The sequence below is a fragment of the Salvia miltiorrhiza genome, chromosome 3, assembly GCF_028751815.1.
Source record: "Salvia miltiorrhiza cultivar Shanhuang (shh) chromosome 3, IMPLAD_Smil_shh, whole genome shotgun sequence".
In the NCBI taxonomy this organism is placed as follows: Eukaryota; Viridiplantae; Streptophyta; class Magnoliopsida; order Lamiales; family Lamiaceae; genus Salvia; species Salvia miltiorrhiza.
The window spans coordinates 43209063-43281151 of record NC_080389.1 but is presented as its reverse complement, the minus strand read 5'-3'; the positions used below and the strand labels follow the sequence as shown (position 1 = coordinate 43281151).

Sequence of the window (72089 nt, the reverse complement as noted above, 5' to 3'; positions counted from 1 at the left end):
TTGCCCGATGATCATTTCTTGGATTATTATTAATTTATCATACAATGATTAATCCTAACATGCTCCTATGAATTTAAGTGCTGCACGTTGGAGTTCCGAAATACCTGAAGAATTCAGAAGAATTCGTCAAACTCGCAGCTGAACAGACCAGTCAGCTTCAAGCCTTTGTTTGAAGCCTCAAACGTCATCAAATCGTATTCTGCCTAGAAATACGACTTCTTCGTCTTCGAGAGAGATTTCCGTGGCCGCCAGTTTCGCCTGAATCGGAGTTCTGTGGAGGAAGTTATGGCCGTTCTCCCGAAACTGTCAGAACTTGATTTCCTGCGAAAATCTGACTCCAGCTCAGATCTTCTGAATTGTATCCCGCTCAGCTTTCACCGTTGGATGGACAACGAGCTGTGAAAGTCCCAAGAGAGAATTCAGCTCTACACGCCTAGCGCCGCTCTACCTTGCTCTCAAACCCTAATTTTTATTTGTGTAGCAGACAGCTGTATTTAAATAAATAAATTACAGCTGTGGGGCACCAGTAACTGTGTGGGGCGAAATCTCTCTGCTAGGGCAAGGAGACTTTGGGCCAGTCCAGAGACCAGATACAAGAAATAAATATGGGCCTCAAATAAATTAATTCTCATGGTCAGCCCAGACCATAATTAATTTATAAATATTAGTTCATTCCACTAGAGAACCAATATTGACTTACCCCTTTATTGCCGGTGATGAGTCGGGGCTTGTATTTAGACTTATTAAATTCTCGTATTTAAAATATCCGACATCCATTAATTAATTAGAGCTCTGACAGCTTAAATTAATTAATCTATTTGTAATCCTTAAGCAGTACCACTCAAACCTTATTATTGCGCCTGAACTTAATCAACCTGCAGGGTTTAGCGCAATAAACATTATTGAGCTCCTTAAGGGGATGTCATTATCCTAATCGGATACGGGTACTAATACAGATAATCAAATATCATATATTAACCGCTATCACCCAAGATACAGAGTACTCAAGTTACTATATAAATCTCACTCATAGTAAGTCAAAGTGATATACGAATTAACATATATATATGAAATCTTATTAGTATTAAGATCTTATAAGTCACCGAGATCTTTGATTCTTCACTTTAGTCAGATAGAAGAATACATCTCACTGTGGTCCTATCAATACGTTATGACGTACCAGTATAGACAAGTAGCCAAGACAAACTACTTCCATCTATACCGCAGCCTAAACCAATAACTTGTCCTAGAGTTATTTCGGCTGTGATCATTTTATATCTCTTAAGGTTATTCCAATTATATGGTCTTCTGTGATCTACAACACACCATATAATCTACTTATATAGAGATAGAGAACATACATATGCAATCATGAACACAATCAGATAAGAGATTAAAATAGTGAACTTAGGAAACATTGTATACAAGCATAAAACGTTCTTGCTTTCAGTATACAAATCCAACAATCTCTCACTTATACTAAAGCAAACTTTTAGTATACAATGCGTCTATTTACCAATCACCTAACACTTCTCCCACCTATACTTAAAGTTTCCTAAGTGGGTGGCATTAATCGCATTCCCATCTTTCAATGACCATTTGTGATAAGCCTTTTGTGAAAGGATTAGTTAGTTTCTCCAATACATGTTAATTCATTCTATGAGCACAAAACCTCGATTTACGAATAATCGTATAACTTGGTACTTACTCTCCATGTGTTTGACCCCTTGTGGTTCTTGGATTCCTTAGAGTTTGCAACTGCACTTGAGGTATTACGAAGGTGATGCTCTCACGCTAACTAGGAACCACCCTTAGATCCTCGAGGTAGTGGTCAAACCAAAAAGTTTTACCTCCCAAGGAAAACACATAGCTCGAGGTAATTATTCTTTGTTCCGGTCAGCCTGGAAATCCAAAATCGTATAATCCAAAAAGGAACTAAACTGTCTAACTGGTAAACTATCATTATTCTCTAGTCATGGACTTGAGAATATAATTTACCACAGTTCAGTATCCTTAACTAGGATTATACTGATATCTTACAACCATGCTAACTGCATAGCAAATATAAGATCTCGTACATAGCAATCCATACATGAAGCTATCTACTGCGGAAACGTAGAATACTGCCTTCATTTCTTCAACCTTAATAGGCATCTTAAGACATATGTCTTTAGATAAAGGAACGCCATAGCTCAAAGGTTGCAATCCTTTCTTGGCGGTATGCATACTAAAACGAGTATTCTCAGTATCAATGTAAGACACTCGAGATAAGCCCAACATCATTTTCTAGTGATCCCTTATAACCTTGATCACAAAGATGTAAACTATACCTTCTTAGTCTTTCATATGAGACTGTTCGGATAACCATTACTTTATGTCTTGACAATAGCTCCATATTGTCGCCAATTAGGAGGATATTATTTACATAAAATGCATGATAAACCACATCACCGATGACACGAGAGCGATTGACACGAGATGCTTCTCTCCCTCCCTCACGTAACCTTCAGGTTGTTGTACATGGATATCCTTACCCTTTTCAAAGGTAATATATATGACATCCATTTGCCAGACCTCGATGGTTTAAGTGAGCTGCTATGGGTAAAATGATCCGAATGTTATGAGCATGGCACTGGCGAAAATATCATCATAACCTATACCCTTACACTGGGCATAACCTTTCGCCACCAGTCTAGCTTCGAAAGCTACGACCTTGCTCATTCAGGCTTGTCATTATCTTGTATACTCACTTACAACCTAAGGCTTTACTGCCTCCTAGTAGCAAGATTTTCTAGTATACACCCATATTCTTAATGGATTGCTCCATTGAGGCGTGCCAGGAATCTACATTCTCGTCTTCCACTAATTCCAAGTAGATATCTGGGTCGATTCTCTTATATTCACTACCAGGGAATGAATCCAAAGATCTTTCCAAGAACATAAATCGATCGGGTTGTCCCACAACCCTCCCACTACAATGGATCTGTGGTGGCACATGTGTGTCAACAGTGCGTGCAGTGTCTTATGGTACAAAACTCTTGCACACTTGGCTTGGGTGATGGAATCGCCTGTCTAATGTCTTCAATTTCTTGAAGCACACTATCTGACTTGGATTAGTGATTACTCCCATAGTCCACTTCTAAGAATCGTGTGTCATTGCTAATAACCACCTTCTGATTTTTTAGGACTAATTGCAAAGATACATAACTCATCATCGAACATATTTTTCCAAGAGTGACCCATTTCTTCTCTCCACCACACCATCTTATATAGGGATTACACGGTGTAGTAAACTGGGTTGGAATTCCAAACACTGACAATGAATCAGAAAAGATCATTCCTAACACATTATTGGCCCTTTATCCCCTTTGCTATGAATGACCTGGTCTCCATCTTTTCCTCTATACAGGATTCGCAGGTTCCAAATAGTACAACCTGGATTGAATCCAATGTACTTATTTAGACACGAGCCTTTGGATCCTGTTAAGATAGATGTGACCTATTGCTAGGGTATCAATATATGTGTAAGATCCTCATGAGAGATTAGCCTTAACTTTTCTATTTCTTTTGTTCGATGATGTAAATGCAATATAAAGGTATTTTGTAGACAAGTTATAGTATGAAGAGAGATGTTCAAAATACCAGAATAGACAACTTTGTCATTTCTTATGATAGAAAGACCACTATCAAAAATGACATAAGATCCATCTATTCAAAATTTTGGAATATGATAAGGAACTCTAAAAAACTAAACTATGTCTTTAGGACTTAAAGACAAGTCTTCAATTGCAACAACTGCGACTCTAGTCACGTTGCCTACGAAGACAATCATCTCATCACTTCTCAGCTTCCTTGTCAGCTTATAAAAAGCCATGCAAGGTGTAACAATCCTTATCAGTTTCTCTCGTTATCCACTACTCACAACTGAGTAGAAAATGAGCTGATATGTCTCAGTTACTATAGCAAGTGAAGTACCTTAACCCTTTGCCTTGAGTATTGAAAGAAAAAATCTCCAATACTCAATCTTATCACACCACTACTCCCACTTATTTCCCTTGTCTTTCTTGCCCCTTGGACCCTTCTTCTTCCCGTCATTCGACGAAGAAGATGGCTCTCATTTGCCAATAACAAGTGCTTGCACATCTCTTTCCCACAACTTCCTTAGCCGTAACTAGAGCATTCAACAACTCAAAAAGAGTATTATCTTTCTTGCTCATAACAGCGTTGAGGCGGAAGTTCTTAATTAAAAGACTTGGGAAGAGAATTCAGGATAATATCGACTTTTGCCTCACCGTCGATACTCCCACTGAGCAAGTCAAGTCCGTCAAAAATTGCATGACATGCTCGTGCACTGAGCTGTGCTCACTCATAAAAATAACAAGATTACTCTCATCAAATTTAAATGAGCAGCTCAGTCCGACTCTCCGAACACTTTCTTGAGATTCAGCATGATGCTAATAGTATCGTCCATGCCCTGATGTTGGAACTACAAGGTTTGTGACATTATACTCATAATATAGCATATAGCCACATTATTTGTCTTATGCCACCTTTTATGTGATTCCTTTTTCTCATCAGTTGACTCATTGTTCGGATCAATAGAACGTGGAGTAGTAAGCAACACACAAATTATGTTAATTTGTGATAAGATAAAAATCCAAAACTGCGTTTTCATTTTATATATGTGGACCGGTTAAAGACTTTGTGCAAGAATAAATAAACAGTAAGAGACATAGACATATCTGAAAGTAACGAACATAAAGCACATAATTCGTAACAATAATATTGTAACATTTTGATAAAAATAATATTAATGAAACCTCCAACTGCCCAAGAAATCTCACGAGTAAGCCACGTTAGGGTGGACGTTTACACATGAATTCCTCAACCAGACTATTTACCTAGTCATTTAATTTCCATCCATGTCAACTTGACCTTTTGATAAAGGAAATTAATAGTTGGACTTTAACTAGACCATATCATATTCAAGAAGGGACTCCGATGGGGAGTTGTACATTGTACTTGAAATGATATCTAAGCAGCGACCACAATTTAACATTGAGTATTAAATTCTTGAAATTGACATACTCACTAGGACCATACCGCTTCCAATTTAACCTCTTGGTTATCTTATTTAAAATCCATCCTCTAAAGTACTTATGAAAATCATACGAGTAAGCCACGTTAGGGTGGACGTTTACCGTATAACTCCCACTACTTAAATGGATTTAAATATTTTTAATAGAAATCTCAACTTAACAAACTTGTGAAATCAAATATGAAGTAAGCCACGTTAGGGTGGACGTTTACCATATTCTCAATCACTTTGTCTTGAGACCGCATGTGGAGGTCTACATAATTTTAAGAATAAAAATTATTTAGTAATAACCACAATCTAACTTTGAAATTAAATTCTCGAATTTGACATACTCACTAGGACCATGCAACATTCAATTTAATTTCTTAGTTATCTTATTTAAAATCCATCATCTAAAGTACTTATGAAAATTACACGAGTAAGCCACGTTCGTGTGGACGTTTACCGTATAACTCCCACTACTTAAATGGATTTAAATATTTTAATAGAAGTCTCAACTTAACAAACTTGTGAAATCAAATGTGAAGTAAGCCACGTTCGTGTGGACGTTTACTCATATTCTTAATCACTTTGTCTTGAGACCGTTTGTGGAAATTTAAATAATTTTTAATCATCTATAAAATTATTAATACAGCTTAGTCTTTTGACTTTCAAAAGGTTTGATCATGCTCAAACACATAATCCTAAACATGCTCTTCTAGAACGCAACATGTAAAACATGCTCGCAGAATTCTAAAACATGCTTAAGAAAACGATAAACCTAGCATGCTTGTCTAAGCGCAGTTAATAAACACATATTAACAAGCAAAGAATAAAACATATGCAAAGAGCATAAAGGATTAACAGCACGACATGCAAAGAACAGAATTAAAAAAATAAAGTTCTTCGTGACCCATTCGTGGAACCCCATATTTCTAATCTATTACAAAGAACAAAAAAGAAAAAAAAATTCAAAAAACATAAACTCGGCACGAAACGCTTCAAACAGGCCCGTCTTTGAAACTAGGGTTTGGAAAAACAGCCACCTAGGGTTTGGAAACCGCTGGACAGCGCCGCCGCCGCAGCTCCCGGCGTGCGCCGCAGCAGCAGCCCGGCAGGGGCAGCTCAGCGGCAGCAGTCTCGGCGCGTCGGCAGCAGCATCATCGGCGTCCAGCAGTAGCAGCACAGCAGCAGGTCCTAACGTAGGCAGCAGCAGCAGCAGCGGCAGCGCATCGCCCGCTGGGCGCGCACAGCCCCTGCCGCCCGCCTAACCTTGCTCGCCTGACCCGCAGCCACCAGCAGCGTGAGCAGTAGCAGCCTCCCCGGCGCGAGCAGCAGCCTCCCATCGCGAGCAGCAGCAGCATGGCTCGGCAGCCTCGACGCGTGGTCACGGTAGACCCGGCGCGCAGACAGCAGCCGCGGCAGCAGCGGCCGCGCGACACCTGCCGGGCACGCAGCGCGCAAAGAGCGCACGCACAGCCCCTGCCCGCTGCCTGTCCTCCCTCGCCCTGCCTTGGCTGACCAGCCTCGACAGCCCACGACATACACCAGAAGCGGCAGCAGCGGCGGCACGACATCGCTCGACCAGGTGCGCAGTGCACAGCGCGTGCGCGCGCATCCCTCGGCGTGCGTAGCCCCCACCTCGCCCTAGTCTTTGCCCGCAGTCGTCCAACCCGTCCTCCGTTAATCCGGTCTGATCGTCGTCGTCTTCGTCTTGTTTTCCATAATTACAGATTACAACCGAAAAACAAAAGAATTGAAATTCTAATCTAACCACGGATATTCTCGTGGTGGAAAAACGATTACAACGTAAAAACGACGTATTCCACGAATCAACAGAGACAACAAAGTACAACAACAGTAAAAACAACGCACATTATTAATCGTACATAAATTAATAATAGAGCCAAGAAATTAATCCTGGCCTCTGATACCAATTGAAGGAATATTAAACTGAATTAATGCTCTGTTTGCCCGATGATCGTTTCTTGGATTATTATTAATTTATCATACAACGATTAATCCTAACATGCTCCTATGAATTTAAGTGCTGCACGTTGGAGATCCGAAATACCTGAAGAATTCAGAAGAATTTGTCAAACTCGCAGCTGAACAGACCTGTCAGCTTCAAGCCTTCGTTTGAAGCCTCAAACGTCCTCAAATTGTATTCTGCCTAGAAATACGACTTCTTCGTCTTCGAGAGAGCTTTCTGTGGCCGCTTGTTTCGCCTAAATCTGAGTTCTGTGGAGAAAGTTATGGCCGTTCTCCCGAAACTGCCAGAACTTGATTTCCTGCGAAAATCTGACTCCAGCTCAGATCTTCTGAACTGTATCCCGCTCAGCTTTCACCGTTGGATGGACAACGAGCTGTGAAAGTCCCAAGAGAGAATTCAGCCCTACACGCCTAGCGCCGCTCTACCCTGCTCTCAAACCCTAATTTTTATGTGTATTTCCGGAGAGCAGACAGCTGTATTTAAATAAATAAATTACAGTTGTGGGGCGCCAGTAACTGTGTGGGGCGAAATCTCTCTGCTAGGGCAAGGAGACTTTGGGCCAGTCCAGGGACCAGATACAAGACATAAAGATGGGCCTCAAATAAATTAATTCTCCATGGTCAGCTCAGACCATAATTAATTTATAAATATTAGTTCATTCCACTAGAAAACCAATATTGACTTACCCCTTTATTGCCGGTGATGAGTCGGGGCTTGTATTTAGACTTATTAAATCCCCGTATTTAAAATATCCGACATCCATTAATTAATTAGAGCTATGACAGCTTAAATTAATTAATCTCTTTGTAATCCTTAAGCAGTACCACTCAAACCTTATTATTGCGCCTGAACTTAATCAACCTGCAGGGTTTAGCGCAATAAACATTATTGAGCTCCTTAAGGGGATGTCATTATCCTAATCGGATACGGGTACTAATACAGATAATCAAATATCATATATTAACCGCTATCACCCAAGATACAGAGTACTCAAGTTACTATATAACTCCCACTCATAGTAAGTCAAAGTGATATACGAATTAACATATATATATGAAATCTTATTAGTACTCCCTCCGTCCACAAATTAATGCCCTACTTGGGTCCTGGCACGGAGACTAAGAAAGCTGAAAAAGGTGATGTGGATGAAATATAAGGGTAGTTGACTAAAGTGATAAAGTAGTTGACTAAAGTGATAAAGTGATAAAGTGTAGTAAATATAGAATATAAAAGTGAAAAAGGTGTTTGAAGGTGGGTCCATTAGTGGCAAAGGGTAGTAAATATAGAAAAAGTAGGAGAGTAAAAGGGTACAAAAAGCAAAACAGGGCATTAATTTGTGGACAGTTTTTGAAAGCCAAACAGGGCATTAAATTGTGGACGGAGGGAGTATTAAGATATTATAAGTCACCGAGATCTTTGATTCTTCACTTTAGTCAGATAGAAGAATACATCTCACTGTGGTCCTATCAATACGTTATGACGTACCAGTATAGACAAGTAGCCAAGACAAACTACTTCCATCTATACCGCAACCTAAACCAATAACTTGTCCTAGAGTTATTTCGGCTGTGATCATTTTATATCTCTTAAGGTTATTCCAATTATATGGTCTTCTGTGATCTACAACACACCATATAATCTACTTATATAGAGATAGAGAACATACATATGCAATCATGAACACAATCAGATAGGAGATTAAAATAGTGAACTTAGGAAACATTGTATACAAGCATAAAACGTTCTTGCTTTCAGTATACAAATCCAACATTGTCTCTATGAAAGATATCATGTGATGAGAACTTCTATCTATAAATAATGGGGCTTATGGTTCAAAACTTCAAATTCCACTGCTTCTCATCTTCAAATCCAAAAAAAAAGTTATATTAGTCATTTATATGTTGGTGTTGTAATTGTGTAGTGTTTACACCTATTAAATTTTAATTTTACAAAATATCACTAGTTGATCCAATTAGATTCCTCACCCATTTGAGAAAAAACGTTGTTTCGAGGTGGAACCCACAAAAGGAAATTTGAGCAGTGTTTTCAATAAATTTTTTAAGGGTAAATATCATCAAAACTCCTAAATTATACTCACTTTGTCAAAAATATCATGAAAGTTTCGAAATGTTCTCTAAACCCTCAAATTATCAAATTTTATCAAATATAGCTTGCATCTATTTTTTGATCACTAGAAACATAATGTGACTCGCCGGATGCTACAGTGTAATTCATATTCTAATTTTTTAAATGATATGGCAAAAACGATGTCATTTCGTATCATATCATTTAAAAAAATTAATCCACCTATGATTTTAAAATTCACGCTGACACGTATTAACAAAATTCAATGACGGAAAGATGACTTATCTCGTCGAATGAACTATTTTCGGGACCTCTATTGTTCGAAATCATATCAGAAATCACCAATTGTTGGAAAATGCTGAAAGTTTGGAGTTTTTTTGTCAATTTTTCGTCACCAAATTTTCTATAACCGGACATTTTATGAAAAAGTTAAAGTTCAAAGTTTCTAGTTTAGCTTGCGGTTCTGAAGACTGAAGGACAAAGGATTGAAGACTGAAGACTGAAGATACCAACTGAAGTATCAGTTGAAGAATCAGTTCGGAACTGATTACTTAATGCATGCCGCGTGGACTCAGCAGACTGATACTAAAGTCAAGTATCAGTTAAACATTCTTCCTCGGACTGAATTTCCAACGTTCAAAGAAAGCCACGTACTCCAAAAAGGACAGCCACATTAAATGCAGAGATCTCAGGATCATCCCTTTCTGCAGAGGTCATTCCTATTTGGTGGCTACTTTATTAGAGACGTCACATCTCCTGCTCTTCAACATAGCCGTTCCCACCAAACAAGGAACCTCGAAGATTTAAGCCTCAGCTCAAATTCGAAATGCTCTCCAACGGAAGAAATCTTGAAGACATTCTCTGCCAACGGATCTATTCAAGACCTCTCCTATAAATAGCGTTCGAGGATCACTTCAATCTTCACCGATTCAACGAAATAAGCTGAAACTCTGCCAAAATAGTTTCTCAGCCAAAAGCTTAACCTCTCCAAAGCTTGAATCGAAGAAGATAATTCCAAAGCCAAAAATCAGTCACTGCTGATTACACACATTCTCTTAGACCTTAGGCAAATCTCTGTTTACCCAAAAGCCTAGGTCAAACTTGCTCCAAAGAACTCGTTCTTTGAAGTATAGTTGACAAGTTTTCAAACCTCCTTTCGAGAGATAGAATCGAGTGTTTGAGTGTTTAGGAGTTCAGGAAGGTACTGTGACTCTGTAAGATCTTAGCACGGGTTGTGCTAGGAGTGAGAAATCCGACACGAGTGAAGTGTGGATACTGAATAGTGGAATCTTCAGTGGTACGGTTGTGTGCACCCGGCAAGCACACGGTTCAGTTTGCAGTGCACCAGTTAAGCACTTGCGGAGTGGATTGTTGGTCTGATCAACCGACCGTGGATGTAGGAAGTGTTTTCCGAACCACGTAAAAATCTCTGTGTTATTTACAGCTTTCAGTTTTACATTCTTACTTGTGTTGTTTCAATTGATAAACTGAATACTGAATAAATGCAAAGAAAAACATAAGACTAACAACGTGCTCAACCGAGGCTATTACGAAACAAAGTTATTTCCGCTGCGTATGACATCAGTCTGACTGATCTATCCTTTGATAGTCAGGAAGAGTGATATCATCTCTGTTTTAGCAAACTCGACTGAAGCCCTTATGTGCATCAGTTAAGTTCCAGTAACTTAACTGATAACTCCTTACTGAAGAGTTTTCAGTATCAGTCGTCAATCCTGTTTGGTCAAAACTCATTTTAGTTAATAGGTGTCTTAGTTTGCTTGTAAAGTTTCGTTTTGATCTCTATCTTGAGATCCCTCTGTGTCAAAGGAAAGAAAAATAGCCCATATGTGTATTCTCCCTCCCCCCATACACCTATTCGAGACCCTCCGGACCTAACAAATGTTAATAACCCAATGAAGCGCCATTGGACAATAGTTCAACGCTCCCAACAAATGTATCTATATGTATATATATTAATCAAATAAATTTCTTATACTGGTTTTTGTTTTGCATTATATAACACTACTAACTAGATATGTCCATGCATATCCATTTTATTGGCTTACAATGATGGTGATTGGTGATAGAGTTTTCTTTTAAAATTAAAATTTTAAAGGAATAAAAAATAAAAAGGCATGTGGGTGTGGCATTATGGGGGAATGAAATTCAGTGTACCGCACTTTATGTCCAACTTTATGTTCCACTTTCAATTTTGTTTATTTTCTTATATATTTTTCTTTAATTTTAACTTTATATGTTTTAGTTTAATTTTATGATTATTAACAAGGGTTTATTCCATCAATTTAGGGTATATAATTATTTTTTATCATTTAATTTTACTTTTATTAGCTAATAAGAGGTTGATAAATTCAAAGTCATGGTATATACTTTAAAAAAAATTGAAATAAAAATTAAATATAATTCATATATTATAATATTTTATTTTTATAAAAAATATTTTTAAAATAATAGATATAAGCATGGGACACAGTGACACACATAAAATTGTGGGATACTGAATCTCATCCCGGCATTTATGGGCTGAGCGTAAAGAAAAGAGGGCGAAACATCAAACATGTATACAATTATTAGTAAAGAGGGGGAAAAGTGGAAGTGAAATTGGGTCTTTTAATTAGTAATTTTGATTACCTATATATATTAATTTATTATATTTTAAAGACTTTGAGGTGCACAATTATTTTGATTTAATTTAAAATAAATTTTGCAACATAGGTCATCCATCTATACAAATATCCCAAAGAGAAGTAGCCGTGGTGAGAGCCAAACCGGGTTCTTCGCAAGCGTTATGGGTTCTTAAATCATCAACAATTGTAAAATAGCAATCTTCACTAATCGTGTGGGAAACTATGAGATCGCAGCAAATTCCGTCGGAGAAATATGGAGCATAATGGCACATCTCATACAAGAGTCGAGACTTGCATTCCGGCCGCCAATGCTTGTAGCACTCTTTCACGTCGATAGTCACATTCGGCCAAAGAAGTTTCTCATTAGACGCGTCATTTACAATTACTGTTGCTTCTAATATGTTTAACCATATGCTCATTACAACCAAGCTTATCATCATTTGCATCAATGTACTTGATCTTGAAGGACTCATGCTTAATTATAAGAATTTTTATCTTAATCCCGCCTCTGCAGAAACGTTCCTTGTTTTTGCTTCTTATAAATACAACCAAACTCGGTTGTTAAATGATATGAGTTGAAACATACATATGCATTTATTAATGTCATCTTAAATTCAAACATTAGTTATCTGTTATAAATTAATAAAAGTAACTTGTATCCAAATTAGGTCGCAATGTAATGATTTTCGTAAATGTTATAACTCAATATAAAGATAATTATCTCAAAGCACCAACACATATATACTAATATTTTATAGTAGACCACGTGTTTGAAATTCTCAAATTGATAAGTAACCCAAATTTTAGGTGCGGATATATAATTTTTTTCAAAATTGATCATATATTTATTTCAATTTATTTTTGTACAATATCATCATCATATGGATCGTCGTGAACCAACCCTCTAACTAATTAATTACTCTAGATAGAATAGAATATTAATAACCCATTTACCCATTGATTCATTGAAGACTATTTCATTAGCAGAAACTACAGTTTCGTGGCAAGTCATTAAGAATGTCAATCTCCTCGAATTTGCTCCGATCAAAATACCAGTCGCCTATGGCTTGTGCCACCGTCTGCAAAATTACATATCAAATTAAATTACTAGTACAATTAAATTTGAATGTTAAATTCTATTGTCTTACTTTGTTAGCGAGTATGTTGTTTCCAAACAAAGATGAGCACGTCGAGTAGAATTTTTCTGTTATATGACCATGACGGTAGCAACTATGTACAAAATAGCCTCTTCTTGAAGAGCTATCAACAATTGTACTCTTCAATGTCTGTATAAATGTGGTCCTAAAATCTAAACAAAAAATTTAGAAATTAATTAATATAAGAACTAGATTGCTTTCGTTGCAAATTAGTGATAAATCTGCATGTAAATACCTTTCATGGTTTGTAAGTCAGTCCAATTGCAAAATATCCACCAACTGTTGGAATAATCCTCATGCCACAAACATCCGCCCCTCCCACATAACAAGGGAAAACGGAGAACCAAAACCCAAACAACCCGAAACGCAAAAAAACAAAGATCTACCTCAAGACTCCACCCAACAAACGCACAAATAACACTATGACTAGCCATGTCCCGACGGACGGCCTCGTTGATGGGATCAATCTCGACATGATGTCCGCAACGCTATTACCTTCTCTATAAATGTGAGTTACAACGCAACGTAAATGTTAATAACCCAATGAAGCGCCATTGGACAGTAGTTCAACGCTCCCAACAAATGTATCTATATTTATATATATTAATCAAATAAATTTCTTATACCGGTTTTTGTTTTGCATTATATATATTAATCAAATAAATTGGCTTACAATGATGGTGATTGGTGATAGAGTTTTCTTTTAAAATTTAAATTTTAAAGGAATAAAAAATAAAAAGGGATGTGGGTGTGGCATTATGGGGGAATGAAATTCAGTGTACCACACTTTATGTCCAACTTTATGTTCCACTTTCAATTTTGTTTACTTTCTTATATATTTTTCTTTAATTTTATCTTTATATGTTTTAGTTTAATTTTATGATTATTAACTAGGGTTTATTCCACCGATTTAGGGTATATAATTATTTTTTATCATTTAATTTTACTTTTATTAGCTAATAAGAGGTTGATAAATTCAAAGTCATGGTATATACTTTTTTTAAAAAAATAATTTTTTGAAATAAAAATTAAATATAATTCATATATGAATATTTTATTTTTATAAAAAATATTTTTAAAATAATAGATATAAGCATGGGACACAGTGACACACATAAAATTGTGGGACACTGGATCTCATCCCGGCATTTATGGGCTGAGCGTAAAGAAAAGAGGGAGAAACATTAAACATGTATACATTTATTAGTAAAGAGGGGGAAAAGTGGAAGTGAAATTAGGTCTTCTAATTGGTAATTATGATTACCTATATATATATATATATTAATTTATTATATTTTTGAAGACTTTAGGTGCACAATTATTTTGATTTAATTTAAAATAAATTTTGCAACATAGGTCATCCATCTTGGTGTTTTACGAAACCAACACCTAAAACTATAAAGAGAAAACGTGAACTATACCTAGTGCAATTGACTGGAGAAGACGAAGTAAAAATGATCGGAAAACTTGCTCGAGAAAAACTAGCTGTTGTATTAAAAAATATATGATAGCGTAAGCAACAGTACACGAGCTCGGGCCCTATTTATAGATTTACAAACGGAGGGGTAAAATAGTAAAAACATCTGCGGTGCATGCGTCTTGCGTGACGGAAGGGTACGCTGGTAATTTCGATAATATGCGAGAGACCTTTCCGTGCGTTTGTTGGCTCCTCTGATGGAAATGTCTTTTCTGGCGAAGGCGTCTTCTCTGGTGATGTTGACATCTCTGGTGGAGGTGACTCTTCTGGTAAACACGTCTTCTCTGGCAAGGGCGTCTCCTCTGGCGGTAATGACTTCTCTGGCACGGATATACTTTCTCTGATGGCAACGACTTCTCTGGTATGAAGGACTTCTCTAGCGAGTGTATCTCCTCTGCCATATTCGTCCCGCCAATGGGGTCGATTCCTCTGATTCGTATTCTTTCCCAACTCTGCACATATTACTCCTCATCACATCTATACAAATATCCCAAAGATCAGTAGCCGTGGTGAGAGCCAAACCGGGTTCTTCGCAAGCGTTATGGGTTCTTAAATCATCAACAATTGTAAAATAGCAATCTTCACTAATCGTCTGGGAAACTATGAGATCGCAGCAAATTCCGTCGGAGATATATGGAGCATTATGGCACATCTCATCCAAGAGTCGAGACTTGCATTCCGGCCGCCAATGCTTGTAGCACTCTTTCACGTTGATAGTCACATTCGGCCAAAGAAGTTTCTCATTAGACGCGTCATTTACAATTACTGCTGCTTCTAATATGTTTAACCATATGCTCATTACAACCAAGCTTATCATCATTTGCATCAATGTACTTGATCTTGAAGGACTCATGCTTAATTATAAGAATTTTTATCTTAATCCCGCCTCTGCAGAAACGTTCCTTGTTTTTGCTTCTTATAAATACAACCAAACTCAGTTGTTAAATGATATGAGTTGAAACATACATATGCATTTATTAATATCATCTTAAATTCAAACATTAGTTATCTGTTACAAATTAATAAAAGTAACTTGTATCCAAATTAGGTCGCAATGTAATGATTTTCGTAAGTGTTATAACTCAATATAAAGATAATTATCTCAAAGCATCAAGTCATATATACAAATATTTTATAGTAGACCACGTGTTTGAAATTCTCAAATTGATATGTCACACCCCAATTCTTGAAACAATAACTATAACTGGGGTACGACTTATCATTTAAAATGAACAAGGGAAAACCCTTGTGAAATCCGAATGAAAGGGATAACAATCGGGCTTAGCCCCTTTGGATGAAGAAAGACAGGTATTCAAGTGATACGAACCAATCAACAAACATAATAACTTCAGGATCACAAGTGTGTCATGCTTCAGATAACCAACATTCACTGATCGAAATACTTGAGAGTCGATAGTCTAGGCTCAACAAAAGATATTGTTTAGAGTCACAACATAATAGGTCTTAAGTTAAGGAACAAAAGACAGATACTGGCTAGTTCTGCAGCGGAAATCAAAATAAGGAGTTGAACTCTAGCCTCAGCTCTGCCCCGTCATCACCAGCCATTAACCTGAAAACATTTGAAAGTATTTTTGGGCTAAGTACTAATGTACTTAGTGGGCTACAACATTTAAAACATTTCACAATCTATAAGAGCAGTTTATCCGATCTTACTGACATGACATAGAAGATTTTAAAGAGAAATAACTTCTATGCATGTTAAAACATTTCATATATATATATTTTTTATTGCGCGCAGTTGTCACACTCCATTCTGTTACTCGCTGTGATCCCGGACCTTTTAGCCACAGACGGATCTCTGTCTCCCGCTGGCTTGGACTGAGGGCGTAACCCAGCCAAGTTTACTTTGACCTCGGGATGCTACCCAGGCAGGCCTCTTATTTCTCATGCTCCGGAACACATCCAGCCGAGCACCCTTATAACGCCTCTGGTTAGAGCCCGATGGAGATCAACCCACCGAGTCACTAACAAGTGTACACAATTCTCAAACAACGTGTTAGGTCATAAGAGAACCTCAATTGATTAACTGCGCGAGCCTTAAACATGGTAGAGTGCACAAAAATATTTATTGGATAAACAGTTTGTATTTCATGAAACATTTAAGCTCATTAGCTCAATCATACATTTGGAAAATAAGCCCACCTGTATAGGCAAAGCCTGTCGTTTAACCTTATCTCTGAATCGGAATAGCAGTGCTAATCCTCCTGATGCTCAAAGCCTACAAGAAATCTATTCTCAATAGGTCTCCTTGAATCTAATCTTAAGTCATGGTGTAGTGCTTAATATTCTATGATTCACTTAGCCGGGTTTTCAAAATTTAATGAATAAATAATTGAAAACAATTCTCTTGAGTTAAGAACACCAACAATATTCTTACTCATCTTTCTTTTGTAATTGGAATTATAAATAACCAATTAAATCATAAATACTCTTATTGCAAAATAAATGCAATTTCATGTCATGCTTAGCATATAATAAGTAATTTACTTAAAATATGCACATAATAATAATAAAATATTATTATAAAAATTACTCTTTGAAAATAATTAATTAAACTTAAAAAGTATAATTAATTATAATAGTGCAGCTCCTTTAAATAAAATCTGCACAAATCCAATTAAATCAATACTTGGGCAGCCCATGATTTAAAATAATCAGAGGCCCAGCTGAAAATTTAAACAAAGGCCCAACCCTATCCCAACACCCCCACCCCTTTTTTTTCTCCCCCATCAGTCGCACACAACGCACACACTCACTTCAGTCATCCCTCTCTCTCAATTCTCGACTGCTCGCCCCTCTCTCTCTCTCACGGTTCACACCAAACCCCACCGCCGCTGCTACTCCATCGTGCCCGGCGACGAGCGCCGCTCCGGCCACTTCTCCCTCGACTCCTGTCACTCCCCTTGTTCTCCCTCCTCCTTGGCGACGACGAAAACGCCGCCGCCTCCCTCGGCCTCTCTCTCTCTCTTAGCCCGTTCCCGGCGACTTCAGCAGCAAGGCTGCCGCCGACCGCGACTCCCTCTCTCTCCCTCCGTCCGTGGCCGAGCGACAGCGGCAGGGCCGCCGCGCCCTGGCCTCCCTCTGTGAAAACCCAACCACCGCCCCAGCCCCTGTTCCCGATGGCCGACGACCCCCCAGGCCGCCGCCGCCCTCTCCTTCCCCACTCTTCACCGTGGCTAGGCAGCAACGGCAGAGCCGCAGTGCCTGGCCTCCCTCTCTGAAACTTCCGGCGACAAGCAGCAGCAGGGCCGCCCGCCGTCGACTCTCTCCTTAGGTCTCTCTCTCTGAATCGGTCCGGCCAGCAACCATGAAGGCCGCCGCCGCTGCCGACGCCTCTCGCTCAGTCAACCAATCACTCACTCACTCACCTAACTCTCGACACAGCAAGAAACAAGGCCCAAGACTCTTTCTTTCTTCTTTTATAAAACATGCTCTGATGTACGTATATATATATATACAGATCATTTATACATATCTACATTTGTATAAAAGTTTGTTTGTGAATGTATGTATGCTCGTGAATATCAGTTGGGTAGCTGTAAAACTTCATGTTTGTGAAATGGAAAAAGCAGAGTTCAAAAGATGAAACCTTTGAATGTTTAGTGGGGAAAGCCCTCGTGTGATCTTCAAGAGTTTTTTATTTGAGTTTGCTGAAATTTGAGGTGTGTTGCTGGTGGATTGGTGAGGGGAATGGTTCTCTCTGTTTCAGTTTCCCTTCACGAAATGAGTTGTGTGGAGTGGTGAAGGAGTAGTTGAATTGGCAGAGAAGTTTGGGGCATTTGATTGCCTCTGCCAAGCATGGCATAAAGCTTGAATTTTGGGCTGCTTGAATAGGTGTAGGGTGGCTGATGGGATTGCTGAGTGTAAGTGAGTTGAGTGATGATTTGACATATAAAATCCCTCAGGATAAAATTGTCGAAACTATAATAATTCTTTAGGATTTGCTAATTAAAAGCTCGTGAAAAATGCTTGAATGCTAAATTAAATAAATATGCAATGTATATACATTTAATAACTAAATTTACAAATGCTTTTGTAAATCATTTTTGTTGGAATTAAAAATATTTTTTTTTCTCAATCCGGCGTGAATCATCTTAAATCTAAGTTCAAAATTATTCTAAACTTAGTTCGAGGAAACGGGGTATTATATGATAAGTAACCCGAATTTTAGGTGCGGATATATAATTTTTTTCAAAATTGATCATATATTTATTTCAATTTATATACTTTTATTTTTGTACAATATCATCATCATATGGTAATTACTCTAGAGAGAATATTAATAACCCATTGAAGACTATTTTATTCGCAGAAACTACAGTTTCGTGGCAAGTCATTAAGAATGTCAATCTCCTCGAATTTGCTCCGATCAAAATACCAGTCGCCTACGGCTTGTGCTACCGTCTGCAAAATTACATATCAAATAAAATTACTAGTACAATTAAATTTGAATGTTAAATTCTATTGTCTTACTTTGTTAGCGAGTATGTTGTTTCCAAACAAAGATGAGCACGTCGAGTAGAATTTTTCTGTTATATGACCATGACGGTAGCAACTATGTACAAAATAGCCTCTTCTTGAAGAGCTATCAACAATTGTACTCTTCAATGTCTGTATAAATGTGGTCCTAAAATCTAAACAAAAAATTTAGAAATTAATTAATATAAGAACTAGATTGCTTTCGTTGCAAATTAGTGATAAATCTGCATGTAAATACCTTTCATGGTTTGTAAGTCAGTCCAATTGCAAAGCATCAAGTCAATTTGGGTGCAATTGTACCAACTTGGACTTAAAGATTTGCCATTGAACACATTTTCCGAAAGCTGAGAAAAGTTAAATTGGAAAAGAAACAAATCTAATTTATGAGACTAATTAATAATTATTACGTTGCTGACGTAATCTTATAGATCAATAGATCGCACTTTTTCAGTAGAAAATAAATTAACCTATAAAAACATTTATCAATCAATATATATACAGCAGTATACGTGAAGATTACACATACCTGAAATTGGTCAAAGGCTGATTCGATTAAAAAGAGTGGGGTTTGGACGTCTTTGACCAAATTTTCAGGGAAAAAACACTACAAATAGATATGATTTAATTTATAATTATAGTCTGGAAAAATAATGAAGATGATTACATAATTCTCCGGAAAAAATACATTAATTAACTAATCTTACCAGAATCGGATTGAATTTCGTTGTGCAGGATGTGGGCAACAAATTCTCCAATTTCTATATGGCAAAAATGAGGAAAATGTAAGGATATATTTATATATATATATATATATAAGAAAGTAGGAGAGAAGAAGAGAGAAGAATACATTTGTTTTTACCACACCGTAGAAGCGACCTTCCCTCAGATCAGCTCCCGTGAAATATTGTCTGTTAGTGATGCAAACAAAATTAACAACACATCATCGTCAATTAATTGATTTAAAAATATAATTAAAACTTGTAGTATATGAGCTTATGATAATCAGCTTATTAATTAATTAAGCTAGAGATCTTACCCACGAATAAAAAATCCTGAATCGGATAGACACTTGACTCTAGTAGAATCAGGAAACAATGCTTGAAACTTGTCACAGTGTAGGATTGTGGCTAAACCACCAGCTGAAGTGCCCGACAGTAAAGCCTGTAAATAATGTTTATTATATATATGTTCTAATTGAAATTAATGCACTACATAATATAATTTAGTGCAAATATATTAATAATCCACATATATTACATTTTTAGCGTTTCCCATTCCCATTCGCAGCAGCTCATCCATCATGGCCTCGTAGATCCGTCCACCCCTATAAGTGAGGTTGTGCACCTACGAGTCGACAACCATGTAATTAATGTATGAATTTTCATAGCCACTCAATTAAAAGAAATTAATTAAACTTACCGGATCTACCTCCTCGATGTCTGACATAAACGACGAGCCATCACAGTAGAAAATGTAAACAACATTCCAGTTATAGAAATCTGAAATTAATCATTTATAGTTGATATATATATTTTAACTTGGAGAGAAGAAAGGAGATGGAAAATAATGTTTATATATACCAGGATTGAACGTGGAATTATCTGCAAGCATCCCGCGGAATGTTATAGTACCATTTCTTGTGGCCATAATGACAGTACTACTTCCATATTCATTTTTGGATCTATCCAAGCAAGAACCTCTTGAGTCACACCACCCACCACCCTACGTTGCAACTTCACTTTGTTAGTCTAATTAATCATCAAAATGCACACACACACACACATACCTGTAAATAGACATGCCAGTTGTCTGCTCCATCTCCAAATCCTCGACTGTAGGCATAAGCGGGAGGGCTGCCGTCAAGGCAAACTATAACCAAAAAAACAAACCCGATAATTATTTAGTTTAAGAAATCATGTTTGCTGAAATAACTATGTATATATATACCTGCTCCTTTGGCAAGAGCATTCTTCAACAGAGTTATGGAAATGTTGCGAGCGCCGTCGACACCACAGCTTTGCAGTGCAATATTGAGAGAGAAGATGAAGATGATGAGCAACACAAATTGAGCCATGACTAGTGTTTGGAATTGGATGTGATGTGAACCACAGAAATCATCAAACACACATATATAAAGGTTCTTTTTGTGTGAAACTAAAGACGATCATTAATGTTCATTTCATGGGAGTAGGAGGTAATTCTTTTGCCACCCATATCACATGCATTATTAATTCTCCTTTGACTAATTTTGGCAAATTGATTTTGACAACATCTTACCGGCCCATTCTTTATGCATGACTGCAAACAAAATTGGAAATTGATTCTGATGTCCATACCATACTAAATTTAATTTATTTTCTTTCTTGATCGTTATTTTGTGTCCTTTGTGTTTATAATTGTTGTAGGTTTTAGCGAACGTCGAATCAAGTAATCCTAGAAATGGCACACGTATGATTAACTAGTTTTAACTTTTGATTAGATCACATTATATGCGTTTGTTATATCAATCGTCAAGTCCTATTTTAATATATACTTCCTTAATTTTATTTTTATTTTTTACTCATAAATCATAATACAATAAATTAAGTTGTTTAATATATACTCCATCCGTCCCCCAAATAACTTCCTAGTAGGGGACGTCACGTTTTAAGGAAAAATTGTTAAGTGTATAGGTAGTGGAGAAAAAATGTTATAATTATTATTGAAAGTAGTGAAAATGTGTTATAATTAATATTTAGAATGGTGAAAGGTTGAAAAATAAGAATAAATAAAGTATTATTAGTGGTATATAGGGTAATATTTCAAACACTACAAAAAAAGCGTGTTTGTCTCCATTTTGCCTGTATATATCATCCTTGAGTCTAGATATGGCATAGGCTTGCACCAAAATTAGAGATGAGATGAAATGAGAGGAGAGGCCAAAACAAAAACATCATTCGTAAACCTGAATATAGTATAAAATTACCTGCACTTAACATAATAGATATGGCCGAGATCTAGTACAAGTGGCAAAGTTGATGCACCTAAAGATTCTCTTTTGTAAGAGGTCTTGAGTTCAATTATATATTAGATACATCTTGTAATTCTAAAAAACCGTCATGTTTCTTTGTAGAAACCTTCTTCTTGGCAAGATCTTCAATTCTTGATAGTTTAATTTGAGAACTTTTCATCTATCCTGTACATCAATAATAAAGTTCTCAAGTTGACTTTCAAGTTTATATAAAGCAACTTAAAAAAATTCAGACGGATAATACTTTGCAAGATAAAGTAGCTTTTCAATAGTATTCCAAAAAATGAATATATATATATATATATATATATATATATATATATATATATATATATAGGGAAGGGCTAAAATAAGAGCATTTCTTAAGATATAAAATAAGAATCATTTTCAGCCCTTAGATCATCAAGATCTACGGTTGATTCGTAATCCTGTTGGATGGATTTATGGTCCTGAGTTCGAATCCCAAAGGTAGCAAAAATTTATTTTTCATAATTCATAACTCTATACAACGAATTCATACGTGTTCTACATAAAATTCATACATTAAAAATTGCTCTTATTTCTTATTTTAAGATGTGCTCTCACGGTAGCCCACCCCTATATATATATATATATGGAAGAGTTCAATGGAGTACCACTGCACTATATAGAGAATGAGGACCAAATCAAAGCCATTGATCTCACCAAAATTAATGAATCAGATTCATCCGAATTCTTCAAGTTTAGGAAATCCCGTAAATTCCTCATTTTCCAATTCTGAGAACCAACAAACATTATTATGAACTTACGAACATAAGTATGTTTATTTGTATGTTCATTTGTTTTTATACGAACATATCGACGAACATTAGTATATTCATTTGTTTTTTATACGAACACATCGACGAACATTAGTATGTTCGTAAGTTCATAATAATGTTCGTTGGTTCCCAGAATTGGAAAATGAGAAATTTACGGGATTTCCTAAACTTGAAGAATTCGGATTAATATGATTCATTGATTTTGGTGAGATCAATGGCTCTGATTTGGTCTCTATTCTCTATATAGGGAAGTGGTCTCCATTGAAGCTGACCCTATATGGGGTTACTTGATAGCCTACTTGATTTTTTTAATTTTTAAAGAGGAGAGAGAAATTTTTAAAGAGGAGAAGATAATTAAAAAAAAAAGAAAAAAAAAGAAAATTACTCGTGCATACTCGAAGACTCGAGTAGCACTCACCTGCAACGCCCTACTCGAGTGCAATACTCTACTCGAGTAGGCACTCGAGTAATGCTCTAACTTGTGATGTGTATAGCAGTAATTGCATCCACTTTCATTTGCTCCATTCAATTTGATGTACTTTGGATTTGGCCTCAGATTTTGGTAATTAAAAAAATTCATTAATGGTTCGCTAATTCAAGGCTTGCGTAAACGCATGGATAATATGATGTGTTGCCTTCATTTCCATGTATCTCATTCAATTTATTTAGGCTCGGATTCTTAAGGAAGTCACTTCCACTAGAGATATTAATGCATTATTTTTGTAGTTTGAAATATTTTAGTCCACGTGTTGCGTCTTTCAGAGTTTTCAATTAGAATGAAAAATATGCTAGAATATAAATATTAACATGCAAAACTATTATTTGAGTTTTTATTTTTTTATTTTAAGTTTAATTTTATTGTATATATGGGTATAATTACATATGTATATAGAATTAGATAAATTTATTTGGAATGAAAAATTATGAGATTTATGATTCTTATTGAGGGACTAATTCATGATTTATTGATAGGGGGCTGGACTTGTTGAAGCGTGGAGTTCTAAGATATTGTACAAAGATTCGGGTGCGGTAGCTTCTGAACCAATCTTTTTTAAGCAGTTCATATAATTCATTTGTGTGTCAAAATAAAATTTAAATAGATTTAAAATTAAAATACAGTCATTTACTAATAAATACTAATTGTTTATTTTTTATTAATTGATTCAACAAATTATTACACCACAATCCATAAAACAACATTAATTACAATCACCCAATCTCCACCCAAAATGACATAATAAAGTTCACAATATATATTTGTAAGGAAAGTAAAAACAAATCAATGTGATATATATATATACACACACACACACACACAAAATCTCTTGTACACTCGGGTATACGGTGCACTCGGGCCGTACCCGACTTGGATCCTGACCCGAATTTGATCCAACTAGCTAGACTATCATACACGAATGTCAAGTGTTAGTGTCATTTCAATATAGTGTTAGTGTCATTCCGTGTTAGTGTCATTTCAAGAAAAAATGGGTCAAGATAGTCCAACTGGGTCAGTATCCGAGTCGGGTATAACTCGGGTGTACAGGAGACCACCTTATATATATATGGGTAGGTTCCAATGAGACTGCTATTTTTCGCGAGATTAATGAATAAGGTAACATATAGTATTTGATAAGCCAGTATATAGTGTTGAATAAAGATATTAAAAAAATTAGTAAAATTTTCGCTCCCTCCAAGATTTGAAACCAGATAAAAATTTTCCATCTCCAGATAAATATCAACCATATAATACATTATATCAACACTTACAAATCAATCTAAGATCTCATCATATATAGGGGATCTCATTGGAACGCTTCCCTAAACACAAACATATATATATATATAGAGGGTTGGGTTACATAGAAATGTTACTTAAGATAGGAACTAAGAACTAATATTATCTATTTATTTTCTTAAAACTAATTGTTGTGATTCTTTTATTTTTAAGTTGTAAAATCGTATTTTCTGTTGTTGCACAGTTTAATATTTGTTGTTCCACGAATAGTATAAATAATGGAGAAAAGTTTATTTTTTTTTTCGAACAATTATACAAATGATTGTTGCATAGTATGATAATCGTAGTTGCATTAAAGAAAGTTGTGAAATTTTTGGTATTTGTAGTTGCATAGTAAGATATTCGTAGTTGCAAAAAGAAAAGTTGTGAAATTTTTGTTATCTTTGTTTTCTGTTGTTGCACAGTTTAATGTTTGTTGTTGCACGAATAGTGTAAAGAATGGAGAATTTTTTTTTTCTAATAATTATACGAATGATTGTTGCATGGTATGATATTCGTAGTTGCACAAAAGAAAGTTGTGAAATTTTTATTATCTGTTGTTGCATGGTAAGATATTTGTAATTGCACAAAAAAAAAGTAACAAATATACTAGAACTCCTCACATTAAAATAAATTGCCAAGATTAGTTCTCATTTCTCACATTAAAATAAGCTTTTATTAGAACTATATATATATAGGGAGAAGTTCTATCGAGAAGCACAAATGTATTGAGAAGTGAGAAGCAATCCAAATAGGTGTGAACATGTTAGTACATTTTGATGAACATGTCAATTAATTTTTATGAACGCGCGTTTGGTCTGGGGTTCGATCCCTGACGGTAGCATGTTTTTTAACAAATTAAATAGATTTGTATGTTCATCAATTATATTGGTATGTTCAATGAATTTAATTATATGTTCATTAATCTCATTTCTAGCTTCTCAATAGAACCTAACTCTCCATCTCTCTGTATATATATATAGGAAAAAGTTATACTAAGAATGTTATCTTTCGTGAGGAATGAGAATGATTGAATAAGCCAGTATATAGTGTTGAATAAGCTGCTTGTAATGACTGAATAACGAAATTCAATTAATTAGATATAATTTTCGCTCCCTCCAGGATTCGACAGGTAAAAATGTTATTCAGTCATTACAAGCAGCTTATGCAACACTATATACTGGCTTATTCAATCATTCTCATTTCTCACGAAAGATAACATTCTTAGTATAACTCATCCATACATATATATATATATATGGGTTAATAGCCAGAAAATACACGAACTATTTTCAAATTTGCATATTGCACAGCACCTTTAAAATTAGCCTCAGAATACATCACTTTTTAATTTTGTTGCAAATTGCACACACGTTGACCACCACATTGATCGGTGTTAACGTGGTACCGGAATTTTCAGACGTGGACTCACCAGCATTCAAAACGATGTCGTTTTGAGTGAGTATAAATTAAAAAAAAAGGAAAATCGTGAAAATCAAAATTGAGCCCTAATTATAGATCACTCCCAAACCAGCACCTCACCAGCCGCCTGCCTTAGTTCACCACCATCACTCTAGTTCGTCGTCGGTCGTCGCTCGCCTCCGCCCTCCTCGCCATAAGACGCGCGCACTGCCTCTACCACCATCGCGGCCAGACGTCGTCGTTGCACTGCTATTTCCACGCCGCCACCGTCCTTTTCCATCTGTAAAACGCCGAGCCCTAGATCTTCGCCAGCGACTCCACCGCCCCGTGTAATCGACGTCGCAGCAACCAATCTCTACATCTGCGCCGCCGCGAAAAGATCTGAAGCAGATCTCAACATTTCTCATCAAAATCGTAGGGGAAGAGGGAGGGCGGCGAGGCGACGGGCCGCGATAAGATCTGAATCAGATCTCAACAGCAACCAACCTCTACATCTGCAATAAACCCACCCAATCGATTTGGTAAGTTTTGGTCTTTAATTTTCTTTGGCAAAACGATGGTGGTGGAGATTTTTGTGATGGTGGTTATGGCGGAGGTGAGGGAAAACAGTGGTTGCGGTGGTTGTGGTTGTGTTTCAAAGGGGAGGCAGGTGATGGCTCGCCGGATTCTGGAAATGGTGACGGTGGCGCGACAGACTAACCCAATCGATTTGGTAAGTTTTGGTCTTTGATTTTCTTTGGCAAAACGATGGTGGTGGAGATTTTTATGGGGGTGTGGTGGAGGTGAGGGAAAACAGTGGTTGCGGTGGTTGTGGTTGTGTTTCGAAGGGGAGGCCAATGATGGCTCGCTGGATTCTGGAAATGGTGACGGCGGCGCGGTGGATTGCCTAGAGCAGGAAGAAGGCAGTGGAATGGCTCGCCGGAAAAGCAAGAATTTTTTTTCTTTTTTTTTAAATTCTTCAAAATATCAAAACGACGTCGTTTTGCCCACGTGGCTTGCCAGCTTGTAAAAAAAGCCACGTGGCTGTCCATGTCATCGTCGGTCAAACTTAAGAGTTGCCGGAATTTTCGCCGTGTGCAATTTACAACTAAATTAAAAGGTGATGTATTCTGAGGCTAATTTTGAAGGTGATGTGTATTATGCAAATTTGAAAATAGTTCGTGTATTTTTCGGCTATTAACCCCTATATATATATATATATATATATATATATATATATATATATATATATGTGTGTAGGGTCGCATTCTATGGAGACCACGAACTATTGAACGTTCATCAAATTATATTGAACATGTCAGTAATTTTGTTCAACGTTTATCAAATTATACTAAATTTTTGGGGGGTTTTGGTGTTCGACCCTGTATATGTTCAACATAAAAATCCGTTGAATATGACGTGAACAAATGCTGACTGTTAGATTAGATAAGATCAACAGCTGAGATTTGATCTCTGTTATTTGAATATTCAGTGGTCTCTATGTGGACAAGTGTAAAGAAAGAATAAAAGAATTATTATTTTTGTGAAGAAATTGATAGAAATATTGTTTGTCTTCAAACCTAAAACGTTCTTACTAAAGGTAACATTAATTAGTAATCAGAAATTGGTAGGAACTAATATTGTTTGTCTTCAAGCCTAAATCGTCCATCTAAAGGTAATATAAGTAGGGTACGTATATTATGGAAAATAAAATAATCTAATCCAAAATCATAACCACAATTGCAATAATTATTGATATTGACTTGAAGTATCAAGATGATCATGTGCACGGTTCCAATCAATAGGCATGGATGAACTATAATTATCTAATTTTGCTTTTTTGGCATGTAAGATTCTTTGTTAGTAAAGTGTTTGTATTTAATTAAATTCTTTAATTAATTATTTAACTTTAATTGTTAGCTAAGTCAAGGCTTGGGTAAGGGTAATTATATTGATAGCCCCGTTTTACTCAGTATAGCCCCCCGTTTTACTCAGAAATAATAATAATAAATAATTATAAATTTACTATTTAACCATATAATTCATAGCCCCAAATTAAATTTCTTATAGGCCCATAGGTTCCCGAATTTGAACCAATATCAAGGACACATACGCAATGCAAGATGAAGAGTAAAATGGTCTGCAACATGATAACCCAAAACCAGCAAAAATGGCTATGTAGATTTATACAACTCAAAAAGAGAAATAGTACTGCTACAACTCACTAATTTAAGGGCACATTTGCTATAGAATCAAGCAGAATTCAATAAACTAAACCAAGAGAAGAAAACTCATTTCAATCCTTAAAATGAAGCATCCCTCGACAGAAGTGGTAAAAAATGAGTTTAGGTTCCTTGTGAATCTTCTACATGTTCAAAAGAAAGTTAGTTGCGAATCCAATTCTAGTGAGATTAGTAGCATCGGAGGGCACACTAAAGAAGAAGCGAGTAGTTGAACATATTTGTGGCTGTCGACTTCAATCAAGATGTTGCTGACCATTTTTCTCTTCATCTTTGCATTATGTATGTGCCCTTGGTTCAACCCCTTTAATTTGGCAAGAGCATTCTCCAACAGAGTGATGGTAATGTTGCGAGCGTGCTTGATCAGAGAAAAGATGAAGATGATCAGCAACACAAATTGAGTTTGGAGTATTATTTTCTAAGAAGAAATTGGTAGAAATAAACTTTCATACAAAAGGTAACATTAATCAGAAATTGGTAGGAATTAATATTGTTTGTCTTCAACCCTAAAACACCTATTATCAATAATCATTGATATTGACTTGAAGTATGAAGGATAGTCAAGTGCACGGTTCCATTTAATAGGCATGGATGAACTTTAATTATCTAACACACAACAAAATTCTTACAACCACAAGAGCATTAATTCATTTTTAATGTTCATGGGAATATAGGAGCTAGGTAATTCTTTTGCCAGTCATATCACATGCATTAATACTTCTCCTTTGACTAAATTTGGCAAATTGATTTTGACAAGGCAAACTAAAATCTTAGCCTTTCTCCATAGTGTACAAACATATATAGTTGGAAATTGATTCTGATGTCCATCATAGTAAATTTTATTTTCTTACTCAATCATTATTATTTTTTGTCCTGTTGTATTTGTAATTGTTTTAGGTTTTAGTGAACTTCGAATTAAGTTATCCTAAAAATGATACACTTATGTTAATATTTATTAAATTTATCTTCACTTTCTATTATACACATGCAATTTATGTTAATAAAATACAAATGATGTTTTAAATAATAAAAATATACTCCCTCCGTTCGTGATATCGTTTTCACATTATAGATGACACAAGTTTTAAGACAAGTGATGGATAGTAGTAGATATTAATGGATATTATAGTGAGTGGAGTTTGAGTCCCTCTATTATTGTGAGAGGAAATTTATGGACCCCACTTCTATAAATGGAAGTGGAAACGATATCGCGGACGAATGGAGTATTATTTATTCAATTTACAACACTTTGACTAAAGAATAATGCATTATATGTTTTTATAGGAATGCATTATCACGTTTCATCTTAGAATAACAAAATTGACATGTATGCTTAGAAAAGTAGACAATATATGACTACTAATGTTTTAGTCAATTATCATTATGGGGACATCAAGTGATGTGAACTTCTTTCTATAAATAATGAGGTATATGGTTCAAACACCACCATTCTCTCTTCAAGTAAAAAAAAAATGTTATTAATCAATATATATATGTTGGTGTTGTAATTGCGTAGTGTTTACACTTATAAAATTTTAATTTACAAAATATCACTCGTTGATCCAATTGGACATCCTCACCCATTTGAGGAAAAACTTTGATTCGAGGTTGAACCCAGAAAAGGAAATTTGAGCCGTGTGCATGCTAGTTCAGTAAAAATTTTAACCTATCCAATTGGAATTTTCCACTCGATCGAATTACCCCATCTCGAAATTAGTTAAAGGTTTGCTTGTTTTGTTTTATGAAATACTAGAACGTTCATTCGTGCGATGCACAATGGATATCGAAAATTAAATGACATATTTAAATAATAATAAAATATTAAATAAAATTAAAATATAAATAAATAAAAATTATATTTTAATAATAAAATAAAATAATCCACATCAATTACTCAATAAAATCTTAAAATTTGAAACGTAAATTTTCAACTTTGTATAAAGTATAATGATAATGGGGTGGAATTAAAAGTATCCACCCCCATAATATATCTATGAAAAATACCCACCCCCTTACTAGGGGGTGGGTATTTTTCATAGACATATTATGGAAATGGGTATTTTAATATATTAAGTCAATGATAATTATAGTTATTGTTGGATCCCAGAGGGTTTACTGACAAGGTGTAGGGGGGGATACATCTGTTGGCTATTTTTGCGGAAAACAAACAAACTAAACTTCAGTTGGAAAGTGGTTGTAAACTGATACTGAGGTGATTTCAGTCAAGCACAGAGCTATAATTGATATCCACGTAAGGCTTCAGTTTAAAGCTTATAAAATAGAGTAAAGTTACAAATTTTACTGACTATCAATTGATTGGTCAGTTAGACTACTAACTCAGCAGCGAAAATTTAAACTTAGTTCAAATAGCGTTTAGAAAGTTTGACACTTAATAAAATCTTTAGTTACACTTTTCAGTTAAGCAAGTTCAGTTGTAAAACAGACTTTTGCACAGAGAAAGAACAACTGAAAGCAAATAAGGAATACAATGATTTTTACGTGGTTCGGAATAAGTTCCCACGTCCACGGCCAGATGCTCAGTTTGACAAACACTCTGGGCTTGTGCTTACGGGTGCACAACAAACCTTGAACTGAAAATCAAATTTTCAGTACCAACACACTCGGTTGGATTTCTCGCTCACTCTTAGCACACTAAGACATACAAATGCATTTTCCAGCGCTTGGCTAAGATCTCTGGAGTCAGAGCACTGGTCTGAACTCCTCTCTACTCAAACACTCTTTTCGCTCAATTGAAAAAGGGTTTGAAATCTTCCAACTAAGATTACTGAGAACAGACTCTCAAGTAATCGAAAACTTAGGCTTTGGGTAATACAAGGATTTGCCTAAAGTAATAAGAGAATGTAGATAATCAGCGAACTGATTTAGACTTTGGGGATTCTCTTCTTCGATTCAAACTTTGTAAGAAGTTGAAGGCTGAGTTGCAAATTTGGCAGAGGTTCAGCTTGTGCGTTTGAATTGGTGAAGATTGCAGTGTTTCTCGAGCTCTATTTATAGACGAAGTCTTGAATAGATCCGTTGGCTTAGATGGTCTTCAAGGGTCCGTCCGTTGTGAGAGTAAATTTGAATTTGTCTGAGGCTGCAATCTTCGAGGTTCTTATTTTGGTGAAGGACGCCGTCTCAAGGTACAACAGGTAGGGCGCCTCTGAAAAGTTTGCACCAAATAGGAACTCTCTGCAGAGAAAGGACGATCTTCAAAATCTCTGCATTTAATGCGGCTGCATGAGCATTTAATTCAGGTTTCATCGTTTTAGTCTGATGAAGAATGTCAACTGATACTTGTCATGAGTATCACTAGTCCGCTAATTCCACGTGGTCCGCATTAACACTTCAGTCATCACTGATAGTTCAGTGAGACTCTCGTCCAGTCAATACATCAGTATTTGACTTTGTCTTTTCATAGCAATCTTCAGTTGAGGTCTTCATTCTTGAGTGCCAAACATGATGATGCCCTTTGAGGGCATATCGAACTGCCTAGAAAGAAAACAATTAAAATAAATAAAATAGATAAAACTGGTAAAGAAATAGTTATAATCTTGAAATCTTCAAGGAAAAAAGAAAAATGAAAAAAAAAAGTGAAGAGAGGTGTCTAATAGATCAAGAAAAGGACTCAGATATAAACACTAGGGATAAATACAGTATAGATCTCGAACATACTAATAAAATCCAGAAATTAAAAAAAAAACAGAAAATTCCCATCCGACACTATTCACTGTTGAGCGTGACTTTCTTGTTTCGGTCATATCTCCCTCGTCTTAATTCTGATTTGCGATCTGTTTACTCCCACGAACTGTTATCGAGATGATCTACAACTTTCATTAGGACCACTTGTTCAAATTCAGACTCAATATTTCTATAAAATTCATCAATATACGAGCAAGTATCATATTTTACAAGATAAAGTAATTTATACACAAAATTTTGTCTTTTTGATAACATTTTTATTCTAAAGTTAGGAGTTTTTCGACTTTTTGAAAATAATTTTTTCTAATCTCATCCTTTGTTTTGTATCCAAACAACACAAAATTTATGCCCTTCTTTATTGATTTTAATTCTTATTTCTATCGTACTTTTTATTGGATTGCCTTTAATCATGTTTTTAGCAGATCATGTCATTTTCATGTCGTTATCGTGTAGTGTCAATACGATTCAAATCGTGTGGCTATCATTTTTGTATAGTATTCATGTCGTGTTCGCGTTTGTGTAGATCGTGTCTTATTCGTGTTTGTGTCGAGCAATTTCTTAACAGGTCGTGTTCGTGTTTGACCTCATCGTGTCGATCTGATAACGACCCAACACGCACGATTTGTCAGCCCTAAGTCCATATATAAGTGGAAATTTATCCAGTTGGTATATGAATAAGTGCTGCTTACCCTAATTTTTTTCTTTTTTTTAAAGTTCCCTCTGTCACAAAATAATATACACATTTTGTTTTACCTGAATTTTAATACTAATATTAGGTGAGTATGTTACAAGTTGTGAAAAAAAACTTATTTTTATTATAATGATATGATTGAGAATAAAAAATACTCCCTCCATCCTTACAAAAAGTGACCACTTGTAAATGGCACGAGTCTTAATAAAATAGTTGAATGTGTTATGAGTGGAGTAAGGGTCCCACTTTATAGTGAGTGGAAAACTTACCAAAAACAGATTGGATACATTTTATGAGGACGGACGAAATTGACAAATTTGATACATTTTTTTAGGACAGATGAAGTAATGGATTAGTGGTGGGTCATGGGCAGTAAATTTGTGAATAATTGATAACTTAAGAATAAAAAATAAAAACTTTGTGATGGGTAGTGTCTAAAAGTGAAATATGCACACTTTTATAGGACATGTCAAAATAGCAAAAAAAAATTACATGCTATTTCGAAACGAATGGAATAATGTTATCGCAAAATCTCCTGTACATTTAGATGTACGGTGTGGCATGTCCCTTTTTTTTCTAAAATATTATTTGCATGCATTAAAAGTTTCATTTGTAATGTATTATTTGTTTTATACAAATATCTTTTGATTCTATAAAAATATCATTTATAATGTATTGTTTGCATAAATTAAAAATATAATTTAAAATATATCATTGCCGAAAGAATCAATTATATTTAATAATTGTGTCATTTGTTGTAAGGAAAAGTATCATTTACGTTGTCAAAAAAATTAAACGAAAAAAAATGGTAAAAAAAATAAAAAATTAACGGGTCTAAGTCGAATAGGGCCGGGTGAGCATGGATCTGGGCAGGGTAGGACTCGTCTGCACCACGGTCCTACAGGTGACTAGCCCTAACATTATACTCCATCCGTTTACAAAAAAATAGTCAATTTTTATCATTTTGGGATGTTTACAAAAATGAGTCTCTTTCTATTTTTAGAAATTTTTTATCACACGATGACCTATTTCTCTACTCATAATAATAATAATAATAATAATAATAATAATAATAATAATAATAATAATAATATTAATAATAATAATAATTGTTAACATTAATTATTTTTATTAACATTAATTTTTTATCACACGATGACCCATTTCTCTACTCATAGTATATTTAATTATTTTTATTAAAAATCGTGTCATTTTCTTTTAAAATTATTTTTTATTGAGGGAAGCAATGTGTCGCAACTTATTATAAATATTTTTAGAAAGGCGATTTCGTTTTCTAAATGTATGTAGAGGTGGCCATGGTTTCAGTTCGAACCAGAACCAAACCGTGAAAGTTCCCTCACGGTTCTGGTTCGAACTGTGAACCGGTGGTTCCGGTTCCGGTTCGAGTTTTGAACCAACGGTTCACAGTTCCAAAAGATGGAACCATTTTTTTAATTTAATTTTTATTTTATGTTTTAAAGTGTTGGTTTGAAATTTATAAAGGGGTTATTGCCGGAATATACATGTAGTTTGTCAATTTTCTGGTTTATAACATGACCTTATAATTTGACCAGAAAATACACAAATTTTCAATTTAATTGCAATTATTACATGACTTTATAGTCTGAGAAGAAAATACACCAAATTTCAATTTAATCTCAATTATAACATGACCTTATTTAGATTATTGTTCATCATAGATGTATTAATATTTATTGTAACTTCATATTAAATTGTTATGTACTCCCTCCGTCCCATAAATAATGGCATGTTTTCCTTTTTGGGTTGTCCCATAAATAATGGCCTGTTTCCTTTTATAGAAATAATTAGGGCTTAGTTCTCTTAATTAACTCTTCCTAATTTAAAGTTGATTAAGCCTAAAATAAATGAAAAAAACAAAACGGCTCGTCTCTCTTCCCTCTATTTCTCTCTATTCAGAATTTGGGGAGTCGAAAACCCCTAGTTCCGCCTCCTTCAAGGGGCGCCGCCGCCGCCTCCCTTCGCAGACGTCTCCACCGTGCGCCTCCGCCTCCACCTCCACCCTCTGCATCCACCGCCTCCGATTTCCTCTGTCTCTGCTTTCGATCTCCGTCGCCTCTCATCTCTCTCACCCTCTGCATTTTGGGGTTTTCTTGGTTTAGGGATCTGGGTTTTCTCTGTGTAGAGTTTGGAGAAGCGGTGGGAGATGGTTTCGATGGTGGAGGGATTTGGGTGGCGGTGGCGGTGGTGGTGGCCGTTGCTGGAGGAAGGGTTAGGTTTGGGTGTTGGTGTTGCAGCGGTGGTGAGATGCCGCTGGAAGGGGCGGCGCTGTCGAAGGCGAGACGCAGCTGACGCGGCCGGAAACAGATCTGCAGCGGCGATCTCGCCGGGATGAAGGGTGGCGGCGTAGTTGGCTTAGAGAGAGAGATAAAGTGGTGGTTGGCCGAATTGTTGAGGTTGGAGGAGAAGTGGTGGTGGGTCGTTCGTGCGACAGCTACTTCGACGCGGTGGTGTCGGCAGCGTTCGTGCACACGGTGGGGAAAGAGTTCGGGCAGAAGTCGGCGGCTGCGTGGTTGGCTTAGAGAGAGAGAAAGAACTCGAGAGAGAGAGCACCGATGAGAGGGGAGAGAGAGTGAGGTTAAAACTAATTAACAATAAATTAAACATGTGGTCCCTACCACTTTTCTCCCTAATTCAACACTCCTTAATCTCCGTGCCGAAAAGAAACGTGCCATTATTTATGGGACGGAGGGAGTATAAAATATTGTTAATTGATTGATTTATTTTTATAAAAATTAAGTTAAAAATATATTTCTACATTTTCAACACACAAAATGCATATGTATAAATTTGATTTTAATATTCTATTAATATATTACATATATAATAAGTATTTATCTATTTAAATTTTGAAATTATAAAATATTAGGACCAATAAATAATTTAGGTACATATGTAATAGGAACTATGTTAAAAAGTAAATAATATTATATATTGTTTACATATTCATCAAATATATATATAGTATATTGTGAGATGAAAAGAAAGTTAAAAATATTTAATGTTAAAATTTTATATTATTAAACTAAATTAATTATAAAGACATGTTATAATTACAATTAAATTGAAAACTGGTGTATTTTCTGGTCAAGTTACAAAGTCATGTTATAATTGCGATTAAATTGAAAATTGGTGTATTTTCTGGTCAAATTATAAGGTCATGTTATAAACAAAAAAATTGACAAACTACATGTATTTTCCAGCAATAACCTCATTTACAAAATGTACACAATGTTGAACTATTTATTTAGGTTGTAAATGATTGGGATTTAGTATGAATTAGATGTGGGAATGAGAGTTGAGCATTTTATTTAGATTGTAAAGGGTTGAAGTTTACTATAAATTTGATGCGGGAATAAGAATTTGAGATTGATAAAAGTAAGTGATATAAAAGAAGCACATGAACTTATGTTTGTCAATGCACATGATTCCCACATCGAATTTTTACTAAATTTCAACAATTCACAACCTAAATAAAATGGTCAATCCTCATTTCTCATTCTCATATCTAATTCTTACTAAACCCCAACCATTCATAACTTAAATAAATGGTTCAACATTATTTATATTTCAACAACACTTCAAAACATAGTAAAAATTTTAAAAAAATTGACGGTTCAAACTGGGAATTTCCGGTTCTAGGGGCGGTTTGGCGGTTCCACGGTTTGTTTCCGGTTTCGAACTGGGAACTGCCGGTTTTGGATATTTGGAACCGTAACCGAACCGGCTGAATACGGTTCCGGCTCTTGACCGGTCCGATTTCATGGTTCGGTTCCCGATTCCGATTTTTTTGGCCGCCCCTAGATGTATCTAAGTTTTTTCATTTTTCTAGAACTTTAAAACACGAAATAACATATGAATTGAAAAATCAAGTGCACTAAAGAATCTTCATCTCTCTCTCTCCAGAATAATGACAGTTAATTGGATAGTTAACTGATTGAAAATATATATTTTGAATCTCTCACTTTTTACTTCATCTTTTCAATCGATTGTCTTTTCCTTGCCACAGCTTGGAAAATTCCTACCATCTTCTTGTACGCATCACTTTTAGCTTTTAGGATCTATCTTACAAATAATTTTTAAAATTCAACGAATTTCAAGAAAGTTATCTGGTCAAGAATATTATTGATGCTGCAGTTATTGATACAGAACATCATATGATCTTGTTCTAATGAGACATTCAAACGATCTCAACTTCAATTTGTAAACAGTTAAGTTTAGAGATCAAACTCTACCATTTTATTTCTCTCAGATAAAAAAATATATAAAAAACATTATGTCTCGGATTTATGTATCCAGACCTTTATGCCAACACTGGGTATAATTAAAGGAAAAAAGTCTTAGAAAATATAGTCGAATGCACGAATAATTTATTTTAGTTATAACTAATACTTCCTCAGTCCCGATTAACTTGAGACAAAAATTTTGAACATGAGATTTAAGAAATTAATATTTAATGTTTTAAATGTGATAAATAATAAAGTGAAAATGATTAGAGTTGCATGGTGTGAAAAAATGTTGTAGACAATAAAGTGAAAAATAAAAAATAAAGTGAAAAAGTGATTAGAGTTGAAAAATGTATCAGGTTAGTTGAGACGGCTCAAAAAGAAATACACGTTAAGTTAATTGAAACATATAGAGCAAGTTTTAATGAAAATTTAATTAGAGATTAATAAATTTAAATTATAGATTTATGAAAAGTAATTAAAATTAATTAAGAAGCATTGTCGTCTAGTTCAATCATGCATATGACGTGTTAATAACTTAAACATTAATTATACGGAAATAATTTATAAAATTCCTCACCATTAATTCCGTATTATATGTAGAAACCCATTATCTACATCATATCAGAAAATTGAACCGGTGAATATGCATTATTGATACTATAGCCTTTTTCCGAGACATACAAATTAAAAATAATTTGTGTGATATTACTTAATATTGATAACTACGTGTAATTATGAAATGAAATGCATGGGGCCGGGCAGCTGAGTTGCGTGAATATCATTGTCAACAGTGAATATCCAACTTTAAGTATTCATTCATATTCTTATTTTATAGAATAAAGTTAAGCTTATCTTAACCCGTACACGCATTAGATGCAGTGGATATATTCAGGGGCGGATCCAGGATTTGAGGTTAGGGGGGGCTGAATTTATTGATCTACGACGTATGTAGACATTTACACGGGGGTTCGGGGGCGGGAGCCCCCGAAGCAAATTTTTTTGAACATTCCGTACACTTTATTTTCATGCATTTTTTTAACAATCACTTAATATAATAGATATATGTTTGCAATTCAATTAATTCAACATCAAGTAGATTGAAAGTATACAAAACAATACTTTTATGCATTCTTTTGAAAAAATATATTTCATTTTCTAAACAAATAAACTAACTTTCATTGTTAATAATTAGTTATTTTACTTTTAACTTTAGAATGGACTCAAATTCAACATTAAAAATTAATTAAGAAAAAAAAAAGGATAAAAATAACATAAATGTAACAAATCAATGTACAATTTCAAAGAATTAATATGGATAGTTGGATATACTAGAAATAATGTATTATATTTTTTCTTCTATTTCTTATTTATATACACATATACATATATATTGATATATTAAGTTAAATAAATTTCTATATTAAAAAAAAAAAAAAAAAAAAAAAAAAACTCAAAAATTGGGAGGGGGCTTCAGCCCCCCCTAGCCCCCCCCTGAATCCGCCACTGGATATATTGGCCATTCACACAAGAATCCCTCCTTTCCACGTTGAAAAGTAATCGTCTTTGCACTCTTCGAAGCTTCGTGCCCTATAGCACTCACGTTTTTTTTTTAAACTCAATAATATTGTAAGGGAGTATTAATTTTAATTTCAGTCAACTTAATTGCACATGCATATTATATTATCTGATGTTATAGTTGCATTTTTTGTTTCACGATATGATGAGGAAGTATTGAACCATATTGAAACATTAAAATAAATAGTTTCATTTTTAAACCAAAAAGGGAAACCAGCTGATACCTCAAGTTTCTTCATCAAGAATTAATCAGTTAGTTATAACTGATTTGACGGTGCGAAAAATATATAGTCACTGTTTATAATTTTATAGTATACAGTAAGAAAATATATATACTTAATGTAATAAAAAAAATTTGGAAAATTTTAATGGTATAATGAGTTTACCAATACCATAGGGCTTAGGTAGCATATATTTGCGGTTCTTTCAACATCTTTAGCATTAGATTGTTTATAATTAATGGTAAAATGAATAATTGCGTATATAAGTTAAATGTTATGTTGTCTCTTACTGAGAAATGCAGGCACTTTCAACATCTATAGCATTAGATTATATATATATATATATATATATATATATATATATATATATATATATATATATATATATATATATATATACTCCTATTAATTTTCAATCTTTTAAATACTTTGCGAATTACTATTACAAAAGAAGTGTGCTATACAAAATTGATTGAACTTAATTTATTATTACTCCATTCGTCTCATTACAAATGTCTCATTTTTTATTGATAAATAATTAAGAGACTAATTAATAATTAATGGCTCACTACTTATCCTCTTTATACCTATTTTTATAGATTTTGATTTATTTTTCTTTTTTTCACCAATTTATTTTATTTATTAATTATATATTTTAAATTTTTATAATAAAAAATAATGAGATATTTATAATGAGAGAAAGGGAGCACTCTTAACAATCATTTACATAATTTATTCTAACTCTTGACAATCAATCCATGCAGTGAAGCAGTCTCCGAGAAGCCAAGTCAAAGCCGTCGTGCTTGAAAAGCCAACCTCTCTCTCTCTCCACCTACCTATATATATACCCCAACATGGATGATCAATAAGCTCATCAAGTTCCACACGATATAAATTCCTCTTCTTGCAGTTGAAGAATTATACCCCAAGTTTTTGTGTAATCATGGAAATGGATAGCAGCTTAGGAAGCACGCTGCTGAAGGTGGCGCTCTTCATTCTGGTTCAAGGCCTCGTTTATCTAATTCTCTCCCAATCATCAAACATTTTCTCCAAGCTGCCGCGATCGCACAGCTTCAAGACGGCCAGGACCCTCAGCATCCGCCGCTGGGCCGCCGCGCTCGCCGATATTCCGGCCGGCTCCGAATCGTCTCCCACATCCCAGGGATTTTTCCGCTCCTTCAGCTGGAAGGCGGATTAATTTCACAAATTCAATCCGTCGTTTTGTACATCTCCTAATTTCTGTATTTTTTAATTTATTGGCCTCTTGATAGTTGATTCATATTATTTGGTTTGTAGACCTGAATGTTGATAGCGATATGATTTCTTAAAATTCTTTTCTTCTTTTCCCTTGTCTGTACATATAGATACTGGTATTGTATTCCTATTATTTTACTTTCATTTTGCCTTCAAACAGTGTTTAATTTCTTCCCATTCTAAGAAATAAATAAGTGTCTTTTTTTTTCTTTATATATAGTTTCATAGTGATTGGATAGCTATTAATAGTTATTTAAGTAGTAGTATCCATTAGAACTCTTCATCCACATAAATTACTATTCTTTATTATATAAATTTAATAATTTAGAATTACAATACAAAGAATTACTTAATAGTTTTATTAGAAATTTAAGTTTGCTAGAATCCTTGGATTAAAATTAATTATGTAAAGATGAAACCTAGAAAATAAACATACATGACAACAAAATTGGGTGATTTTTTTTTTTCAATTTTATGAGTTCTATAAAATTAGACTTTTAAAAAATTATTCAATAATTAATTCAAAAAATATATAAAAATAATAAATATTACTATAAAATAAAATACTAATTTTACACTCATAATTTTTTTCATTAAAATAATTTCTTTTTACGTGTGAACGCACCTAATCTCTACTAGAATGTCAAAAGTTCAATAATATTTGAGGGTGTGTCACAAATTTTTCTGACATGTGAAACTAAAACTTTTGTAACATGTGCATGCGACATGTGAGGGAGTATTTTGTATAATAATATTTTTATTATTAATTTTTAAGAAAATAATTTTATTCAATAATAAAATAAGTGAAAATATGTGCGTACATGTGTTGAGAGAGAGAAATCTATATATCTATATATAATATAAAAGACCAGTTCAACGGTCATTTTTTCCCGGCAATTTTTTAGCAGTTATTTTTCCATAATTTTAGCTATATTTGAAAAAACGTGATTTTAAGCATCAATTCAGTTTTTCTTTTTTCTCAAAATTTCGAATCAGCAATAAACTAGCTTTCTTCAAAAAATTTAAACACATTTCAAAAAACACGAATTACATAAAAGTGAACTTAAGCAATAATTCAACAACCGCACCAACAAAATTAATTCAAAATCTTCATTAAAAAAAATGACAGACGATAATTTCTTTAACAATTCAACAAATTTAACCAGGGGGCTTAGCCCACTGGCCACCGGGTCCTCACTTAAGTGAAGTGACCCGGGTTCGATCCCTCTTGGGAGCGAATTGGAGATTGGAGATATAAGGTGGATTTGGTGAATGGAGAGATAAGGTGGTTCTTGGAGTGGATGGGGAACTAATTTCTAACATCTAACATGACTTTGTCCGACCAAAAAAAAAAAAAAAAAAAGCAATTCAACAAATTTATCTTACATAAGAAATTTCTTAATTCAAAATCTTTAATTTACCTTTCTTTTTCTTTATTGAAGATAAGATGAAATTTGGAATAGAAATTAACTTCGATCTTCTTAAGCAATTGAACAAATTTGTCTTACATAAAGAACTTTTCTTCAATCTCCTTGGATAGAAGATAATTCGTATGAAATAACTTGAATAATAACTCTGATGAAAGAAAAAAGAAGAAGAAGAAGAAGAAGAAGAAGCGGTGCTATATCCACGATGCCACTGCAATTGCAATTTGACACATTCAACTTTACATAATTCTGGAAATTGCAATTTCACCACTACTGTTTATGATAATTAAGAAGAAGATGATGAAACTATTTTGCAAAAGAAGAAGTAAGAAAAAAATAATGATGCAGATATAAAATCGAAGAATAGGAAGAAGTTGTAGGAAGGAGAAAAAGAAATACGCATGAAGAACAAAATAAGAAGAAGGTGAGGAAGAGCAGGCGGCGCTATATCAAAAAGATGAAAGAATAGGGCTTTAACTATTCCTTTTTTCATATTACTTGTATTTGTATTTCTTTAAATTAGAATTGGAGTATTTAAAGATGGGCTATTAATAGTACTCCATAAATTATTCTCAAAAAAAATAGTACTCCATAAATTGACTCTTCAACGGCCCAAAATTATTATGCTAGATGTGTGTTGTTAATTTTATTTAATTTAATTAGAGATTATTAAATTAAGTGAGGGATATTGATTAAAATTATAGAACTTTAAATACGGTTTATAATTTTTATTTTTTATTTGTTTTTGTGTAGGAAAATATTTATTTATTTTTGTATATCACCAAATACTCTATAATTATAATATGTGATGTTAATTATAATTACTAATAATTTAAATATACTCCATCCAAAAAAAATAGTTTCTTTTAACATTTTGAAATATCCACAAAAAATAATCATTTTTTTTATTTTTGAACTTTTTCTATCACATGATAACCTTTTTCAACTGACAATACAATTAATTATTACTATTATTGACACTACTCACAATATATTCAATTAATTTTATCAAAACATGTACCATCAAATGATTATTTTTTTATTCCCTAAAAAAAAATGATTATTTTTTTGTGGACAAAGGACTAAACAACTCCAATGACTATATTTTAGTGGTAAATTTCAAAATTGAATTTTGTTTATTATTTTTTATAGTTAATTTTTAAAATATATATCTATGCAATTTGTTGTTGGGAGTCCGTGTTAAAAAAACATATTTTCAGAATTAGTTTTAAAAAACATATTTAATTTCCTAGCTTCCTGGTATATTCAACCGTTATCCTAAATTGCGTCATCTATCCCATTAATTGCGTTATGTCACCCACTAATTAAAATATTTTTGTTTAATACTACAAAATTTAAGAAAATCGAAATAACAATCAAATATATTTTTTGGTCTTTATTTTTTGTCCTTCTTATTTTAACGAGATATAGCATAATTATGTTTACTTTTTGTCCTTCTTTATTTTTTGCGTCTTTGTTTAATTTTTATTTATTTATGAGTATCATGCATATTCCCAAACCAATTTGTTTGTTTAGATTATTAACTAATTTTTCATATTGATGATTTAGTATTATTTGTTAAAAATGAGATTGACTTAATTTATTTATTTTACGATCTATAAATTTAATTATTATTATACGATAATCAATAAATTTAATATTATACTAATTCAGTTAATAATAGTTTATTATATAATTCAAATCAAATTAATATTTACGTTAACAAAAATTATTTTTTGTTATCAAATAACCTAACTCATTTATGATGATATTTGATATTTTTATACTCTTTCCATTCAGGATATTGTTTTCACATTGCTGATGTCACGAGTTTAAAGCATGAGATCGAGCAAGCTAATGATATACGTACATATTGAATTGTTTACCTGGTACTTAAATCAAATCACATCAATTAAAACACAGTGAAGAGGTAATTTCTTTTTGTTCATCTGAATGAATATAATGTTAATTTCTTACCACTCAACACCATGATGAAGTGGCGAATTCGATAACGACTCCTCCAGCATCACTGGTAAAACCCTGCAAAAAACTAGGGTTTGCAGTAGCAATCTTGGTCTTATCATGAATAGGAGAAGAAGTGTCTCTGTAAGTGGTGAGATAATCCTTAAGGGGGTCAACATAGTTCTGGAATCCAAGAGTTGTCATGGCCCACAGCAAATCATCGCCATTGATGGTCTTCCTCTTCTCCCTCTGGCATTTATCAGAGGCCTCCCCCGTCACGAAGCTTATGAACTCCGACACGCATTCCTGCACTGTTTCTTTCGCTTCCTTTGAGATCTTGGCGTTAGGAGGGAGGGATTTCTTCATGATCCGGCTCACGTTCGCGATCGGTACCACCCTTTCTTGATCTTTCATCGCAAATACTAATTGGAATCGCAATTTCTTGGGCTTTTTAAGCTATCGGGGTCGGGGAGGGGACACAACAAATTAATATTAATTATTAGTGGAAAGGCGGTTTTTGATGCTGACACAAATGGGAAATGTTTGCTGTAAGTTGAATTTTTGTATCTCCATATACTCCCTCCGTCTACATTCAGTGTATTATGATGTATTGTACTAATATTAAAAGTGGTGTAAAAGTGAAAAATAAAGATAACTCAAGTATTTATAAGTGATGGGTGATAATCCAAATAGGTACAAGTTTTTTTTTGTGGACATCTCGAAAAAAAAAAAAAAACTTTCATGGATGAATGAAGTATTGTATAACTTCATCTTTATTATACATTTTATTATTTGATATTGAGATATTGATAATACATATAAGACGCGTTTATTTTACATGATTGATAAGATGCATTATTGAGTATTTTTATCTTTAAAGTTAAGATTTCTCCAATCTCATTATTTTAATAGGATAAGAATGAAGCAAAATTAGCTTAAATAATAAAATAATCAAAAATTTTGAGATATCATAATTAGAATTTCAATCCATCAAAATAAACAAGAGATTTTACGTGAGTGGAGGATTTTATCTAATCTTGTCTCGATAAATATATCTATGTTATATTTGACCAACACACACATTACTATGCATTAATGGCAGATCTATTCATCGTACAGTTTTCCCAGATGAAGTTTTGATGAGGCTCGACTCTTTGTTTGAGTTCTACATTTTAAAGGGTTGTTAAATTTTTTTATTTTTCTTTTTTTTATATATAAAATTTTATTTTAAAAAATGGTTGATACATATTCATTATAATTGACATTGTACGTACATATTAATGGCTCATCGTAAAATTTGAACTAAAAATTAAAGTAATTAAAAAAGATGTAAAGTTTCTTAAATTCCTTTTTTTTTTTTCCTTGAGAATTTCTTGAATAAAAGTTCATATGATTTATGGATCTTTGCATTCTAATAATAGATCAACTGAATTTTGATAATCTAGAGGTTTTTGAAACAAACTTTTATCATAGTACTCCTCTGCCCCGACTATCTTGAGACTTTTTTTTGGACACGTGAATTAAGAAAGTAGCATTTTGTGTGTTGGTGAAAAAATAAAAATACGATTAAATGGTAAAACTTTTGCCAAATAAGGAAATGTCTTTTATATAATATATAAAAGACCACTTCAACGGTAACAATTTCCCGGCAATTTATTTTTACAGTTTTTTCTTTCAAAATTGTAGTTGGTGTTTGAATAAACGTGTGTTGCTTTTTGCCGAATCAGTCTTCTGTCTCATCTATCTTCCAAATCTTCATTCTCAGTAAATAGAGTTTCTCCATAAATCAATCAACAAAAAATTCTGAACTGAAATAGGAAGAAAGAAAATCAATCTACAAATAAATCAATTCTGAAAAATAAGAGGAGTATACGTTGAAATATTTTTTCTACAGTTCACACAATAAGATCTAATCTATATAATTCACACAAAAGATGAGCAAATACACACAAAAATCAGAAATCAGCAGAAATTATTCGAATTTGAAATTATTTGAATTTTTATTCGATTTTTTTCCAAATAGATTTAGGTGAATAGGGTAGAGAAAGAACAATAATTAGAAAAATGGATAAAGAAAGAGGCGAATGAGGTGGTGGCTGGACGACTTTGCTATTTAGCAGAGGAATTGAAAGACTACGGCGGCAGCGGTCCAATTGGCTGCTGTTAATTGTACGACTGATCGTTGGCAGATGGAGATGGCGGTAGCGTCTTGACAACGGCGGCAATCGCGGCTGACAACAATCGCGGTCCAATAAGGTTTAGAAATTTTGAGAGATAGGATGGAGGACAACAATCGCGGCTGAGTCCCGGCGACGAGCTGTCGCAGAATTTCAAGGAGGATGAGGAGAGATATCGAAGGGTTTAAAACTTTAGAGTTGATTTGACTAGAAGGGTGATTGTTTCGGCTAAAGTGTCAAAAGCTCCATCAATAGGAATGTTCAAAGGAAGCAAATATTTATTTTAAACTTCAGAGAACTTGAGCACTATGTCTCATTAGCCCCAAAGTTGAATTACCTGACTTATGACTTAGAACTCGTTGTGGTTGTGCACGTGTTGGAAATTTGGAGACACTATCTCTACGGAGTTAAGTGTGAGGTCCTTGTAGATGACAAGAATTTGAAGTGCTTTTTCGAGCAAAGAGATTTGAATGTAAGACAACAGAGACGATTCGAATTAGTGAAGAATTATGATGGTACCATCAATTGGAAATTAAGATAAGATGTTTCACCACTAAATATGAAGTACTGATTGGTGATTGCCTTATTCGGTTTAGTAATTGTTCACCATCCGGAGACAATATCAAGCTGTGTAGTTGCATCAATAGTTAAGTGTGAATTGCAAGAAAGGATTATGAAAGCACGAAATGAAAATGGATATTGGTGAGAAAATGTGTCTCGCCTCAAGAATAAGAAAAACGAAAGGATTCACGAAAGTCAGGAATAGTGCACTAATGGTTAGTGGAGGATTGTGGATGTATACACTAAGTATTACGTCTCGCAGTTAAGAAAGTATGTGATTAAGAAAGATGAGATAGTCCAAGCTCAAGGCTTAAGTTACGAAGAGAAATCAGTTTAGTGACTAGATTGCAAGGTTCAAGTTTTACGGAACAATGGTATTGTTCTTGTCATGTAGTGGAACCATCACATGATGGAAAAGACCACATAAGAAGCAAATGAAACAAACGACTAGTATATCTCGAACTAGATTACCCACATACGCAATTTCGAGGACGAAATTTTTATAAGGAGGGAGGGATGTAACGCCCCGCTTTTCCCTAGCTAAATTTAGAGTAAATTTTGAACTTAGAAGTATGAGATGATTCACGCTGGAGAAATGAAACGATTTATTTTTAATTCCAACAAATGATTTACAAAATTTTTTTTTGTAAAATTTTATTTATTTAAATTCTTATGCATTGCATATTTATTTAAATTTAACATTTAGCATCTAGCACCTACATGAGCTATTTAATTAGCGAACCCTGAGAAATTATTACAGTTACGATAATTCAACCCTGAAGAGTTTAATTGTCAAATCCTCACTCACCTCACTCACACTCACGTCTCCATCAAAAGCCTTGCCCCTACCCTAAAGCCATGCTTCTACATAGCTTTTAGCCATACTTTGGCAGCCACCAACTCCCCTAATTTCAGCCCTCAAACATCATTGCATAGTTGAAGGAAACCCATCCCTTGCACTTTCACTAGCAACTCAAATTTATTTGATCTCAAATATCCTTCAAATTGCTCTCTCGTTCCAGCCTATCCATGGAGTTTCAAGTATACAACAAGAGACCACCATTCAAAGAACTCTTCCTCATCACACCATTTATCACAAGGTTTCATTTTCTTCCCTTTAAACTACATGACTTGTTTTTACAATATTGAATAAGACACGTCCATTACTTTCACAAACACAAATCATAGCTAGCCAACAAAGAATCACAACCATACATACCTTCACTGAAATTCATCTAAAACAACTTTTATACGACAATATACATTTTTATTCATAGTCTGTGCATATATTTATAAATGAAAGCATGATTCATTGAAAAGAAAAGAAAAGATCTTTATGAATGAAGAGTTTTGAAGCCTGTTGAAAAATGGAGTCTTGATCTTGTTTTTGCTTGCCTTCAAGTCTGAGGTGTCGAGTCTGTTGGTAGTCTTGCTGATGAGTCAAGTCAGGGGAGAGTGGATTGACGGCGGCGGCCACGGCTGTCCCCTGGTCGCCGGAATTCGAGGGAGAGAACAGGGGTTGGGGCGGTGGCTGGTCTGGGCTGGGGATTTGTTGAGGTCAGGACGGCGGCAGCCATGGGTTGCTGTCGCTGGGATTTTTGAGAGGGAAGCGACGGTTGCGGCTTTGCTGTAATCGCCGGAAACCAGAGGGAGGCAACGAAACTCTTCGCCGTTGAAGGAGAGAGGTTCCCGGAGTTTAGTGAGAAAGGAAGAGTTTAGAGGTCGGTGCGTTGTTTGAGTCAGGGAGGCGAGATGCTTGAGGGACTCCTCGCCGGAAACTTCAGGCGGCAGCCTTAGGCGGTGGTAGATTTGGGGATCTAGGGGTTTATGGGAAGAGAGAGACGGCGCCGTCGCTCACAGGTGGGCGGTGGTGACCGAGGTAAAGGAGAGAGGAAGATAATGTGGTGAGTCGACGGGCGGCGGCTGGTTCGCTGCTTCGCCGGAGAAGAGAGGGAGCCGGGCGGATTGTGTGAGCCGAGAGAGAGTTGAGCGGGTTTCATTTTGAGAGTGAAGAGGGAGAGAACGAATTCAGTGAGGAAGAAAAGGGTTAGAAGTCATGGGCTGAGTTTGGGCCTTAGAGAGCTGGGCCGAATTTGTAAAGTTGTTGGGCCGGTTTTTATTCAATTATGTTGGGCCTCTGAGTTTTTTTTAAAGGATGGGCTGCATATGTTTAAGTATGGGCTATCACTATTTAATATAAATGGGCTGTGCATATTTCATTAAAATGTTTTTCACTAAAGTTATTTAATTAAACTACTATTGGTTTGATTAATTATTTTAAAGAATAATTTGCATAATAATATTATATTATTATTATGTGCATATTTTAAGTAATTACTTATCATATATTTAAAGCATGACATGTATTGCATTTGCATTTTGCAATAAAAGCATTTATGATTTAATTGGTTTTATTTATAATTCATTTATAAAAGAAAATCGAGTAAGGATATTGTTGGTGTCCTTAACTCAAGAAATTTAGTTTTCAAGTATTTACTCATTAAATTTTGAAACCCGGCGTGACGAATTATAGAATGTTAAGTATTTTCCCTAAGATATTAAGTTAGCTTCACGAGACCTATTAAGAATAGAATTTCTTGTAGGCTTTGTGACCAGGGGGATTAGCGCTGCTTTCCCAAGACAGATTTTTATGTGTATGATCTTCAGGCTTTGCCTATCCAGGTGGGCTTACTTTCCAAATGTATAAAGTATGATTGAGTTATTAAGCTCTAAATGTTTCAATGAAATATAAATTGTTTATTCAATAAAATGCAATCTGTTTATCCAATAAAATATTTTGTGCACTCTGCTCCGTTTAAGGCTCGCAACAACGAATCGATCGAGGTTCTCTCTTGACCTAACACGTTATTTGAGAATTGTGTACACCTATTAGCTGACCTGGTGGGTTGATCTCCATCGGGCACTAATCATGTATGAGGCGTTATAAGGGTGCTCGACGGGATGTGTTCCGGAGCATTGGGTCCCAAATGGGAACTTGGCTGGGTTACGCCCTCAGTTCAAGCAAGCGGGAGTAATGGATCCGTCGGTGGCTAAAAGGTCCGGGATCACAGCGAGTAACGGAAAGGGAGTGTGACATGTGCGCACAAATGAAAGAAATTATTTTAACATGCTTAGAAGTTCTTTCAATTTAAAACCTTCTAAGTCATGTCAAGTATGATTGGATAAACTGCTCTTACGAAAATATGAAATATTTATGAAAATGCATGCCCACTGAGTACATTAGTACTTAGCCCAAAAATACTTTCAAATGTTTTCAGGTTGGCTGGCCGGTGCTGACGGGACTGAGGCTAGGGTTCAATTTCTATATAGACTTCCGCTGTAGTAATGACTCTTATACACCTTTTATTTTCTCAACTTAAGATGATTTCATGTCAAGCTTCAATTTAAAATTTCTAGTTTTATGTTAATGAACGTCGGTTGTCAGAAACATGAAACAAAACTTATGATCCAAAGGGGCCTAGCCCGACTCGTTATCTTATTATTCGGGTTTTAACAAGATTGTTCCTTGTTTATTTCTATGAATTAGTTGCACCTCGATTATATTTATTCATTCAAGAATTGGGGTGTGACAGCTGAGTCCCGGCGACGAGCTGTCGCAGAATTTCAAGGAGGATGAGGAGAGATATCGAAGGGTTTAAAACTTTAGAGTTGATTTGACGAGAGAAAACTGAGATGAGAGAGACGAAATAATGATGAAGTATTAAATTCATGCCATCCCTAATAAATGGAGTTTCGATGGTGGACTTATCATGAAGGTGTTGGGCTTTTAAAAAAATATATTTTGGGCCTCAACTTAAATATGAAATCAAATATTTTTATAGTTGTGAATATATATTTGAATAATATATATATATATATATAATTTAAATATTTAATGGAATATTTATGAATATCATAATTTTATATTTTATACTTACGATCAAAGTAATTTTTTTCTCACTCCCATCTTCTTATTGCGGAGTATACAATTTTTTTCTATTTGCTTTACTTTTTTATATATTAATTTTCCTTTTCTATATTTTTGTTATATATTAATTTTTGTGCTTTTATATGTACATATTTTTAAGTTATAATACTTTTTAATACAACTAAAGAGAATGATATTTATACGTTTATTTTAGAATAATTTAATTTTAATAATAATAATTTTAAAAGTTTAATTTGTATTAATTTTTTTATAATTTTGGAGACGAATGATTTTATATATATATATATATATATATTCTTATATAATTTAATTTGTAGTTATGTTTGCTTACAATTTACTTATTTATGTTATTATATTTTCTCAATTAAATTTATTATCAGATTAACATTTATATATATTAAAAATGAAATCTTTAAATATGCTTTACAAATATATACTATTTTTTATTCAAATATTTTACTGGTATATAAAATTTTGATAGAGTTGGAGTAATCTATATAATATATAAAAGAAGAGTTTTTTTCCTCCAGTTTTTCCCTCTTTTTTCTCTTCTCCCACCAATTTTTATACCTATTTTATTATATAATTTAATTTATTTTTTAAACATCGTTAAATTTGATTAATAAATATATATTTAATATGCATCTTAAATTTAAGTTCGTGACAAAATATTTAATATTGTATAAAAATCATCAAAAATAAATTTAAAATGAATTATGAAAACATTAAGATATTTTATTTTCTCTCTCTTCGTTAAAATTTTACAACTATTTATTTATTTATTTACTACGACGTACAATTTTCTATAATGATAATATGTAATGTTAAATTTTCATTATCAAATGGTTTAAAATTATTTAATAACTATACATATTATTACACTTTGTACAAATTAAAGTTGAAAATTTATGTTTTTAAATTCGAGATTTTATTGAGTAATTGATGTGAATTATTTTTATTTTATTTTTAATATATATTGTACATTTATTTATATTTTATTTATATTTAATATTTTTACTTATTTATTTAAACATATCGTTTGATTTCCATGTTCGCCGTGCATCGCACGGATGGGCCATACTAGTAAATATACATTTGACAAGTTTGAATCATTTTGCAATATTTATAAAGTGCGAAATTTTCGTTTCAGGCCCTACGACTTCTTCATACCGTTATTTGTGGCCCATGTTTTATCCGTATTTGAATTTTGAGACGTTAAAGATTCTATTTTGAGCGCATTTATTTATTTATTTTGATAAATTAATAAGATTTCGTGTTAATTGATATCCAAAAATAACAATTATGTATCATTATATGAGCATTTATCAAGCGAACTATTTTGGTTGACTTTAATAATTAAGCTTCTTAACTATTTACTTTGTCCCTCTAAAAAAAATAGGGTTAAGGTACAGATACCCCTTAAACATGACCCCCCCTAGAACATATACCTTCCATTCTCCAACTTGGTACAAATTGCCCCCCAAACTCGACGGAAAGTATACAACTAACCCCAGCCCACAGACGGACGTTAGACACCGTCCAGAAAATATTTTTTTTTATTTTTTATTTCTAGTGGGCCCCACTCCTCTCTCTCTCTTCTCCACGGCCATTGTCATTAATCTACCACCAGAAAGCGAGCTTTGAATCTCCAATCAAAAATCGGAATGGCATCGTCCTCTCTGTTCGACGGAGGGAGCGTAATGGGAGAGAGATATCTCCCCTTATTCTTCTTCTACTTTCGAACCGGACAAAGAAATCAAGAAAAGATAAACAATAATCACCACCAAGTTTTTTCACTTCGAATACAACGACCTGAAACTGAACGGTGCCGGCGAACATAGTTCAGCCAACGGAGCAAAATTCCCTTAATTCTGTTTCTAACTTACATTATTCATTCCAGAAATTTACAAACCTATCAAGCTAATTTCAATAATGAATAAACTAAGACCATTTACCGCATGCAATGAGAGGTGAATGAGGAGATCGACGAAGGCGCCGGCGATGTATCCGTGATTGCCTTTCTCGTTGACTCTGAGGTAACATGTCGGCAGCTCCTCGAGGCAGTCCCGGCGCTTGATCCCGTGCGTCGCCACCATCTCCGCCATCGAGGATCTGATTTTGCCGCCGCCGCCGCCATTGTAGGGAAAGGCGCGCGCCTTCATCGCGCCGTCTCCTTGAGGATGGAGATTGTCTCGCCAGGCTCGAAGAAGAGGCGATCGGATCAGAGGCCTCCGATCACGGCGGTCTCGTCGGGGAATACATGCGACGCCGCCGCAGAGGCGGAAAAGCTCTCATCGCGGCGGATGTTGAATAAGGAGTTGGGGGTTTCGGTGAATTGACATTGGCGCGGAAGGAGAGAGTCTTAGGGCTGATGATGCAGGCCGGCCAAGGCCACGGCGATGCGGCTGAGGTGGCGGTGGTGGGGGAGTCGGTGGCTTTCAACAGAAAGGGGAATTTATTGGCGAAGATATCGTTTGAATCCAAGAGAGAGAGATAGGTCAATTGGAGAGAGAGAGAGAGAGAGAGAGGAGGAGTGATAATTTTTTTTTTTAAAGAAAACGGCGTTTAAACGCCGTTTAACGGACGGGTTTATTTGCACCATTTTTTCAGGAGTTCAGGAAGGTCAACGCGCCTTAACCGAGTCTGGGGGGTATACGTTCTAGGGGGGGTCATGTTTAGGGGGTATCTGTACCTAAACCCAAAATAATATTTATCCTTGTTGCGCGAGGAATATTTTTTGAGCAATTGGTTGCTGATTTTTGTAGGAAATGATTAAAAATTATTGGAAATGACTATATATTGTAGAACGTTCAGCATTCTACTTTCAAGGGTTTTTTAGTTTTCCTTTTTCTTTTTTTTAATAAATAGCATTAATTAAAAATATATTGTAAAGTTTGAATTATTTTGTGCATTTATTTTGTGTAATTAATTTTCATGTGACGTAGGATTTATCAATAATATCAAAATGTGAATTTAAAATCATTTATCAGTATTGTTCCTAAATCGAAAACAGTCGTATTTTTCAAGTGAAGTAACATTCACGAGTCATGACACAAAACATAATGAAAAGCTCTGTTTGTTTTCCTAATAGAGGCTGTTGGATTCATTTCCATTGTACAAATATAAAAACTTTCATAGTATTTCGTTATATTAGTATGTTCAAACGATGGCCGTTAATTAATTAGATTATACATTAAAAGAGAGAAATAAAAATTGTCACAAATGATAATTATTTCGATATTTTGTGCGATCTCATATTAAATTTTTGATGTTGCATAGACAATAAGTTTCAGAAAAATCTCTTGTAATTTTCAGTCTCTGTAAAGCGTGAATTGACTTGCAGTGATGCCTCTATCATCTTATTTATATAGAACAATTATTATCTTGATCATATTAGGTATTGTGATTCAATAATATGTGTGTGTGTGTTATATGGAGTCAGTATTATATAATGATATGAGTAACATTTCAAATAAAAAAGAAGCAACGATATTAATAAGTAAATAATTATGGGACATGAGATCGAGCAAGCTAATGATATACGTACATATTGAATTGTTTACCTAGGTACTTAAATCAAATCACATCAATTAAAACACAGTGAAGAGGTAATTTCTTTTTGTTCATCTGAATGAATATAATGTTAATTTCTTACCACTCAACACCATGATGAAGTGGCGAATTCGATAACGACTCCTCCAGCATCACTGGTAAAACCCTGCAAAAAACTAGGGTTTGCAGTAGCAATCTTGGTCTTATCATGAATAGGAGAAGAAGTGTCTCTGTAAGTGGTGAGATAATCCTTAAGGGGGTCAACATAGTTCTGGAATCCAAGAGTTGTCATGGCCCACAGCAGATCATCGCCATTGATGGTCTTCCTCTTCTCCCTCTGGCATTTATCAGAGGCCTCCCCCGTCACGAAGCTTATGAACTCCGACACGCATTCCTGCACTGTTTGTTTCGCTTCCTTTGAGATCTTGGCGTTAGGAGGGAGGGATTTCTTCATGATCCGGCTCACGTTCGCGATCGGTACCACCCTTTCTTGATCTTTCATCGCAAATACTAAATGGAATCAGCAATTTCTTGGGCTTTTTAAGCTATCGGGGTCGGGGAGGGGACACAACAAATTAATATTAATTATTAGTGGAAAGGCGGTTTTTGATGCTGACACAAATGGGAAATGTTTGCTGTAAGTTGAATTTTTGTATCTCCATATACTCCCTCCGTCTACATTCAGTGTATTATGATGTATTGTACTAATATTAAAAGTGGTGTAAAAGTGAAAAATAAAGATAACTCAAGTATTTATAAGTGATGGGTGATAATCCAAATAGGTACAAGTTTTTTTTGTGGACATCTCGAAAAAAAAAAAAAACTTTCATGGATGAATGAAGTATTGTATAACTTCATCTTTATTATACATTTTATTGTTTGATATTGAGCTATTGATAATACATATAAGACGCGTTTATTTTACATGATTGATAAGATGCATTATTGAGTATTTTTATCTTTAAAGTTAAGATTTCTCCAATCTCATTATTTTAATAGGATAAGAATGAAGCAAAATTAGCTTAAATAATAAAATAATCAAAAATTTTGAGATATCATAATTAGAATTTCAATCCATCAAAATAAACAAGAGATTTTACGTGAGTGGAGGATTTTATCTAATCTTGTCTCGATAAATATATCTATGTTATATTTGACCAACACACACATTACTATGCATTAATGGCAGATCTATTCATCGTACAGTTTTCCCAGATGAAGTTTTGATGAGGCTCGACTCTTTGTTTGAGTTCTACATTTTAAAGGGTTGTTAAATTTTTTTATTTTTCTTTTTTTTTGTATATAAAATTTTATTTTAAAAAATGGTTGATACATATTCATTATAATTGACATTGTACGTACATATTAATGGCTCATCGTAAAATTTGAACTAAAAATTAAAGTAATTAAAAAAGATGTAAAGTTTCTTAAATTCCTTTTTTTTTTCCTTGAGAATTTCTTGAATAAAAGTTCATATGATTTATGGATCTTTGCATTCTAATAATAGATCAACTGAATTTTGATAATCTAGAGGTTTTTGAAACAAACTTTTATCATAGTACTCCTCTGTCCCGGCTATCTTGAGACTTTTTTTTGGACACGTGAATTAAGAAAGTAGCATTTTGTGTGTTGGTGAAAAAATAAAAATATGAAATAAATGGATAAAACTTTTGCCAAATAAGGAAATGTCTGAAGATAGCTAAGTGGGACACTAAAAAAGGAAAGTATCTCAAGATAGGTGTGATATCTCGATTTTTCCCATAAGAAATGTAGAAGATCTTTAATTAGTATATTATTGATACACGCCTGGATTAATAAGGTGATATTTTTTTTTTGAAAAGAGATTTTACGTATTTAAGTTCATTACTATTATTTTGTTTGATCAAAGATCTTGAGCCCAGTGCTAAATTATATGTGATATATTACTACAAAGATTTTTTTCATTCTATTTAATGTTTAACTTCTGTTGGACCTCAAGCCCAAATTTTCCTTTTAGTTTGGTGATGGCCCAATTGATGAGAACAATATGTAGGTGTGAATCGGTTCTCTCTCTCTCTATCCTCACACTCATCATCGGCTCCCTCTCTTCCCCTCTCTATCCGCCGCCCTCTCTCTCTCCCACATGAAGCCACGCCGTCGCCCCTCTTCCCGGCGAGTCATCGCCGGGAACCACCTCTGGCCGTAAGCCATGTTTCTCTCCTCCTCCCATTTGTCCCTCTCTCTCCCTCGCGTACATCGGACGGCAGACGATCATAGGAGGCCGTCGCCGCTGCTGCTCTGCTCTCGGCCGCGACCAGCGGCGCCTGGCCTTCGGCCGCGCCGCGCCGTCTGGCGGCGTCACGCCTTCGTCCCATTCTCTCTCTCGAACCGGAGCCCCACCCCCAAAAAGGGAAAAACAAACGCTGACCCAAGAACCCGATTTCAAGGGTAAACAAATGGGGTTCGAAAAATTGAAAAAAAATCGGATCTTGGTGTAGGATTCAGAAATTATGCAGGTTATGCCATAGTTGGGTCCTTGTTTGCTTTGTACAGATTCTTCTTATTCTTAGTCAAAAACAAAACGAAAATTGTTGTGTGAAGAAGTTTCAAAAATTATGCCAAGGTCTATGTGTGAGACTCTAATTTCAGTTCTTGTAGTGATAGGGGAGAAATACACGTTTGGAGATAAAGATTTGGAAGAAGAGTGAACCTTGTTCCGTGAGCATGTTGTTGTCTTTGTTTGTGATTTTCTGTAACAAAAATGAAACAATCTTGTTTGTTTACACAAAGGAGACAAAAAGAGTGTTAGTGAATTTATGCAAAGAGAATAAAGTGAACCTTAATATACTGTTCTGGTCGAAATTTCTGAGCTTCTGGAATTAGCGATCAAGTATCTCTCAGATGGAAAAATAGATTATGCAGAATGATTGAGAAATGATGGTAGGAATGTTTGTGGATCAGGGAGTATATTTAAGGAAACAAAGGGATCACGTGGTGGAATATTATACAAGAGTTAAGGGATAAAACAAATTTCCACTTGTAGAAAAATCTAGCACAGTAAAATCTTGGGAAATTAGGAAATGATTTAAGCTAATATGATCAGACTTACATAAACTTGTGCTCTGATACCACTTGTAACGATCCAACTTCCCAATCAAAAGAAATAAGAAAATAATGTGATGTGAGCAGATCAATTATGAAGATTTATCCAAAAGATTAGGGATCTGTGTTTTGAAGAGATTAATAAAATAAAATAAATGAAAGGGCATTGAGCGACATAATCGATTAACAATATTCAACTTTCCAGGAGCACATAAGTTCAGTTTCGTGACTCTGATCATAATCAACGATGGCTTCATTAATTGAAATACGAATTAAGGGTCTAAGCTCAACGAGATAATATTTTACCATATAATAGAAGTTCTTAGTTTAGATTCTATTTTAAAACCTTCTGAGTTATGATTATGATATTGGATAAACTGCTCTATTTAATTATTTCATAAAATATCTTGTAAACTCATGTTCACTGAGTACACTAGTACTCAGCCCAAATTATTTTAAAATATTTTCAGGTTGATCGGTTGGTGCAGACGGAGCTGAGGCTAGGGTTCCACGCTGTCTTTTGCTTCCGCTAAATGACTAGCTTGCTATCTTGTCTTTTAATCTTCTAAACTAAGAACTTCTATTATATGGTAAAATATTATCTCGTTGAGCTTAGACCCTTAATTCGTATTTCAATTAATGAAGCCATCGTTGATTATGATCAGAGTCACGAAACTGAACTTATGTGCTCCTGGAAAGTTGAATATTGTTAATCGATTATGTCGCTCAATGCCCTTTCATTTATTTTATTTTATTAATCTCTTCAAAACACAGATCCCTAATCTTTTGGGTAAATCTTCATAATTGATCTGCTCATATCACATTATTTTCTTATTTCTTTTGATTGGGAAGTTGGGTCGTTACAATAGGTGTGACAGAGGGAGTATTTATGAAAACTATATAATCATCTTAATATTATATTGCCCATATATTTTAATGAATTCGATGTAAAAAATGATGAAGTAAAAAAAATTAAATCGTCACCTACAAAATTTGAATCAAATAAGTCCAAGTATTTATCGAATAAAACAAATCATTTTGCATCTCTTAAATCATGAAGATTTATAATGGATTCATGACTTTGCTAATAAATTCATGATCACTAGCATTTACACCCCGTGAAATGCACGAGAAACATTTTTATAATTTTATATTTATATAAAACTGATACCAACTAAATTATATTATTTATAAATATAATAAAAATTTTAATTTTTACTATATTTGTGATGAATATTGAAAAAAAATTACAATTATAAAAATTGATTTTATGAAAAGACAAAAAAGTTATAAAAATGAAAATAAAAATAAAAAAGAATTAAAAAATAGATTTATTCAAAAAAGATCAGAGAGGGGAGAGATGTTTTTAAAATATTAATATTTAAATAAATGTAACTTTTACATTTTAAATCAAATATTAATATAAAATATAATAAATTAAAGATCTTATCGCGATCTTTAATTTTGATATGCATATTAAATATTTTATGATTAGTTGAAGTTTACAATTTTAGAAAGAAATAAAACAAAAGATAAGAAGATAAAGAAAAAGGAAAAAAAGAAAAGAAAAGAAAAAATAGTAATTTACAAATAAACTTTCAATTTTATCATAATACCAAATTACCACAATTCTTAAATTGATTTCAAATTGAAAATTACCATTTTAATATATTATAGATTATAGATTATAATATCATAGACAGATTATAGATTTATAATGGACTTCCTTAATTTTCTTAACTGGCCGAACGCATAAATAATATATATTCTAAATACAAACGTTAAAACGGATTAATTGAATGTTGTATCTGACTAATATAATGAATTATAAAATAGAAGCAATTGTAGTTCAACTATATGAAAATCCACTGTACGTATGTGATTAAAAGTCTACCTTGTAGCTCAAAACCTTGCACAGATGTCTGCCAAATGGCACAATTTTACTTCATTTCCCTATCTACTAACTACTCATATACTAAAATACTGAAAGGAAGGCATTCCTCCTTAAATTTAAACTAACATTGTTGATTAATATTTTGTTTTGTATATATATGATTGATAATTTTCGTAGTGGGTCTTGATTTACTTTCTAAAAACGGTGATGATCTTTATCCAAAAACAGGCGTGATCTAACTGAATAGATAATATACTATTAATTAAGTAACTTATAATTATTCTACAGTTATTAAAAATATATACTTCTATATGCTACGCTTAAAAAAAAAAAAAACTAACAGTAGAGCTGCTGAGAAAATTTCGATCCCGATCATTGTTTAGATTAGATATACTAACAATATATAAGTATGTCATTGGACTTACCCCCATTTTCTTACGAGTATTTATGTTTAAATATAGGATCTAATAAATGAAGAAACATCCAAGTGAAAGTGATTAATCACATCAAGACAATTCTTAGGGTAGTCTTAGACCTTATATGCATCCTGCATCCTATACCTTGAAAGGAAAAAAAAAAATGAAATTGAAATTTAGACATTAATTCATTTCAAAAGCAACTTATGGTGCATATTTATTGTCTAAAGTTTGAAATTACAGCTTATAGAGTTGTAAAGCATTAATTTCATTGTGCCAACTTCTGATCAAATTATTCTATCGTCGAACATTTAATAATGAAATTGACAATATCAGAAGATACAAAACCGATCATCTATCCACTGTGGGCAAGCATAATGTGTCCACCATTGATGTGACAATTTTAATTTGAAAAGAGAATTAACATATCTTATTCTAATTAATTAAAATTATCTTACTCTAATTAAGATTGCCACATCAGTGGTGCTCACATGATGCTTGCCAACGGTGGATAGGTGATCGTTTCTGCGAGAAGATAATCTAGACAATGTGTTTTAAAAACCTTCAATAACTTTTGAATTTCAATGTTAAAAGAATATTTAAATCTCAGTTTCAATATTCTCGTGCCAAAAAATGGTAGAGAATTCTCAAGGTTGAATCTTAATTACTTGCCAAGTTTCAAATATTAAGACTAAATTATAAATATTTCCAAAAGTCTGGAAATTAAATTGCATATAAAATCCTTATAATTAGAAGTATTGCACCTCAAGAATTTTTTTTTAATAAACAAATTATGAATAAATTTTGGAATATTTTTTGAGCAATTGGTTGCTGATTTTTGTAGGAAATGATTAAAAATTATTGGAAATGACTATATATTGTAGAACGTTCAACATTCTACTTTCAAGGGTTTTATTAGTTTTCCTTTTTCTTTTTTTTTAATAAATAGCATTTAATTAAAAATATATTGTAAAGTTTGAATTATTTTGTGCATTTATTTTGTGTAATTATTTTTCATGTGACGTAGGATTTATCAATAATATCAAAATGTGAATTTAAAATTATTTATCAGTATTGTTCCTAAATCGAAAACAGTCGTATTTTTCAAGTGAAGTAACATTCACGGGTCATGACACAAAACATAATGAAAAGCTCTGTTTGTTTTCCTAATAGAGGCTGTTGGATTCATTTCCATTGTACAAATATAAAAACTTTCATAGTATTTCGTTATATTAGTATGTTCAAACGATGGCCGTTAATTAATTAGATTATACATTAAAAGAGAGAAATAAAAATTGTCACAAATGATAATTATTTCGATATTTTGTGCGATCTCATATTAAATTTTTGATGTTGCATAGACAATAAGTTTCAGAAAAATCTCTTGTAATTTTCAGTTTCTGTAAAGCGTGAATTGACTTGCAGTGATGCCTCTATCATCTTATTTATATAGAACAATTATTATCTTGATCATATTAGGTATTGTGATTCAATAATATGTGTGTGTGTTATATGGAGTCGTATTATATAATGATATGAGTAACATTTCAAATAAAAAAGAAGCAACGATATTAATAAGTAAATAATTATGGGACATGAGATCGAGCAAGCTAATGATATACGTACATATTGAATTGTTTACCTGGTACTTAAATCAAATCACATCAATTAAAACACAGTGAAGAGGTAATTTCTTTTTGTTCATCTGAATGAATATAATGTTAATTTCTTACCACTCAACACCATGATGAAGTGGCGAATTCGATAACGACTCCTCCAGCATCACTGGTAAAACCCTGCAAAAAACTAGGGTTTGCAGTAGCAATCTTGGTCTTATCATGAATAGGAGAAGAAGTGTCTCTGTAAGTGGTGAGATAATCCTTAAGGGGGTCAACATAGTTCTGGAATCCAAGAGTTGTCATGGCCCACAGCAGATCATCGCCATTGATGGTCTTCCTCTTCTCCCTCTGGCATTTATCAGAGGCCTCCCCCGTCACGAAGCTTATGAACTCCGACACGCATTCCTGCACTGTTTGTTTCGCTTCCTTTGAGATCTTGGCGTTAGGAGGGAGGGATTTCTTCATGATCCGGCTCACGTTCGCGATCGGTACCACCCTTTCTTGATCTTTCATCGCAAATACTAAATGGAATCGCAATTTCTTGGGCTTTTTAAGCTATCGGGGTCGGGGAGGGGACACAACAAATTAATATTAATTATTAGTGGAAAGGCGGTTTTTGATGCTGACACAAATGGGAAATGTTTGCTGTAAGTTGAATTTTTGTATCTCCATATACTCCCTCCGTCTACATTCAGTGTATTATGATGTATTGTACTAATATTAAAAGTGGTGTAAAAGTGAAAAATAAAGATAACTCAAGTATTTATAAGTGATGGGTGATAATCCAAATAGGTACAAGTTTTTTTTTGTGGACATCTCGAAAAAAAAAAAAAAATCTTTCATGGATGAATGAAGTATTGTATAACTTCATCTTTATTTTACATTTTATTGTTTGATATTGAGATATTGATAATACATATAAGACGCGTTTATTTTACATGATTGATAAGATGCATTATTGAGTATTTTTATCTTTAAAGTTAAGATTTCTCCAATCTCATTATTTTAATAGGATAAGAATGAAGCAAAATTAGCTTAAATAATAAAATAATCAAAAATTTTGAGATATCATAATTAGAATTTCAATCCATCAAAATAAACAAGAGATTTTACGTGAGTGGAAGATTTTATCTAATCTTGTCTCGATAAATATATCTATGTTATATTTGACCAACACACACATTACTATGCATTAATGGCAGATCTATTCATCGTACAGTTTTCCCAGATGAAGTTTTGATGAGGCTCGACTCTTTGTTTGAGTTCTACATTTTAAAGGGTTGTTAAATTTTTTTATTTTTCTTTTTTTTTATATATAAAATTTTATTTTAAAAAATGGTTGATACATATTCATTATAATTGACATTGTACGTACATATTAATGGCTCATCGTAAAATTTGAACTAAAAATTAAAGTAATTAAAAAAGATGTAAAGTTTCTTAAATTCCTTTTTTTTTCCTTGAGAATTTCTTGAATAAAAGTTCATATGATTTATGGATCTTTGCATTCTAATAATAGATCAACTGAATTTTGATAATCTAGAGGTTTTTGAAACAAACTTTTATCATAGTACTCCTCTGCCCCGGCTATCTTGAGACTTTTTTTTGGACACGTGAATTAAGAAAGTAGCATTTTGTGTGTTGGTGAAAAAATAAAAATATGAATAAATGGTAAAACTTTTGCCAAATAAGGAAATGTCTGAAGATAGCTAAGTGGGACACTAAAAAAGAAAAATATCTCAAGATAGGTGTGACAGAGGGAGTATTTATGAAAACTATATAATCATCTTAATATTATATTGCCCATATATTTTAATGAATTCGATGTAAAAAATGATGAAGTAAAAAAAATTAAATCGTCACCTACAAAATTTGAATCAAATAAGTCCAAGTATTTATCGAATAAAACAAATCATTTTGCATCTCTTAAATCATGAAGATTTATAATGGATTCATGACTTTGCTAATAAATTCATGATCACTAGCATTTACACCCCGTGAAATGCACGAGAAACATTTTTATAATTTTGTATTTATATAAAACTGATACCAACTAAATTATATTATTTATAAATATAATAAAAATTTTAATTTTTACTATATTTGTGATGAATATTGAAAAAAAATTACAATTATAAAAATTGATTTTATGAAAAGACAAAAAAGTTATAAAAATGAAAATAAAAATAAAAAAGAATTAAAAAATAGATTTATTCAAAAAAGATCAGAGAGGGGAGAGATGTTTTTAAAATATTAATATTTAAATAAATGTAACTTTTACATTTTAAATCAAATATTAATATAAAATATAATAAATTAAAGATCTTATCGCGATCTTTAATTTTGATATGCATATTAAATATTTTATGATTAGTTGAATTTTACAATTTTAGAAAGAAATAAAACAAAAGATAAGAAGATAAAGAAAAAGGAAAAAAAGAAAAGAAAAGAAAAAAATAGTAATTTACAAATAAACTTTCAATTTTATCATAATACCAAATTACCACAATTCTTAAATTGATTTCAAATTGAAAATTACCTTTTTAATATATTATAGATTATAGATTATACTATCATAGACAGATTATAGATTTATAATGGACTTCCTTAATTTTCTTAACTGGGGGAGGAGGGAACCTTATTTATTTATTTTTCAGCCGAACGCATAAATAATATATATTCTAAATACAAACGTTAAAACGGATTAATTGAATGTTGTATCTGACTAATATAATGAATTATAAAATAGAAGCAATTGTAGTTCAACTATATGAAAATCCACTGTACGTATGTGATTAAAAGTCTACCTTGTAGCTCAAAACCTTGCACAGATGTCTGCCAAATGGCACAATTTTACTTCATTTCCCTATCTACTAACTACTCATATACTAAAATACTGAAAGGAAGGCATTCCTCCTTAAATTTAAACTAACATTGTTGATTAATATTTTGTTTTGTATATATATGATTGATAATTTTCGTAGTGGGTCTTGATTTACTTTCTAAAAACGGTGATGATCTTTATCCAAAAACAGGCGTGATCTAACTGAATAGATAATATACTATTAATTAAGTAAGTTATAATTATTCTACAGTTATTAAAAATATATACTTCTATATGCTACGCTTAAAAAAAAAAACTAACAGTAGAGCTGCTGAGAAAATTTCGATCCCGATCATTGTTTAGATTAGATATACTAACAATATATAAGTATGTCATTGGACTTACCCATTTTCTTACGAGTATTTATGTTTAAATATAGGATCTAATAAATGAAGAAACATCCAAGTGAAAGTGATTAATCACATCAAGACAATTCTTAGGGTAGTCTTAGACCTTATATGCATCCTGCATCCTATACCTTGAAAGGAAAAAAAAAAATGAAATTGAAATTTAGACATTAATTCATTTCAAAAGCAACTTATGGTGCATATTTATTGTCTAAAGTTTGAAATTACAGCTTGTAGAGTTGTAAAGCATTAATTTCATTGTGCCAACTTCTGATCAAATTATTCTATCGTCGAACATTTAATAATGAAATTGACAATATCAGAAGATACAAAACCGATCATCTATCCACCGTGGGCAAGCATAATGTGTCCACCATTGATGTGACAATTTTAATTTGAAAAGAGAATTAACATATCTTATTCTAATTAATTAAAATTATCTTACTCTAATTAAGATTGCCACATCAGTGGTGCTCACATGATGCTTGCCAACGGTGGATAGATGATCGTTTCTGCGAGAAGATAATCTAGACAATGTGTTTTAAAAACCTTCAATAACTTTTGAATTTCAATGTTAAAAGAATATTTAAATCTCAGTTTCAATATTCTCGTGCCAAAAAATGGTAGAGAATTCTCAAGGTTGAATCTTAATTACTTGCCAAGTTTCAAATATTAAGACTAAATTATAAATATTTCCAAAAGTCTGGAAATTAAATTGCACATAAAATCCTTATAATTAGAAGTATTGCACCTCAAGAATTTTTTTTTAATAAACAAATTATAAATAAATTTTGGAATATTTTTTTAGCAATTGGTTGCTGATTTTTGTAGGAAATGATTAAAAATTATTGGAAATGACTATATATTGTAGAACGTTCAGCATTCTACTTTCAAGGGTTTTTTTAGTTTTCCTTTTTCTTTTTTTTAATAAATAGCATTTAATTAAAAATATATTGTAAAGTTTGAATTATTTTGTGCATTTATTTTGTGTAATTATTTTTCATGTGACGTAGGATTTATCAATAATATCAAAATGTGAATTTAAAATCATTTATCAGTATTGTTCCTAAATCGAAAACAGTCGTATTTTTCAAGTGAAGTAACATTCACGAGTCATGACACAAAACATAATGAAAAGCTCTGTTTGTTTTCCTAATAGAGGCTGTTGGATTCATTTCCATTGTACAAATATAAAAACTTTCATAGTATTTCGTTGTATTAGTATGTTCAAACGATGGCCGTTAATTAATTAGATTATACATTAAAAGAGAGAAATAAAAATTGTCACAAATGATAATTATTTCGATATTTTGTGCGATCTCATATTAAATTTTTGATGTTGCATAGACAATAAGTTTCAGAAAAATCTCTTGTAATTTTCAGTTTCTGTAAAGCGTGAATTGACTTGCAGTGATGCCTCTATCATCTTATTTATATAGAACAATTATTATCTTGATCATATTAGGTATTGTGATTCAATAATATGTGTGTGTGTGTTATATGGAGTCGTATTATATAATGATATGAGTAACATTTCAAATAAAAAAGAAGCAACGATATTAATAAGTAAATAATTATGGGACATGAGATCGAGCAAGCTAATGATATACGTACATATTGAATTGTTTACCTGGTACTTAAATCAAATCACATCAATTAAAACACAGTGAAGAGGTAATTTCTTTTTGTTCATCTGAATGAATATAATGTTAATTTCTTACCACTCAACACCATGATGAAGTGGCGAATTCGATAACGACTCCTCCAGCATCACTGGTAAAACCCTGCAAAAAACTAGGGTTTGCATTAGCAATCTTGGTCTTATCATGAATAGGAGAAGAAGTGTCTCTGTAAGTGGTGAGATAATCCTTAAGGGGGTCAACATAGTTCTGGAATCCAAGAGTTGTCATGGCCCACAGCAGATCATCGCCATTGGTGGTCTTCCTCTTCTCCCTCTGGCATTTATCAGAGGCCTCCCCCGTCACGAAGCTTATGAACTCCGACACGCATTCCTGCACTGTTTCTTTCGCTTCCTTTGAGATCTTGGCGTTAGGAGGGAGGGATTTCTTCATGATCCGGCTCACGTTCGCGATCGGTACCACCCTTTCTTGATCTTTCATCGCAAATACTAAATGGAATCGCAATTTCTTGGGCTTTTTAAGCTATCGGGGTCGGGGAGGGGACACAACAAATTAATATTAATTATTAGTGGAAAGGCGGTTTTTGATGCTGACACAAATGGGAAATGTTTGCTGTAAGTTGAATTTTTGTATCTCCATATACTCCCTCCGTCTACATTCAGTGTATTATGATGTATTTTACTAATATTAAAAGTGGTGTAAAAGTGAAAAATAAAGATAACTCAAGTATTTATAAGCGATGGGTGATAATCCAAATAGGTACAAGTTTTTTTTTGTGGACATCTCGAAAAAAAAAAAAAAAAATCTTTCATGGATGAATGAAGTATTGTATAACTTCATCTTTATTTTACATTTTATTGTTTGATATTGAGATATTGATAATACATATAAGACGCGTTTATTTTACATGATTGATACGATGCATTATTGAGTATTTTTATCTTTAAAGTTAAGATTTCTCCAATCTCATTATTTTAATAGGATAAGAATGAAGCAAAATTAGCTTAAATAATAAAATAATCAAAAATTTTGAGATATCATAATTAGAATTTCAATCCATCAAAATAAACAAGAGATTTTACGTGAGTGGAAGATTTTATCTAATCTTGTCTCGATAAATATATCTATGTTATATTTGACCAACACACACATTACTATGCATTAATGGCAGATCTATTCATCGTACAGTTTTCCCAGATGAAGTTTTGATGAGGCTCGACTCTTTGTTTGAGTTCTACATTTTAAAGGGTTGTTAAATTTTTTTATTTTTCTTTTTTTTTTATATATAAAATTTTATTTTAAAAAATGGTTGATACATATTCATTATAATTGACATTGTACGTACATATTAATGGCTCATCGTAAAATTTGAACTAAAAATTAAAGTAATTAAAAAAGATGTAAAGTTTCTTAAATTCCCTTTTTTTTTCCTTGAGAATTTCTTGAATAAAAGTTCATATGATTTATGGATCTTTGCATTCTAATAATTATTAAAATGAAGTTTAATATAAAAGAAAAAGAAAAAGAAGCATCCCTTGAAAGCACAAAGAGCGGACTAAGGGCACGAACTCAAAAAGAGATCGTAGACAAACAAAAACACCAAATCAATGTTTAAACTCAGGATAATCATCCATTTCTGACCAGCGACCATTGACCATATTATCCATAGCGCGCATACTAGGTCTATTGCTAAGATCAATCATAAACTCCCTCGGCTGATAACCTATTTCGCTTGCATTCCTGAGGCGATTTTTAATGCTACCTTCCGGAACTGCCTGCACCGGCGCCCTTTCCATGCCCTTTCCTGAACCCTTTGGACGACCACGTCCTCGCTTGGGCTCCGATAGCATTTGCATCCCCTGACTAACTTGCTCTTCTAGTCGACTCAAACGACTAGCAATATCCGAACTAACCTGCTCCGTCTCCAAAACAAGAGCTTCATTTTCCTTCCCTGGAGCAGGTTCCATCTCCAATTCTTCCTCCATCTCCTCGTCCTCCAAATGGCATTCATTCAAAGACTGAACATTCCCCTCCTCACTTTCAGGCTCATCCCGTAACGCATCAAATCTATTGATCAAAGAAGAATTCCGTGAAGGAGACTCTCTTGACATCCGCGGAGAGTTTAAAACCTTCGCATTCCCCTCAACTCCCGGCTGCTTCTCCTGCTGCACAACCGGAGCTTTTTCCTTGCCAGCCGATTTAATCTCCTTCGACTGACTCGAGTTCTCAACGGCCTCCAAACCTGCTCCCAGAGCTCCCATGTCCTTGGGAAGGCCAACAGTCGCAGCCTTTGCCTGCCATGAAGGCTTTAAACCCGCAACTTCAACAGTTATAGGTTCCGCCTATTTAGTACCTACCTTTGCTTTGTCAGCTGGCGAACGCCGACACTTGTCCAACGAATGGCCAGTAATCTTACAATGTGAGCAGAAAAAAGGCATTGTCTCAAAGCCAAACTCAATATAAAAAGAAGTATTACCATCATCAATGTACATAGAGTTCAAAATTGGGCGAGCCATATCCACTTCGACCAGAATCCGAGCAAAATGCCCTACTTCGGCATTAGCCGAAGCATGATCAATGCGAATAGGAGTGCCCAACGCTCTTCCAATTCCTGAAATCACCTCCGGTTTCCAAAATTCCCAAGGCAGATAATATATACGGACCCATATTTGAGCTAACGACGATGATTCTTTATATGGGTCAAAATAGCGAACCCATTCACGGAGACGGATATGGCCCGTAGGCAACTCCTGAATCGGATTGTTTTTAACTCTAAGTTTATCCTCCATCGTCATGAATTTCACCGTGAAATAGCCCTTCGCCATAGGAACGAACTTGCAGTTGTGGCAATCCCAGATACCCTGTAAATCATGAGTAAATTCCGCAAACGGACGTGGTTTGCATCCCTTACGGAGTATAAGGCGACCAATGAGAACATGTTTCTTGAAATCATCCAGTTGCTCCTGCGAAGAAGGAGGAACAGACAAAGTAACCACCTCACCCTCAATGGTTGGGTTGAGCGCCCGGAACCTGTGAGCTGGAACATCGGGCTTCTTCACCCCAAAAGGCTTAACAGCTGCTGCATAAGTAACAGCAGCGGCGCCAGCACCCGCTGGGTTATGTCCATCAACAGAATTCGCAGCAACAGCCCCGTCTGCTGTGTGAGAGATTGTCGCAGAACCAGCCGCTAACGCAACCTGCCCCGCGGCCATCGCATCTGAACGCGCAGGCTTAGGAGGGAGGTTTAAACCTCCCTGAACCTGATCAACTTCTTTCGTGACAGGCGCCGAACCAGCCCCCTTAGCAGCCGACGCCGAACTATTCGAACGCTGTAACTCCTGAGAAGCAGCCTCGTTCTCGAAAAAACCAGGGGAAAGCACGCGATCCCGCTGTTGCACAGCCCTCTCAAGCGAAGAACGAGGAGAGAAATTGCTTGAAATCATGGGGAGATTTAGACCACCCCTATCAGACGGACCGAAGGGAGGAGTGCCGCCGAAAGCCATCGACGATGGCGCAGGCGACGCAGTGAAATCCGGATCTACTTTCAATCCTCCTCCACTTCAACTTCTCACCTCCAGTTCTGCCGCGATTCCGTCTCACCGCAACCGGATTCCCGCTGAAACGGCGAACAGAGGCGAAACAGAGCACATGAGGGAGAAAGACGCCTGTAATGGAACGAAACGGCTCAGATCTCCGTGCGAATCCCGCTGCTCGGGCGAACCGCGAAGGGCACGGCGGCGGAGGCGAGCAGCGGTAGAGTTTCTGGCTGAAACGGCCTTCCGCCCAGATCTACTCTCCAGTCAAAAAGGCACGGCGGCGGAGGCCATTTTTCCCATCTCTCACAGACTTTTTCAAAAACTAATTTTGCATTCTAATAATAGATCAACTGAATTTTGATAATCTAGATGTTTTTGAAACAAACTTTTATCATAGTACTCCTCTGCCCCGGCTATCTTAAGACTTTTTTTTGGACACGTGAATTAAGAAAGTAGCATTTTGTGTGTTGGTGAAAAAATAAAAATATGAATAAATGGTAAAACTTTTGCCAAATAAGGAAATGTCTTTTATATAATATATAAAAGACCACTTCAACGGTAACAATTTCCCGACAATTTATTTTTACAATTTTTTCTTTCAAAATTGTAGTTGGTGTTTGAATAAACGTGTGTTGCTTTTTGCCGAATCAGTCTTCTGTCTCATCTATCTTCCAAATCTTCATTCTCACTAAATAGAATTTCTCCATAAATCAATCAACAAAAAATTCTGAACTGAAATAGGAAGAAAGAAAATCAATCTACAAATAAATCAAACCTGAAAAATAAGTGGAGTATACGTTGAAATATTTTTTCTACAGTTCACACAATAAGATCTAATCTATATAATTCACACAAAAGATGAGCAAATACACACAAAAATCAGAAATCAGCAGAAATTATTCGAATTTGAAATTATTTGAATTTTTATTCGATTTTTTTTCCAAATAGATTTAGGTGAATAGGGTAGAGAAAGAACAATAATTAGAAAAATGGATAAAGAAAGAGGCGAATGAGGTGGTGGCTGGACGACTTTGCTATTTAGCAGAGGAATTGAAAGACTACGACGGCAGCGGTCCAATTGGCTGCTGTTAATTGTACGACTGATCGTTGGAAGATGGAGATGGCGGTAGCGTCTTGACAACGGCGGCAATCGCGGCTGACAACAATCGCGGTCCAATAAGGTTTAGAAATTTTGAGAGATAGGATGGAGGACAACAATCGCGGCTGAGTCCCGGCGACGAGCTGTCGCAGAATTTCAAGGAGGATGAGGAGAGATATCGAAGGGTTTAAAACTTTAGAGTTGATTTGACGAGAGAAAACTGAGATGAGAGAGACGAAATAATGATGAAGTATTAAATTCATGCCATCCCTAATAAATGGAGTTTCGATGGTGGACTTATCATGAAGGTGTTGGGCTTTTAAAAAAATATATTTTGGGCCTCAACTTAAATATGAAATCAAATATTTTTATAGTTGTGAATATATATTTGAATAATATATATATATATATATATATATATATAATTTAAATATTTAATGGAATATTTATGAATATCATAATTTTATATTTTATACTTACGATCAAAGTAATTTTTTTCTCACTCCCATCTTCTTATTGCGGAGTATACAATTTTTTTCTATTTGCTTTACTTTTTTATATATTAATTTTCCTTTTCTATATTTTTGTTATATATTAATTTTTGTGCTTTTATATGTACATATTTTTAAGTTATAATACTTTTTAATACAACTAAAGAGAATGATATTTATACGTTTATTTTAGAATAATTTAATTTTAATAATAATAATTTTAAAAGTTTAATTTGTATTAATTTTTTTATAATTTTGGAGACGAATGATTTTATATATATATATATATATATATATATATATCTAAAAATAGATATTCTTATATAATTTAATTTGTAGTTATGTTTGCTTACAATTTACTTATTTATGTTATTATATTTTCTCAATTAAATTTATTATCAGATTAACATTTATATATATTAAAAATGAAATCTTTAAATATGCTTTACAAATATATACTATTTTTTATTCAAATATTTTACTGGTATATAAAATTTTGATAGAGTTGGAGTAATCTATATAATATATAAAAGAAGACTTTTTTTCCTCCAGTTTTTCCCTCTTTTTTCTCTTCTCCCACCAATTTTTATACCTATTTTGTTATATAATTTAATTTATTTTTTAAACATCGTTAAATTTGATTAATAAATATATATTTAATATGCATCTTAAATTTAAGTTCGTGACAAAATATTTAATATTGTATAAAAATCATCAAAAATAAATTTAAAATGAATTATGAAAACATTAAGATATTTTATTTTCTCTCTCTTCGTTAAAATTTTACAACTATTTATTTATTTATTTACTACGACGTACAATTTTCTATAATGATAATATGTAATGTTAAATTTTCATTATCAAATGGTTTAAAATTATTCAATAACTATACATATTATTACACTTTGTACAAATTAAAGTTGAAAATTTATGTTTTTAAATTCGAGATTTTATTGAGTAATTGATGTGAATTATTTTTATTTTATTTTTAATATATATTGTACATTTATTTATATTTAATATTTTTACTTATTTATTTAAACATATCGTTTGATTTCCATGTTCGCCGTGCATCGCACGGATGGGCCATTGGTGTAAGTAGAATTTGAGTAAAATAAAGTGTTATGTGGATCATATAACTATAAATGAAAGTGGAAATAATATTATGCACGGATCAAAATGTCAAAAGTAAAAACGATATTGTGAACAGAGGAGTATAATTTAAAAATTTTAAAATTATAAATATATTATGACCCGTGCATCGCACGGGAGGACATACTAGTATACATATTAATTGTGACACTGATGTGTATTAAAAGTATTTCATTTTCACAGATGTATGTTGATCGTGATAATGAATAATGTCTCTCAGCTCACATGATCTCTAAAATTATTTATTTATTTCATTAGAAAAAATATTTCATCTTCACACAGACTTCTAAAAATATTATGTTTCTCAGTTTCTCCCACCAGAAGAAAAATACATTTGTGTGTGGGTATGTTGGTCTAATAGTAGTATGATTAATGCTTCAAGCGACAACAAAACTATATTTATATAGAGAAACTAGGCTAAAAACAACACTT

At 33.7% G+C, this 72089-nt stretch overlaps 5 protein-coding genes, 2 long non-coding RNA genes and 1 pseudogene across 9 annotated transcripts; 1 reads left to right on the top strand and 7 right to left on the bottom strand.

Moving 5' to 3' along the window:
* Nucleotides 1-12733: 12733 nt before the first annotated feature.
* On the bottom strand, nucleotides 12734-13224 carry LOC131015903 (pectin acetylesterase 8-like). The gene is made up of 3 exons (XM_057944400.1): nucleotides 13193-13224; nucleotides 12949-13109; nucleotides 12734-12879 (listed from the first exon to the last, which is right to left on the bottom strand). The coding sequence occupies exons 1-3, from the start codon at nucleotides 13197-13199 to the stop codon at nucleotides 12781-12783; spliced, it is 267 nt and encodes an 88-aa protein (XP_057800383.1). The 5' UTR covers nucleotides 13200-13224; the 3' UTR covers nucleotides 12734-12780.
* Nucleotides 13225-18740: 5516 nt separating this feature from the next.
* On the bottom strand, nucleotides 18741-21015 carry LOC131015892 (pectin acetylesterase 11-like). Of its 2 annotated transcripts, XM_057944381.1 has the most exons (12): nucleotides 20882-21015; nucleotides 20721-20803; nucleotides 20515-20656; nucleotides 20354-20433; nucleotides 20192-20278; nucleotides 19971-20095; nucleotides 19782-19842; nucleotides 19639-19692; nucleotides 19461-19538; nucleotides 19173-19278; nucleotides 18929-19089; nucleotides 18741-18859 (listed from the first exon to the last, which is right to left on the bottom strand). In XM_057944381.1, the coding sequence occupies exons 1-12, from the start codon at nucleotides 21006-21008 to the stop codon at nucleotides 18758-18760; spliced, it is 1206 nt and encodes a 401-aa protein (XP_057800364.1). In that variant the 5' UTR covers nucleotides 21009-21015; the 3' UTR covers nucleotides 18741-18757. The 2 variants fall into 2 exon arrangements, with proteins under 2 accessions (XP_057800364.1, XP_057800365.1); XM_057944382.1 differs by lacking the exons at nucleotides 18929-19089; nucleotides 19173-19278.
* Nucleotides 21016-43277: 22262 nt separating this feature from the next.
* On the bottom strand, nucleotides 43278-43673 carry LOC131018843 (nuclear transcription factor Y subunit B-3-like). The gene has a single exon (XM_057947544.1). The coding sequence runs from the start codon at nucleotides 43671-43673 to the stop codon at nucleotides 43278-43280; it is 396 nt and encodes a 131-aa protein (XP_057803527.1).
* A 3147-nt stretch (nucleotides 43674-46820) lies between these two features.
* Nucleotides 46821-49514, top strand: LOC131015909 (uncharacterized). Its single transcript, XR_009098728.1, has 3 exons — nucleotides 46821-47097; nucleotides 48601-48679; nucleotides 49276-49514. It is a non-coding gene; the product is annotated as an uncharacterized LOC131015909 (long non-coding RNA).
* Nucleotides 49515-51675: 2161 nt separating this feature from the next.
* LOC131018842 (transcription repressor OFP15-like) lies at nucleotides 51676-52430 on the bottom strand (annotated as a pseudogene).
* A 989-nt stretch (nucleotides 52431-53419) lies between these two features.
* Nucleotides 53420-56897, bottom strand: LOC131015905 (uncharacterized). Of its 2 annotated transcripts, XR_009098723.1 has the most exons (3): nucleotides 56316-56602; nucleotides 56188-56227; nucleotides 53420-54043 (listed from the first exon to the last, which is right to left on the bottom strand). It is a non-coding gene; the product is annotated as an uncharacterized LOC131015905 (long non-coding RNA). The 2 variants fall into 2 exon arrangements; XR_009098722.1 differs by having other exon boundaries at nucleotides 53420-56227; nucleotides 56316-56897.
* Nucleotides 56898-60434: 3537 nt separating this feature from the next.
* On the bottom strand, nucleotides 60435-62256 carry LOC131015900 (nuclear transcription factor Y subunit B-3-like). The gene has a single exon (XM_057944396.1). The coding sequence runs from the start codon at nucleotides 61019-61021 to the stop codon at nucleotides 60626-60628; it is 396 nt and encodes a 131-aa protein (XP_057800379.1). The 5' UTR covers nucleotides 61022-62256; the 3' UTR covers nucleotides 60435-60625.
* A 3023-nt stretch (nucleotides 62257-65279) lies between these two features.
* On the bottom strand, nucleotides 65280-66806 carry LOC131015901 (nuclear transcription factor Y subunit B-3-like). The gene has a single exon (XM_057944397.1). It carries the CDS (start codon nucleotides 65857-65859, stop codon nucleotides 65464-65466), a length of 396 nt encoding a protein of 131 aa, XP_057800380.1. The 5' UTR covers nucleotides 65860-66806; the 3' UTR covers nucleotides 65280-65463.
* Between the last annotated feature and the right edge of the window lie 5283 nt (nucleotides 66807-72089).

Bases quoted from the DNA above. Each gene is read 5' to 3' on its own strand.
- LOC131015901 (XM_057944397.1), bottom strand. From the start codon at position 65,859: ATGAAAGATCAAGAAAGGGTGGTACCGATCGCGAACGTGAGCCGGATC.
- LOC131015892 (XM_057944381.1), bottom strand. From the start codon at position 21,008: ATGGCTCAATTTGTGTTGCTCATCATCTTCATCTTCTCTCTCAATATT. The intron at 19,843-19,970 runs GTAAGATCTCTA...CATCACTAACAG, and splicing joins TCAGGATTTTTTATTCGTGG to ACAATATTTCACGGGAGCTG. The intron at 19,279-19,460 runs GTATGTGTAATC...AACTTTTCTCAG, and splicing joins CAGCCTTTGACCAATTTCAG to CTTTCGGAAAATGTGTTCAA.
- LOC131015903 (XM_057944400.1), bottom strand. The intron at 12,880-12,948 runs GTAAGACAATAG...GTAATTTTGCAG, and splicing joins ACAACATACTCGCTAACAAA to ACGGTGGCACAAGCCATAGG.
- LOC131018843 (XM_057947544.1), bottom strand. From the start codon at position 43,673: ATGAAAGATCAAGAAAGGGTGGTACCGATCGCGAACGTGAGCCGGATC.
- LOC131015900 (XM_057944396.1), bottom strand. From the start codon at position 61,021: ATGAAAGATCAAGAAAGGGTGGTACCGATCGCGAACGTGAGCCGGATC.